Consider the following 72,089-nt stretch of genomic DNA (forward strand, 5'->3'; position numbering starts at 1 on the left):
AGTCTATCCTCAATACTGCAACACTTATCTCCCAACAACAACCACCACCATCCCTCACAACCACCACCACCACCACAACCACCACCATCCCACAACCACCACCATCCCTCACCACCACCACCATCCTCACCACCACCACCATCCTCCTCACCACCACCATCCCCTCACAACCACCACCATCCCTCACCACCACCACCATCCTCACAACCACCACCATCCCTCACAACACACCATCCTCACCACCACCACCATCCCCCTACACCATCCCTCCCACAACCACCACCATCCTTCACAACCACCACCATCCCATCATCCTCACAACCACCACCACCCCCCCACAACCACCACCATCCTCACCACCACCACCATCCCTCACCAACCACCATCCCTCACCACCACCACCATCCCTCACAAAACCATCCCCTCACAACCACCACCACCACCCCAACATCCCTCACAACGACCACCATCCCTCACAACCACCACCACCCCCCTAACCACCACCATCCTCACCACCACACACCATCCTCCACAACCACCATCCCTCACAACCACCACCACCCCCACCATCCCTCACAACCACCACCATCCTCACAACCACCACCATCCCCCACACCACCATCCTCCCCAACCACCACCATCCCTCACACCACCACCATCCCTCACAACCACCACCATCCCTCACAACCACCACCACCACCCCACCATCCCTCAGCTACCACCATCCTCCACAACACCACCACCCCCACAACCACCACCATCCTCACCACCACCACCATCCCTCCTGCACCACCACCCCCACCATCCCTCACAACCACCTCCATCCCTCACAACCACCACCCCTACCATCCCTCCCAACCACCACCATCTCTCACCACCACCACCATCCCCCTAATCCACACCATCCCCCACAACCACCACCACCATCCCCCACAATCACCACCATCCCCCACAATCACCACCATCCCCCACAACCACCACCACCCCCGCCATCCCTCCCACACCCCCATCCTCCACCACCACCACCATCCCTCACCACCACCACCATCTAATCACCACCATCCCCCACAACCACCACCACCATCCCCCCACAACCACCACCACCATCCACAACCACCACCACCCCCACAACCACCACACACACCACCCCCCACCAGCCACCACCACCCCCCACAACCCCACACACCACCACCCCCCAGCCCCACACCCCCACAGCCCCCCACCACCACCCCCCACCCCCTCCCCACCCCACCACCACCACCCCCACCATCTCCCACCACCACCCCCCACCACCACCCCACCATCCCCCACCACCACCCCCACCACCATCCCCAGGAGAAAACAAAACAGTGCCTCAACAAGGTCAATCTAACGTTCTCGCCTTTTCCTTAGTTTCTGATACTCTCTTATTTCTCCTTTTGTCTCCTTCTTTCTCTGTTTTTCTGTCTTGTTCTCCTCCTTTGTTCTGTCTCTCCTCCTTGTTCTGTCTCTTCCTTTTTCCCCTGTCTCCTCCTCTTGTCCTGTCTCCTCCTTGTCCTGTTCCTCCTCCTTTGCCCTGTCTCTCTTCCTTTTTCCCCCTGTCTCCTCCTTTTCCTGTCTCCTCCTTGTCCTGTCTCTTCCTTTTTCCCCTGTCTCCTCCTCCTTGTCTCTTTCCTCCTCCTTTGTCTCTCCTCCTCCTTTGTCTGTCTCTCCTCCTTTGTTCTGTCTCTCCTCCTTTGCTCTGTCTCCTCCTTTGCCTTGTCTCCTCCTTTTCCCCTTGTCTCTCCTCCTTTGTTCTGTCTCTCCTCCTTTTCCCTGTTCTCCTCCTTGTTCTGTCTCCTCCTTGTCCTCCTCCTTTGTCTGTCTCCTTTTCCCCTGTCTCTCCTCCTTGTCTCTGTCTCCTCCTTGTTCTGTCTTCCTTTTCCCCTGTCTCTCCTCCTTTGTCCTGTCTCCTCCTTTGCTCCTGTCTCTCTTCCTTTTTCCCTGTCTCTCCTCCTTTGTCTCTGTCTCTCCTCCTTGTCTGTCCCTCCTCCTTGTCTCTGTTCTCCTCCTTGTCTCTGTCTCTCCTTCTTTCTGTTCCTCCTCCTTTGTCTCTGTCTCCTCCTTTGTCCTGTCTCTCTCCTGTCTTGTTCCTCCTCCTCTTCTTCTCTTTTCCCTGTCTCTCCTCCTTTGTCTGTCTCCTCCTTCCTCCTCCTTTGCTCTTGTCTTCCTTTTTCCTGTCTCTCCTCCTTTCTGTCTCTCCTCCTTTGTCCTGTCTCTTCTCCTTTCTCCCCTGTCTCCTCCTTTGTCCTGTCTCTCCTCCTTTGTCCTTGTCTCTCTCCTTTTCCCTGTCTCTCCTCCTTGTCTTGTCTCTCCTCCTTGTCTGTTCCTCCTCCTCTTTTCCCTGTCCTCCTCCTTTCTTCTCTCCTTTCTCTTTCTCCTTTGTCTTTCTCCTCCTTTGGTCTCTCTTTGCTGTCTCCTCCTTTGTCTGTTCTCCTCCTTGTCTTCTCCTCCTTTCCCCTTGTCCTGTCTCTCCTCCTTTTCCCCTGTCTCTCCTCCTTTCCCTGTCTCCTCCTTTTCCCTGTCTCTCTTTCTCTCTGTCTTTACTCCATCTGCACTATCTCCTGTCATCTCAGGTCCCAGAAGGAATTGTCGTGACCTATATAGTACCTGACTCTCTTGGTCTTGTTGTTTATATTATTATTATTATTATTATTATTATTATTATATTATTATTATTATTGTTCCATCAGTGGTTCTTATTCTGTTTCCACTCTCCTTCTATCTTCACCCTCCTCTCATATCCCCCACTTGCTCCTGTTCCTATCCTGCTTCCTTTATTTTTTCCTTCTATCCTAAGTCTCCTCCTCATCTCTCCATCATCACCTCCCTCTATCTCACCTCACCTCTCCTTCTCTCACCTCACACTTCTCCTCTCCTTCCTTCACCTCGCCGCGTGTGGGGAGAAACCTGCCGAGCCTCGCGTAAGCCCAAGAAAAACGTCACAAAACAAAGATTTCTTTTTTTTTTTCCTCTCCCGACTTCCTGAGGTCATCATTGTTACCAACTCACGATCTCCGATTTCTTTCCTTTTTTTTAATCCGTTTGGAGCCAGATTTTCTTCAAAAGTCAGTCTCTCTCTCTCTCTCTCTCGCTCTCTCTCTCTCTCTCTCTCTCTCTCTCGTTTATTAATGACTTTTATTACGTATTTTAGAGCACATATTTTTCCTCCCGTCATTCAGATTTGTCTTTTAAAAAATCGGGGATTTTCGTTGTTACTTTTGATTTTGTCATGAAATATATTTTTCGAGATTATTTTTTTACTCAAATTATTTTTTATTTCTTTATTTAGCATTTCTTCTATTCTCCCTCATTATTATTATTATTATTTGTTCTTTCCTTCCTTCTTCATCATTCTTATCTTCCATGTGTATCTCTATCTTTTTCTTTCTTTCCCCTTTCGTTGTCTTTCTTCCTCTTTCACTTCTTTCTCCTCTTTCTTCACATATCTTCCTCCTCTTCCTTCTTCTCCATCCCCACCTCCTCCTCCTCCTCTTCCTCCTCCATCACATCTCCTCCTCATCCATCCCCTCCTCTTCCTCCTCCTCTTCCTTCCTCCTCTCCCTTCCCCTCCTCTCCCTTCCTCCCTCTTTATTCTCTCCCATGCCACTCTCCCCTTTCAATCTTGGTGTTTTTAGCGGGTCTTATCTTTGGTATTGATCGAGTACAGGTGACTTTTTGCGAATATATCTCCCGCCAAATCTCGCCTCGATTTATGATCCAAAGGTCGCGAGTGAAAACATGGCTGACATTGTGAGGCATGGCTGACAGTGTGAGGCATGGCTGACAGTGTGAGACATGGCTGACAGTGAGACATGGCTGACAGTGTGAGACATGGCTGACAGTGTGAGACATGGCTGACAGTGAGACATGGCTGACACTGAGGGATGGCTTACACTGAGATATGGCTGACACTGAGATATAGTTGACACTGAGACATGGCTGACAGTTTGAGGCATGGCTGACACTGAAGCATGGCTGGCTGACTGACACACACACACACACACACACACACACACACGGGAATCACAACCTGAACACCAAAATGGAAATCTCTTAGAGCTGAGCCGATTGTTGAAGGCGAGCTACCATTATGTGTGTTAAGTAGCAGTGTGTAAAAGCCTCTGCATAGGTAATGGTCGATTCTGCATTTTCAAATTCGTTTCCTTTTAGATTACATTTGGCGGAAGTCTGTGAGAAATTCGGATTTCCTCTCCACATTTTAGTTTTTTTTCCTTTTTCTTGATACCTTACAAGTGAAAAGTTCAGGGTTATTTTGATTAATGGTGATCGATTTTGCTTAGTTTTTCTTATTTCGGAAAAAAAAAATATGCATGTTTTATATATTTATAGAAAACGGAAATTAGAGAAGGTGAACTGAAATATTGAAAGGAAATGAGAAAACTTGAACGCCAGAGGATAAACTATAAGATATTACAATTGGAAAACTGGAACAGGAAAGATTGAATTAACGAAAATTAGAAAGTAAAGGAGAGAGAGAGAGTTTTGGAATATTGAGTGATATAACATAGGAAACGGGAAACTTTAAGCTATACAATAGAAGAATCATTACGTAATAAAGCCTACCCAAGTACGTTCAGCACAGGAAGGAAACAAACTGGAAATCTTGCTCGTGTATTCACTAAGATGCTTAAGCTTCATTTTATCCTCTTAATTTATGTGAGCGAATGTGGTTAAGACTGTAGAATTTTGTCCCCTAACTGATGCAACGTGATTTCCCCATTAACTGGTTCTAGGTGTAATTTTGTGTGCTAAGCTAAACGAATATTTTACACGTTGAATCGTTGTGTTTTTTTAACCCTTAAACTGATACGAATCAAATTAAGGCCTTATTTTAATTTTTGTTATAATTTTTAGTTATTATTTGTGTACTTTAGCATAACTTTAATACGTTTTCACTAGTCCACCTACGACGAAACTACAAAACACACAACCTCGTAACACCCTGCCCTTACCATGTGAAATTATCAAGGGGAAAATAACTGATTAGTCGACAAGATTTTTTAGTGTGGTAATGAACATGAGGGTAAGACTAACATGAATAACGGAGGAAATAAGCCGTAGAGGAAGAGCAGGAGAGAAGAGCAGCTATGCAGAAAGGATTACAAGTACTGTCCCAATTGAAATATTTCAAAAGGCTTCCTGAATATGAAAAACTACTATAATAATATTACGTTCTGAGCAGATTTAGAAAAAAAAAAAAAAAAAAAAAAATATATATATATATATATATATATATATATATATATATATATATATATATATATATATATATATATATATATATATATATATATATATATATATATATATATATATATATATATATATATATATATATATATATATATATATATATATATATATTTTCTCGGGATTTACTGGTTCTTGAAAAAATAAATGAGAGTTTATAATAAGAGTACACAAGGTTTTGAAAATACAGAAAACGTTGGAAATCATTTAGACACGTAAAGCGACTGCAGCAACACAACCATCACCCTTCAGTATACGTGGCATGTGTTCCTGAGTCCTACTGCAGGTGAAAATAGTGGTAGTAGTTAGATCGTGGTGGAGATTGTGGTAGTAGTTAGATCGGGGGTGATGATTGTGGTTGTAGTTAGATCGTGGTGGCGATTGTGGTGGTAGTTAGAGGAAACTGGTGGGCAAGAGGTAAGGAGGAGAGAGTTGGCATGGGAAATGAAAACACTGCAGTCTGAAGGTAGTGGTTGGGTGATTCTCTCTCTCTCTCTCTCTCTCTCTCTCTCTCTCTCTCTCTCTCTCTCTCTCTCTCTCTCTTTCGTAATAAATTTATAATAAAAGTTAGTGAAATCAATGAACAGAAATAATAACAAAACTAATAATAATAATAATAATAATATTTTTCCCATGCATAATAAAACCATTACACTACGTCACGTCATCCACCAGCTGCTCCTACAGATGGTTCATTAGCACCACCTTGATGTGGCTCTCACTCACAGATGGTGGTGATAACACAGGCCTCCCTTCCTCCTCCTCTTATCTCCTCTCTCCTTCCTTCGCCACTACCTTCTTCCTTCTATCCTCTTCCTTTGCTAACCCATTTTCCCTCTTTCATCTATTTCTTCCCTTCGCCCCTCCTTTAAATACCCTTTCAATCAGTTCCTTTCTTCTTATCTTTCTTCGTCATTTTCTTTATCTCCATTTCCTCTCCCTTTCCCCTTTCGTCTCTTCTCTTCTTTCCCGTTCCTCTCATCCTTTCTTTGCCTTTCATCTCTTTCCCTTCTCACTCCAGTTTCTCAGTGTTCCTCTTAATGTTTCTGTGGTTTTTTTTTGTTTTAATTTGTAGGACACCACTTGGTATTGTTTGACCTCTTGAGTACGATGTCTTAACCCCTTGAGTACGATGTCTTAACCCCTTGAGTACGATGTCTTAACCCCGCCAGAGTACGATTCTTACCCCTTGGTACGGTCTTAACCCCTTGAGTACGGTGTCTTAACCCCTTGAGTACGATGTCTTAACCCCTTGAGTACGATGTCTTAACCCCTTGAGTACGATGTCTTAACCCCCTTGAAAATTATATCTTAACCTCATGAGTACGATGACAAAGTTTTAACCCGTTGAGTAAAATAAAATGCATCTCCTGAGCACGAGTACCTAGTTACAGGAGTACATAATCGTCGTCTCCAAGGTGATCAGTCATCGTACTCAAGGGGTTAAATTGTCGTACTCAAGGGGTTAAAGATATGTTACTCATTGGACTAAAAATATTTAGCTTTGCTCCCCTCATCCCTCTCCTCACCTCTCTCTTTCCCTCTTCTCCTTCACTTCCTCTCATCCCCTACTTCTCCTTCTCCCCCACTTCCTCTCTTCTTCCCCTACTTCCTCCTCTCTCCCCCCCTCCTCCTCCCCACCTCCTCCCTCCCCCACCTCCTCCCTCCTCCTCCCTCCCCACCCACATCCTCTCCTCCCCTACTTCCTCCCCCTTGGCCTCTTCGTTTCCTTCCCCACTTCTTTCCCCACTTACTCTTCCTCTCCTCTTCCCTCTCCTCTTCCCTCTTTTCATCTCCTCTCCCATATCCTCTTCCTATCCCTTTCCTTTCCCTCTTCTCTTCCCTCCTCATTCACCTCGTTCGCCGTTTTTTACCCCCACACGTTACTGGGAAAAATATATTATGTTCTTTGAATTTTCCCCCGTAGTTCTTTCGTGTGTGTGTGTGTGTGTGTGTGTGTGTGTGTGTGTGTGTGTGTGTGTGTGTGTGTGTGTGTGTGTGTGTGTGTGTGTGTGTGTGTGTGTGTGTGTGTGTGTGTGTGTGTGTGTGTGTGTGTGTGTGTGTGTGTGTGTGTGTGTGTGTGTGTGTGAGTGTGTGTGTGTGTGTGTGTGTGATAAGGATTATTATCTTTCGGTTGATCACTTGTGCCTTTTCCTATATCCCTCCTTCCTAGCTACTTCCCTCTCCTCCTCCTCCTCGTTTGCCTCCCCTCTTCTCTCTTCTACCACTCACTATCAAAATCTCTTCATTCTCTCTTATCGTTCGTCGTGTGCTACACCCCTCTCACTCCCCTCTCTCCCGTTTCCACTTCCCTTTCTTCTGCTATATTACTTTCCATTATTTTCCCCTCCCTTCCCTACTCGCCCCTCCCCTCCCTGCCTCTCCCCTCTCTACCCGCCCCTCCCTGCCTCTCTCCTCTCTACCCGCCCCTCCCACCTGCCCAGCGGCCAGGTAGGGAATTGGACAGCGATATATTACTTGTTTATTTATGCACCTTTAAAACCCAGCAGGTCCTCAGGGGTGACATTCACTGGCGTCGGGGCGTGATTCACGACTAAAAGAGCTTGTAAGTCTGTCGCTGTCTTTCTCCCTCCCGGGCTGATCACGTATCCAAGCTTCCTCCTCCCTGAGAACGGAAAGAATGTTGTTATTGAAACCATGGATATATTCAGACTGTAAGAACGTGTGAAGAATGTTGGTATTGAAACCGTTGTTATCTCATGTTGCTTCTTTGAGACGAACGTGTCATGAATGTCTTATCTTTAAGCTGTGGGTGGATGTGTCGTCTTACGGTATACTTCACTTTAAATCCGTGGCAGTCTTGTGGGAGATTTTAAAGATTGTTGTTATCCGGGGTAAAAATTCTACAAACGCTCAAGTGGGACAACTGGGAATGTGCATTGTTTGGAGAGAGAGAGAGAGAGAGAGAGAGAGAGAGTAGGGATAAAAAAAAGATATAAAATTCTGAATAACAAAGAAAAAATTGAGCTGGGTTCTTTTCCTGCGCCATTTTTCGTCAAAGAGAAGGTGTAAGGTAGTTCTGGCCGGTGTTCACAATGGCTGAACAGGGAACAACACACTTGGCGCGTGGGATATTGTTTGGGTCAGGGAGCTGCTAGCCCAACCCTGGCTCTCTCACCACCGTTTGTACATAACCAGATAGAAAAAAACAAACACTGGTATAAATATGCTTCAGTGCAATCGCAATAACAGGTGTGATTCGTATTGTGAGAAACGAAACGAATCTAGATGTTTTGGCTTTGAATGAATTACGTGAGAGGAAAAACATGAATAACCCCACTGAACATTTCATTGTGAGAGAGAATGATAAAGGGAGGTTTAAATGTGAGAGTTTTGGGTGATAGGGAAATGGATGACTATTGTGGGTAGATAAGGATTACCTGGATATAATAGAAACTGGTAGAGACGCTTTGAAAGTGTGCTGAGATGACTGATATTAACTAGTTGTGATAAAGTATTTAATATTATATCATAGTGAGAAAGACAGTGTTTGCTTTAGGTTGCGGGGCCATAGCGCTCATGGGTGTTCCTTTAATACACTTGGCTGCATCAAGGCTTCCAAGGTCATGTGGGAAGTGACGTCATAATACCTCAGCTGCCTTGCCTCACCGCACCTCTACGATACACAAGCGGAAGGGAGACACTATCGCCCTGGATGTTTTAACCTTTTATCTTTTCGACCCCTGGTGTTTTAGCTAAGGTCCTCGCTGACCCGGATATTTTACCTCTGCTCCTTTTGACTCGGAACGTTTAACCCTGAACGTTTTAGCGAAAGTCGTTTTGGCCCGAGACGTTCTGGCTGAGATCGTTCAACTCCTACACGTCTTAACTTGGGTGGTGTCGACGCTAAGTGCTTAATTCGTGTGTGTCCTGAACACCTACGTCGACCGGGCTGGATGTTTCCCCACACAACTTTACCGCATTAAAAACACTGACTGGGGCTGGAGACGTCCGGCGACCAGGAGTAGCCCTGTACTCTTGTGGCGAGCGTTAAGAGTTCGTGTCTCATAACCTTTGCTGGGCGAGAGAAAGACGGAGATCCTGAGACACATAATGCTGGCCAGGTCAGAGAGACAGGGGTGCTCAGATAAATTGTGTATTGCTGGTAAATTGGCTGGTTGTGGGCAGTGGTTGTGAGCACGACCCCAACTGATGTGATCTGCTGTTCGCCATCCATGTGTACGATTCACATTACATACACTTGAGTCGTGTTTAGTTCCTTCCGTTGTCATTCTTCAAAACTTTCTCCACTCTAGTCGATTTCTTTTATAATTCTTTTAACCTTTCTTAAGGCGTAAAAAATCCTCTTCTAAGGAATGGTACTGTCCACTTCCTCCACTGGCACATAATATTCTATACTTTACTGTGTCTTTAACGTCAAGGTGTCTCGTGTTCTCCCTGTTTTTAAGGTTTAGTCTCCATCATATTGTTTGGTACGTGTGCACATCACCAGATCATTTCCGAGATAACTTCACACTGTACCAACTTTATGGGAACACACACAGACTAATGTACGGTGTCGCTGTTACTTTCTTACTTTGTTACCAGTTAGTTGTTTTTGTCTACTGTTCCTGTTCCTACCTTCACCCGTATGTCCCTTTATTTGTTCCGTTTATACAGTATATTTATCTTTACGTTATTCCATAGACGCCTTTAATTCTTAGGCCTCAACGTGTTCTCAACTTCCCTATATTTTATTCTCTATTTTTCATTTTACCCCAAAAGTTATATTATAATCGACTGTTTTTCCTCGCTAGTAACTTTTAATTGATCATCACATTTCTATATTATATATATTTTACTTGTCCATGTGATGTATTTAAGACTAATAGCATCAATTGTTGGTTGTCAGGTGAAATGATTTATAAATACCGGATGCTCATTTGTTATATAGGGAATTCATGTATTATTTGGCTCTAATTATTCTTCTGTTTATTTTAGTGAAAACTTGGGGGAGGGGAAGTTCAGATCGTCCGGATTTTAAGAATGATGCCAACCTTCTTGTCTGCGTTTAGTAAGATTATATTTAGTCTTTCGTCTACTTAAAGATACGTGTTAAGGTGGTGTATTAACTAACAGGTTTTGTCTTGTTGCTGAGAACAAGCCTGACGTTGAACAAGTAGACGACTTAGCCTAATGGAGTAGCGTAATCTTGTTTTTCCTGTTCAGTGCCTGTGTGTAGGGGCGGGCCGGTGTGGTTTAGCGAGCCAGGCATCTCTGATAACCGGCCAGATTTTGCTACTAAGCCGGAAGACGTCACTCCAGGCTCGCCGTTACTTCATAATATCATAGCTGGTGAAACAAGACCGAAAGCACTTGATATTCATTACCTGTTCCTCTGTCCGTTAACAAATGACTTGAGTAAATGATCCTTGGAACTTTCCGATTGTTGTTTTTCCTTATGTTTATTTGTCTTTTTTGTTGTATTATAAGCATTTAAATGTTTGTGAGAGTTCGGTTCTTGGCGGATAGTGTTTTCTTTATGCATAAAAATAGTCCTTAACATAACAGAAAATGGAACAGAATGGAAGGGTAAGAAAATATTAGCAGCGCCTCTTGTGGCAACGTGTTGACACACAGAGGAGGAGAAATGGATGGTTGGCGGGCCCTGTAGTGCTCTAACTGAAGAGGTTTACTGTCTGAACGGGAACCAGCCGCTCAGACCCTTGCTACCTGTGGAAGTTTCGGCCGTGATTACTGAACGGTCGTTTACATATTTGACCAAATTGAAACATTTTAGTTTTCAGATACATACAATCCACTCCACTTATAAGCCACACAGACTGGCGACCTCGAAATTCCTAACTAGCAATTTCGCAAAGTCCATCCCCCTCTCCTCCCCCTCCCTTCCACCTCCCTAAACACACAAACCATGCGATTAATCAGTGGTCAGTCAAGGTGTAAAGTCAACGCTTACCCCAGAACACATTAGATTTTAAAAACAGAAAGAATTGGAACTAGATATCAAGAATAACCCCCCCCTCCCTCTCCTCCAAATGCCAGTGAAAACAATAGCAAACTATTCCCACTAGACACTACCTATAAACACACAACAAGCACTACTTAAATATTTATTACACATCTTAAAAAATTTAGTTTTATTTAATTACTTGATTTTTTTTTTCAATTTCTGTCCTGACTAGCGAGAAAGACTTAAGCTGAGATACCTCGGTGGGACACGGAAGACTGGAATGCAAATATAATACCTAGTTACCGTCCGTAGTGCCACTGAGACGGTGTGTACTGTACTCTGGACATTCTTAGATCCACTGAGGGGAGAAATTTATCTTTAGGTCATTTTAGAATACGGTCCATGGCTAGTTGTATTAAGTAAGGGTTTGTAAACGTCGTAGATTCAACCATTAATATTCGAGGTTGATTACATGAACATATTCTCTCTCTCTCTCTCTCTCTCTCCAGCCACATTAATGACTCTCTGATCATCTAGATCTTCTGTCTTAGCATCATTCAATCTTCATCATACGTAACAGCTTTGGAAAACCACCATGGCAATGTACCCGAGACTTACATCACACCAGAATTTGGGTATGCTTTAAAAAAATAGTCAACATCACACCAAATTCGAAAATACGAAAAAAAAATTGTACATCTCGCTAAATTCGAATATGCATAAAAAAATCCAGTCATGTCGATTCAGATATTCATTATTAAAACACAAACCGGCATCGTGCTGAGCTCAAATATGCATTCAAAAAAATTGTGCATCGTGTCGCAATCAGAAATATTTTGAAAGAAAATATTTCACGCCGATCTCCAAATTGAATTTTATAATAATAATAATAATAATAATAATAATAATAATAATAATAATAAATAATTTAATAATAAATGTAGTGGGATGTGAAGCGTAGGTAAGGTGTAAAACAAGGAATTTACTTTACATAACAATTGGACAAGAGTTTGACTACAGGCAACCTAATACTAATGTGTACACTCGACTCGCTACAGAAAGTATCTGCAAGGTGGGGTCCGATGGTTGTCAAAATGAACTCTGCGACTCCTATTGTCTCGGTAGGGTTGTTAAAATCCTTGGTCAATTGTGTCCTATTGTCGAGCAATAAATTTGGCAGATAATTTTTGTAGCTAGTGTACTGTACATACCAGCAGTCATCGACGGGTGAGGTGCCTGTTGTTAGTAAGGCCTCACAGCAATCAAAGTCGCATTTCTAACGGGCCAATTACAACCATTTCGTGTTCCGGGTCGGGTATTACCTCCTCTATGTTCTCTTAACACGTATACTGTCGCGTTGTGCCCAGAGTAACCAAATCCAGCCGTGGGTGACACGTTAATTAGTGTTGAAAAATCCCGGATGTTTTATTGTTTCGAGTCTGAGCTTAGGTCGATGTCCTTGTCTGAAGGTTTGTGCTGCCATGACCTATGGTGACCACACTTGATGAAATTTGTCACGTAACCCCGCCTTTTGTGTGAATTTTACCTTTTAGATCAAATGTGAAAGTAGCATTAGGTTTCTTGTCATACATTCTAGTTGCTCTAGCTGGTTATCTGCACGGATGCTGTGTTGTGCACGTTACACGCCTGCTAGTAATGTGTACGTCTGTCTAGATTTTGTACATTTGCACATGCGGTACACGTTTGCTTAGCTGGACACGTGCACCAGTTTTGTGTTGCACGAAGCACCATAACTCACCGAGGCGGGGAGAGCTACACACTATCCTCCACCGTGACATAGTGACCATTAACAAAAATGGACTGGCAATGCTGAACCAGTTTAGAAAATGGCCGGATATATTTTTCTCCAGTGTAACGAAAAAAAAAAATTGGAAACTGGCTGTTCTGGCTGGAAGGCTTCAACAATAACAGTCAAAACGTGTTAACTCGATGAATCCTTATCTTATTATTCCCTAGTTGTAGTATACAATATACACCAGGCGGGTATAATTGTAGGATAAAACAGAAATTTACCATACTTAACCTAACCTAACTTAGCAGGAGCATTAAGGATTAAAAAAAAAAGACGATCTGATGGTATTTTGTAAACTTTCGTATCTTGTTGGCACGAAAATTTGCCTTTAGGGAGAATGTGTAATGAAATTTCGAACATAATATTCATCCTCTACTGCAGATGGAGGTAGTCGAGATGCCACTAAAACATCATCACACCAACAGTAGACCATCAATAGATTTGTCACGTACGCAAGACCATCGTCTCATTTTCACTAATTACGGCCAGAAAGAATAAGAGGCTCCCCTGTGGTCCCAGAACCAAGGAGTTCCATTAATTAACAGGGTTGGGGCGAGAGACGGCCCTCCCCACCGACCTAGCTCCGTCTGGGACTCTCTGCAATGTGTGCTAAGCAGGTAGCCTCCCGTATGTAATTTGGGAGACCCTGTGTATTTTATGGAGTCTCAGCCTCCGTCCCTCATTATTCTGCCTAAAGGGGGGGGGGGACGGGGACTCCCTGCCTCCTCTCAAACCACTCGTCGTAAAGTGGGGTATTATTGTCTCTTTTATTTGTAGAGTAATTATATTTAGTAGGTAATTTTAGTTTGTATTGGCTGTTTTAATTTTATTTCTATTTACTAATAACGTCCGGTAAAATAACCCCCGTGATGCTTCAAAATTTTAAGTGGTTCAGATACCAGCTCCTCGTGCCAGCTGTCACCTACATCGGCTGCTCTTCACAATCCGAATCTTCTGAAATAAGACCCAATGTTATTTCTTACACGGTGGTGTATAGGAACGCTTCCACCTTCCTTCAAATATGGCGGTAGAGTTGCTGCAGGTAGGAATTCGCGTCACACAGAAGAACCTTAGGGACACGCGTAATAAGTAAAGGTATTCTCCTAATACAGCATCCGAGCCTCGTTAACGACATCCTCCTCCTCCCTAAAGACAGCATATTTAAGCCTCTGATCTCGCCAAGTTTCAAGTTAAACCCCGTGAGAACTAATATGCCGTAAGACCGCGGTATCTCATTCGAATAATTAGCCCCACACCATCCCAAGTAGACTGATTAATAATTCATGAATGGGAGCTAATATTACAGGCAGGCAGAGCTCTTTCGGCAGTGCTGGACAAAGCTTTCCTACAATTCTGCATACCATATAGTATCTCCTGCCAAGATTTTAAACTCTTCAACCCTATACACTGGGAGCTCTCGAACCCCCTTTAGAATTGCATGTCCACCCTTGTCCCTTGCCACGTGACTCGCCTGTGTCTTATTAGTGGAAACGCGTTAACTCGTAAAGGGGAGGATAGATTTTCTTAGAATTTGGCAGGGGCTTTGGACTGGTTTAATAATATGCATGATATTCTTTTTCTTGTAACCAGGAGACTTGGAGTGTGTAGGCAGTACTTCGATCAGTTGATGTAGTCTGGGTCTGAATATGCCAAACGTTTATACATGTGTGTGTGTGGCAAGGCTAGTAGGTGGATGTGTAATAAGCTGAGTCACCAACCAGCTACAGGATAATTAAGGCTAGCCCTCATTCTTGTTTCCAAAATAGTCGTTCCTTATATCCTAGAATCTAGATGTCCCTTATGAGAGGACCGTGCCTTATACTGTACTGTTATTCTCACCGTGCCTGATACTTTGTCTTCTTTTTCACTTTCTCGTATACTCTGCCTTATATTCGCATTGTGCCTTACACCAAATCAGGCAATAAATATCAGCTCAGCTTATATAAACACGTAAAGCATGCTCGAGAGGAAATGACAATCCTCGGACAGTAAGCCCGAGCAACATCCCGCCCCGCTAGCCCCTCCTAGAAAAACACCGTAAAGCTTTTGTGGAAGAAATAATGGTATAAATATGACGTTAATCTTGTGAGTGGGCTACAAGGTCGAGGGTTGGTCAGGAGGGCGCCACTGTGTAGATTTATTGGAAATGAAAGTCATGTGATTTATATACTGTGTGTGTGGGTGAGGGAAGGGAAGGATCTGCTACCATTTGGAGAATTGTATCGCTTCTGTTAATGATTTGCCGGTAAACTAAGAGTAGATTAGCGTCTTTGGAAAGTCATGTATGTAAGGGTCATTTTCGATTCTCGCTCACCTACGAGGAACTGGTAGCTGAACCACAATATCTGTATCTAATTCTTGTTTCAGTTTTTGTAACTTTTGAAGGTACTCAACAATTAAAGGCATAACTAATGTTTTCTTTCACAGTGAAGTTATTAGGCTTCGTAAACTCAGTCATGTTAATTATGTTAAACTAAAACGGAGAGTTTATAAATATATTAAAGATTAGAAATTAGCACACTAAATCTTACTAAATACGTTTTGTTGCTTAACTCAAATCCACTAAAATAACAGTTGTGCTCTTTTGTCGTGTATGTGAGGGAATAGCGGGCTTAAGACGTTAGAGTATACAGTATTTATTTTTCCCCATATGCTCTTTATTCTGTCTAAGGCTGTGGCTCCCGAAATTACATCAAACACGATTAAAATAAAGTTTAGTTAAATGACTGAAAACGTAGCCCCTATTTTTACTACGGTGATATAGAAAAAGTTCGACTAAAGAATGATGTGTACAAAATAAGGAAATGGTAGAATCATTATAATAAAATAAAATATAATAAAATAAACTATACTGTTGATAAGAAAGAAAATTGTGAATCATCTTTTTTCTCGTGTCAGTATAACTACGAGTTTATAATGGCGAGGAACGCACGTGGAGGAGGGTGGTGGTGGGTCAGGTGGCGTCGCTCCCGTGAGAGGTCGCCTCCACCTTATGTGATCAATGTAAGATTTTATTGTGCCGCCATTGTATTTTATTATATGGCTTGCTCGGAACAAAAAATAATTGACATTCCAGCCCCTGTCCCTGGTGCTAGACACTGGTCGATACCCACAGGTTATTCGGGTGATGGATGGGCGCCCTCTATTGGGGTCCTGTTATAATAGAGCAGCTAGAGCTCCTAGTTTACAATCTTTATTTGGCAGTTACACATTTCACTTATATTTATTTACTGTTAAGTTTTATCAAGAATCCTTTATTCCTCTGTAGTAATGGTATAAGAAGCAACAACTATAAGTTCATTATTTTTGCAGGGAGCAGCGTGGTGGAAGGAGAGTTTAGAATTACTAATCAGAACTTCTGGCCGGGGTTGGAGGATCCCACGTCCGAAGAGTATAGATCGATGGCTGATTCAATAGAAAACGAGGTGAGTCTAATCCTAAGTTATAATCAGGAGGGTGCTGCTGGAGCGGCCTAAGTACAGTACTGTAGTGAAGAAGAATGTGAATGTGTCCTGAGATAACACCTAGTATCTTGTACATATACTAGGAAGAGTTTGTTCGTTGTTTTGGTTCTAATATTTTAAACAGAACACTCGGAAAAGCATTACGTAGTAGATATTTGGTAAACTCATACTCTAGCTCCTAATTGTATTAATTTTTAGTAAAGGTATTTATTTAACACAACTAAGTTAAAAGTGTATATGTAAGTGTGACCGTGGTGTGTGGGTTATAATGTAGTGTGATGGAGTGTGACCGTGGTGTGTGGGTTATAATGTAGTGTGATGGAGTGTGACCGTGGTGTGTGGGTGTAGTGTAAGTGTGACCGTGGTGTGTGGGATGGAGTGTGACCGTGGTGTGTGGGTTATAATGTAGTGTGATGGAGTGTGACCGTGGTGTGTGGGTTATAATGTAGTGTGATGGAGTGTGACCGTGGTGTGTGGGTTATGATGTAGTGTGACCGTGGTGTGTGGGTTATAATGTAGTGTGATGGAGTGTGACCGTGGTGTGTGGGTTATAATGTAGTGTGATGGAGTGTGCGTGAGGACAGTCGTCATTTGAGTTATACATGGAAGGATGCCAGAATGATTAAGTGTTAGGCCTACGGTTATACAAAGAGCGAGCGGCCTAGCATATGTTATGTGACTACATGACTGATGTGTTCAGTCTGTTAGTATTTTGTTAACTACAATGAGTGACATGAAATATACTGTATATGCGGGTGCAAGAAAATGGATTATTGGTATTTAGATTTCAGAATTCTGAGTAAATACAAGTTACTTAATTTATCACACCATGTTAGCAAAATAATTAGTTATCAGTATATGCAATAATATATTTTTAATATTTTAGATAAATTTGCCATAGTTTTTATTTGCGTCCACACCTTAATTTAGTTTCATGGTGTGGTTTATCCTTAGTACTGGACTGTACATTGTTTACAGTGGTGGAGAGAAGGGACTCTGTAATTGATGATTGAATGTGTTTTTACTGTTTTACGTAATTTTTTTTTTATTCTTCAAATTGATAACATGATTTTTTCTCTTTCAGCTGGACATACTATTTCGTGGATCTGTGTGGTCACGTGAATACAACCACAGTCAAGTCATAACTTTCTCTGAGGGTTCTCTTCTAGTACGAGCTCAGCTGGTGCTCAATACAGCTGATGAGGCTGCAGCTCAAAAACTAGGAACAGCGTTTCTCCGAGGCCTCCACAACCGTCATGGGCACGAATGGCTCGGGCAGTATTCTGTCGATATCACGTCCATTAGGTTCACCGAGGTGGTGGTGGTGGACACCTTACCGCTGTCCACGACCACCTCGCCTGCAACCACTACAGTTGCAACTGAGGAATCCTCAACTGTAGTAATGGAGGCTTCACATCGCCTCCCTAGCCTTAATGTAGGGTGGGGAGAATGGGGCCCCTGGTCAACCTGCTCTCCGTGTTCTCCTCAATATGACCAGATCAGAACTCGGCAGTGTCGCCTAGACGCAGGCCGAGGCATCTTAGTCAACAGTATTGAGCCCTGTTTACCATCAGGCCTTGGGGGTCAACTCCAGGGTACAGGCGGTGATTTGGAGACACGCCCATGCCAGTGTGATCACACTCTTCTTGATTCCACTACCACCACTACTACTACTACCATGTCGACAACAACTACCACTAAAAGTACAACCACCCCTCCACCATGGAAAGATGAGCAACCCCAGAAAGAGGAACGAGTGGATGAAATGAGTACAGGTAAATGATTTGCTGATGTTCTTGTTTTTTTTTGTTTGTTTGTTTTTTATTTGCTAATCCTGTTTTCTGTTTGTGGTAATATTAAAACCATTAATTTAGCCTTTGATGTAAAAATTAAATTTCACCATTATAATATAGACCTTGTTTTATTATTATTATTATTATTATTATTATTATTATTATTATTATTATTATTATTATTATTATTATTATTATTATTATTATTACATGCGTCATAAAAAAATTCACCCGGAAAAGTTGATTTTTTTTATGAGTGTACAGTATACAATGTATAATAATTACAGACTATATACAGTACTGGTAACCTTAATTATTTTCCTTGAGTTCCTCCCTCATCATGCCCACTTATGAAGACTAGGGATGCCTTGCATTACACAAACACCCTCACTTTAACCTTCGTGTAAATCCCCCTATAACACACTATCTTCCTCTAGTGAGCTTTTGTAAGTGTTATTGCATTGCCTAAAATGAAGTTGAATTAAGTAAAACCTTATTTTTTTAAGTGAACAGTCTGAATTTTTATTAGATGTGTTTAATTTTTGTCAACACATTATATCCCTGCCAAATTTGATCTCTTATAACCATAATAAAAAATTTAAGAAGTCCTCCCGTGTAAAAGTTCCATTTTCTTTTATCGCAACAGAGAAAATGGACTTAAATACAGTAATCAGTTTAAAGAATGAGTTTAAATGCGTGACTCTAATGACTTTGAATGAGTTGCAAAGTGTTACCGTAGTATTAAAAACCAACCGAGTATCTAAAATGGCTAATAACAATAATATAGTTGTCTTATAATTGTCTAAGCTTTTTATTGCAATCATAAAATTCTCGAAATTCGGCTGGTGACATTAATAATGATGATAATAATAATAATAATAATAATTTATTTTTATTATTATTGTTATCTGTACTGTAGTTAATTCAGAACAGATTTATATTAGAATTTTAAGAAATTAACCATAGCTATATAAATTTTAATGTCAAATAAAATCACATATTGGAACTTTTGTAATTTTTTGCAAAATAAATTTGTCATTTCGTATTATTAGCAATTTTTGTTTTTTAAGAATAAATGGATTTCAGGATTACTAGGGACCCAAGTATATTAGTTTAGTTTGATACTTATATAACTACACAAAACAAACAAGCATTCAATAAAATTTAGTCAATCTTTATATCTATATGGCCAAATTATCTGTGAGAAATAGGGGTTATTTGAAACTTGAGGGGTAATTAACCTGGGTTCAAATGACTGGGGGAGTAACTTGAATTGGGAAGTAAATCTGAAACTTTCACACTGGTGCAACCTTCTCCTTAACCCTGCCCTTGACTGATCTTCTGAAGCAATGTGATTTGCTATTGAAGAAGCCCTACTGATCCCCATGACACTTCCAGCCTCCAATTGTCTGGGTTGTTCATGCTCAGCTTGCACACCAATAGGTGTTAGATGGAAAGAAAGCTTTCATTAAAGAAGATTGATCATTTTGGAGCTGATAAGTGTTGCCTGCAGTATTTATTTTACCATTTAAATTATGCTGCTAATGTTCTGAGCAGGTCACCAGCATTACAGACAACTAGCATGGGCCATCCCTAGTTTATCAGTATTAATAATATATGTAAAACGGATTATTATATTGTTTTTGATGCTCAAGGTTAACCCTGTGATAACTTTAATGATTAATAATTTGGTGATAACAATAATAAGTGATACTGCTGATCATACAGTACTCAAAAGTACAGTAACTCGATTATACTTGATCATACTTTTTTAATAAACTGATATGTCAGGTCTTGTCTTGCTTTCTTGCACCCCCTGGAAAAAACCTGTGGAAGCCCATGCTTAAAGGTACAGTTGCCTGCGCTTCTACACGGTTTGTGAGATGTTGCAACTCTGGAATACTTATTTAGCATCTTAAGACTGACTACTATTGCGAGGTTCATTAGGGCCATTCCATGAGTTTTAATATGATATAAACAAACACAGAGGTGCCACATTTCATAAAACACACCAGCCACTGCACCAGGTATAAGTGCAGGCTTCTACATGCTATATTAAATTTGACTATGCTCGTCCATTCCTTATTGAAAATTGATCATTTATGAATTTGCTCTGTGTATACCATTCAAAACTGTTATGTTTACAGAGCGATTGTGTGACTCTTGTCTGCCAGGGGAAGTCTGTGTCGGTCTGCAGGGTGAGGCATACCCTACCTGTCGAACAGCACGTGATTCTGGGGACAGAACAGGTAGTTCATTCCATTGATTTTCACCCAAATTAATTTTCTTCTATTTCCTTTAATTTAACTTACAATGATAGATGCCTTTCATTGCTTACAATGATTAATGTGACATAATTATCTTAAATGAGGAAAAGAATATAAATAGGTGTTACACATGCTTGTCAACTTTCAAGCATTTTTTACTATTCTGTTTTTCTTCCCCAACTTTTCTTTTTATGTGACTGAAACAGTCTCTAATTCCATTTAAAAACTAAATTCAAGTGTCTCAATTGCATCTGAACTACTAAAATTCTTAGCCAGGAAAGACCCCAAACTTCTCTCAGAATCTGCTCTGAAGGGAGAATGTAAATAAAAAGTTATGGACTCTTAAAATGTCTTAAAATTTACCAGTGGTCTAGGTATATAATACAAAAACCCTTTTTTCTTCTGAAAATCATTCAAGATGACTCCTGAACTTCACAACTCTTGCAACATGATGCAAACACCACACAACCTTATATCAAATAACTAACACCAAGATCTATGTAGGTCAACCTTAGCCATCAACTGTCATCAAAATGAAAAGCTAAAGCAATTAGCTCCATCTTCCATTTAGTTTGTAGGATATGCAATTGCCTGTGACATTACCGGTAACTAAACAGAATGAAGTTATGGTTAGAACTGAGGAGATTCACAATTGACACCTGGAATTCTAATTTGGCTTGCCCAGCTGATGGGTGTGATGCTTGTATGTTAGTGCGATGTCATAACCCATTGCCTTCTGTTTGACATTGTGACTCTCGCTTCAAAAGATTCTTCTTGAAACTTGTTTATAATGGGAAGGCTTATGTAGTTAATGAATTAATCCTAGCCATCAACTTTGAAAGGTCCCCTGAGCTTTCTCTTGGTTATTTGCTATGAGTAGCACTTCTCACCAAAGTGTCCCATCAATTATTTTTATTTAAACTACTGGTTGACTTGGGTCTAGTTAGGATTTTAGATTCACTGAGGGGAATGGATTAACTCTGATCCATTAGTACATACACCCCATATCCTCATCAGTCACAAAGGGTAGATCATACTCATGCCTCATCTGGTCTTACAAGGGGGGTGGGGGGGGGTGGAGGTAGTGTCAGCAAGTCGTTAGCATTTTTCCCTTGGTTATAAAGTGATCATACTTAAAATCCTCATTTATGACCCATGGGTCCTCAGCAAGTGATCTATGAGATTCTGAATCAGCTAGAAATAAGGGAGGCAGTCATTTTCCAATCTTATCCCATATCACAGCCCTCCAGCTCTCCTAATTACTTTGAACCTGTTGTGTGAGAAATGCTACTCATAACAAAAACAAAACCTGTCCTAATATTTTTAGATAATGTAAACTTCTGTTAACCGAAAGGCCTTTTCTTAAAGGTACAGTAGCTACAACAACTATTTATGCCTAGTTTGTGGGAAACAATATGAGACCATGGACGATAAATTTTGGTATATGAGGGCTGTCACTAGTCACACGTAAAATTTCGGAGCATATCGACCCCCACCTGCACAGATAGTTGTTTTAGCTACTGTACATGGAGGGTGTTTAGGAGTAAGGGGGTAAGGATCTCACTGAAGAGCTTGAGACACTGGAGCACCTTAGATGTTGTCTTTATTCAAGACATATTCAGAGGCCTCTGAAGACACTATATTGAATAAAGACAAAAGCTTAGATGCTCCTGTGTGTGTCTTTTCCTGTGTGATTTTTATCAAGATATTTTTTCTTTTTCTTTTTACAGAATTTAATGAATTAGACCCTGATGATTTTGATTCACAAACATGCATATAGAATTCCTTGTAAGAGGCAGCATAATTTTTTCAGGTTGTGGTGGTCTTTGTGCTATTGACTCTGAGGTGTGCCAGGCTCTAGGGTCCCGAGCATTTCAGTGTCATAGTGCCTCTCTCTGTCTACATGATGAGTGGCGCTGTGCTGACGGCTTGTGTATCCCACACATCAAACGCTGTGATGGTCACATGAATTGTTATGACCAAAGTGATGAACTACACTGTCGTAAGTACTCTACTGTGCTTTTATTTGACTAATGGGAATTATTGAATACCTTCTGTGTTTTAAATCTAATGATAAATTTTATATAGGACAATATATTATTATTGTACATAGTACTTCATTTTATTTATATTCATAGACTGTACCGTATGTTTTTACTTACAGTATTATCTACTTACTGTTTTATTCTCCTACTATTGAGGAAAGTCAAACTTTATTAAGGACTTCATGTTTTAGCTGGAGTATTAAAACTGTTCGACACAAGTTTTTCACATATGTATTGTTCTGTATACCGGGAATGTTCCCTGCTTCAAAGGTAACTCCTTACATGTGGCAATGATAGTCAAGGTACCCCACTTGTTGGATGTTAGGGGGAGGGGGACAACAGAGTCCAACATCATAATCATAACGCATATATATAATATCTAAAGGACAACTAAATGTAAAATTATTGACATACCCCTATTGGGGTACCTTGACAGCTGCATATTCTATCTTTTCACTGAAAATTTAATTTTATTAAAAAAAGTGCACCTAATGATTGGTGTTCTATTCCTTTTATCAGGGTGTGGACCAGACAAGTTCCAGTGTGGCAATAATACTTCCTGCCTACCAGTAACCTCCAAATGTGATGGTAAAATGGACTGTTGGGATGGTTCTGATGAAGCCAATTGCACAACTTGTAAGTTTTTTTATATAAGGTTTTGTTTTACACACAGCTGAGTGTGAAGTGCACTGAGTTTGATAAAGAAGCCCTGGTCTACACAGTTGAATTTATATGATCTGTATACTGCATTGAATTCTAAGTAATATGTATACAAAATAAATAATATATTTCTTCACAGTACCAGTTGTGTAGATCAAAGCTTTTAGTTATGTTGATTATCACAGAGTCTCACTGTATTTCTGCTGTATTTGTCACCTCACTCTTATTTAATCAAGTAATATCACTGTTCTTTTTGCACTGTAGCATTCACAGATGAGATATTGTAATGAAATTTTCTGCCACTGTCGATTCCACTCTATTATTCACAAATGAGTAATTGACTTCACAATGTAATATCTTGAGTACAAAGCTTATGACAAAATCCATAATAATTCTTGTCAATTATTATCTATGAGTAGATATCTCAGAAGACCAACACAATCAGCGCTACCCAACTCAGACTCCGAGAACCAAGAGATTCGCCAATCCTTCTGCTTAAATTCTCCAGTCCACTTTCATAACTCCCTTACCTTGTCATTATAGTAATGGCAGCAACCATCCACACCCTGACCTCATCAGATATCAGTAATTTAGTAGTACAGTACTGTTAACCTGGATAAGTAAATATGAAAATTAAATTGCCAGTTACTAACTACAATGCATGGCTTTATAAAGCATGTGATAATATTTTAATGCATGCAATGAATTTTATTTTATACTTGATTTTTCTAATGAAATTTTTCTTGCATGCTTTTGGGTGTGGTCTTGATCTTTCATCCTAACACCAGCTAAGGGAGGTAAGGTCATATCTGATGTACTGTAGTAATTCTTGTGTTATTTTTATTCTTTTTTTTAAAGTTAATTTTTACACCAACATTTTGATAAGTGGTTTTCATGTATTATACTGCATGAAAAATAATGTCATTGTTTTTCGTTACTAATATCTTCTTGCTTTGAATCACTAGACAAAGTATTGCTTTGAATCACTAGACAGGAAGTAGATAGCCAGTTTAAAAAAAAAAGTCCAATGTATTAACCCTTTCACAGCGGGAGATTACCCTAAGCTGAATAAAATCATCTAGTGGTAGCCAGAATAAAATGGCAAGTGCGTGATACGCGGTGAAAGGATTAAAAACAAAATCTCTAATAGTGCAACTGGCTTCTGCTTGCCTTTTACTTTTTTTAAACTTCCATCACCTTCCGTTTCCCTTTCCTCAACCATCCCTTCAGCAGCGAATCTCAGTTCTCAGTGTCTGACAGCGACTGTGTGTGTTTCAGTGTGCCCCAACCCTGACACTCAGTTTACTTGCCGCAGCAGTCAGTGTATCCCCCAGCACCAATTCTGCGACGGGTTGGAGGACTGCAGGGATGGGTCAGATGAACCCTTCGGTTGCTTTGGACGGTGCCAACCCAACGAGCATCAATGCAGGTGAGTACAGTTCTCATTCAATGGGAACTGGGTTAGTACTCAAATTTGGAAGTCAAATTTTACCCCCTCTGATAATATTTGTTAAGCCAAAAGTTATATTCAAACATATTAAAGTAAAGATTGGTATATGATCAGTTGATGAATTTTGAAATCTTTGTGACAAGTTATACAATCGACCTGGGAAGCGATGCCACTGTTTTCAGTACGACTTGTTCAAATAGCGGTATCTGGCAACTTGGCGTGAGCCAAGCAGGTGACTGACCACTGACGAGTGGGCTGGATGCCATTGGTATATTAATGAACTCCTGAGCCAAATTTCTCACTATCTAACCTTTATCTGGCATTCCCTCATATATTTGCTTGAAAAAAGGTTCAGGGCAGGTAGTACAGTATAAGTAAATGAGCTACTGTATATCCTAATCCCATGCTTGAAAGACAAAGAAGATGCATTTAGATAAAAAAAGGACAGCCATCCTGAGGTGATACAACAACACAAGTTGATAACACTTCCAGGTGTAGAATATTCTGCATATGGCTTATTTCCTTGTTTAAAAGTTGTTTTACTTTAAGAATAATATGAGAGGCATTTGTTGTGCTAAAATAATTATTAATTCAATACCTGGTAAGTGTTCATAGAAGTTAGCAATTTAGCCAAATTTTACTTCTCCTAAATATAGAATGACTGTTAAATGGAACTATTTAATGTTTTATATTCTATTCTTTGATGCTAAAAATACAATACCTTCAGGCAAGGGTGGAGTGAATACAGTGTAGGAATTCGTGGTATAATGTTGTCTAGCACTCAGGATGGATGGAAACTCTAATGTGGTTTTCTTGTATAATATAAGTTATATGATAGACAGTCTGGTGCTGGAGGTGCCGTGTGGTGAGGAGCTGCTCAGTAGAGACGTTCGGTGAGTAGCGTGTTGAAGGAGGTAGATGTGCAGGAGCTTCGTTAGAGAAGATGTTGCCTGTTGCTGGCCTCCTGGTTGAATGAAAGCTGGACAGCGTGGAGCTTGCTGGAGGAGGTGTTGCGTGTTCAGGAAGATGGGTAGAATGAGAGCTGGTTGGTGAGGAAGCTCAGAGAAGGACAGCTGGTGGGTCGCCATGCTCGCTGGCGGGAGCGAGGACCGCCAGGCAGGCGAGGAGAAGCGAGGGCCGCCAGGCAGCGGCGGAGGAGGAGGTGTTGCTTGTTCAGGAAGAGAGACCAGAATAAATCTCAATGGAGAGACAGAGCTTATATACCCAGCAGCCGTGAGTCCTCTATGAGTCATGTTGGGAAAACCCGAGAAAGTCGCCGGTCTCTCGTTCCGTTGCTAGGTTATGGTAACATCTGGTGTCGCATTGGAATGCGGATACGCAGTTGTAGGGGAGAAGTCCACTACAACAGCACAATAGTTTAGTATTCCAATGTGAATACAAATACAATACTGTATGAAAGTACTGTTGGTTAAAAAACTAACTTTTTACTGCTATAAGTAGTGGTACAGGTATCCCCCTATTAAGGATGGGATTACATTCCTGAAAAACCCACTGCAGATCGAAATACTGAATCATAAATTTGAATAATTATAACATGGGTTCAATAGGATACGTTCCCAGCTGGTCTAACATCCACATGTATCACCGAAAATAAAATTCCTACTCGAATGCTATACAGTACAGTACCAACAACACTCGCCACATGTCCCCTTTGAGGCCAAGAGGATGTTTGAAAGTAGAGTGGAGACATCACTCTGACTCCCACACAGCTTTAGAATGTCAAGCTTCACCTCCAGAGACACATTTTTACTGGGTGCCTTGGCCTTCCCAGAAAGCCTACATACTTCAGTCACAAAAACAGAGTGAACGATGATGATGTAAAAACACTACTCGTATCATTTAACAACAACAGAGGCAAAGCACTTTACAGTCATTAAATAAAAACATCAGAAAAATTACTTCACAGCTACCATAACAGAGTACAGTACAATATGAACGTTAGTGATGTCTTTTCACTGTAAGGTAAAAAAATCTGATAAGTAACAACACCGATACTGACCGATAATCATTGAGCTACTCAATCACGGCCATGTGGGATCACCATGGAACAAGGCTCAGGACTATAGTGCACCGGGTGGCCATGTGACAGGGTACGGGTAGACCGCAGCTGACAAGTGCACTAAGAGATGTATTCCACATTCCACACATCAGCTGTTTTGGCCAGATGATGACCTTCATTCATGCAATTTTTTTTATCACTAATAGGGGGATGGTTCAAACATATCGTTTATAGGGAACTCATAAATCAGGGGATATATACCTGTAGATGATTTTATATCAAACCTATCCTGTGTAGATATATTTATTTTTGCTTTCCTAGTATTTTCTTCTTTTTTTTTTTACTTTTAGTTTTATCCTCTTCACCACTGATCGGCTCGTTAGCTGCTTGGGCGGTCGGTCACATCTCTGTTACACATTTTTGGCAAGTGCAGTATTGGGCATGCACTGGCTCCTAAATGTATCTGAACCTGCTCCAGTGTTGGTCAAGTCTGGTCTTGAAAGAGCTTGCACTTGGTGACATCACAACACACACTGGCAGGTTATTCCAAAAGATCAATTCTTACTTTGTTGTGCCTTTGATGACATTAGTGGACTATTTTTGTAGCCATCAGTTCCAAACCGAAGCAAGGTGGTGTAATGGCTAAAAGGAAGTGTTGTAGTTGTGGGATGGATGCGAAATTAGCAGTTACATGTCGTAAGAAAAGTGACGAGCATGTCTCTGATGAACCACTTTCACTGAAATGAGCGTGTGAGTGCGTGAGTAGGTAGCTTGTGCCACATCAACACACTGACCCCAAATGACCATAAGTACCTTAAGTAACTTATAAAGTTAAATAATTTCATAAAATAATGTGCAATCAAATGTTTAACAAATGTTTCTAAGGTGTATATAAATGTTAAAATATCTCAAATTAAACTTTGAGTGTTAATTTCAATGTGATGGTCCCAATTAGATCCCTTTCCTTTTAATTGTTATGGGAATTAATTTCCCTTTATAATTGGTTTTATTATCAGTGGCTTTTATCTGGTGCCTATTAACCACTTGTAACAAGGACCCCCTGTATTACAATCCTGTTACAGAATTTGAATCCAAACATCCAGTATTGTACCTTGAGTAATACTATTGAGCAGGAGCGTCCCAGCATAATACCGTATTGGCAGTCCTTTACAAGGTTGTTTTGTAGTATAGTTGCCGCATCATGGCATGCAAGTTCAATTCTAACTCCAGAAAATATTCCTGAATGTTGCTGATCGATAATCCGGTATGTCATATTAAGTTTTGACTACATGATTTGCTCATACAATATTCCACAATGAGTTTCTAGTATTTTTTACAAAATATAAATCTACATGAAAAAATTTTGTGAATTCACCATCATCCTTCTAGGAATGACATGATTACGTATACAGTCATGTAAATGGATTGGCATATATTTACAGTGCATATATACAGGTACTGTATTATCATGTCTTTGATATTCATGCAAAACACTATTATGTACTACGGATATTTAATGTATCAAGTACTGTATTCATGATACACAGCAGAACTGTGAATTAGGAGCAATCTATTTTAAGAAACCAAAACTCAGCTGTACTGTTAATTATAGAAAAAACTGATCTAATATTTTATCTTTTTGTAGTGTTGAGTCACCTGTAATTATTCTGATTGAGACCTTTTGAAACAGCAATTCTGACTTTTTTAACTGTGTCCACAGAACATGGATGTTGATGTCAATTACATTACCATATGCAGTACAGTACTTATTTTTGCTTGTTCTTTGACAGTGAGCAGTAGCACGTGTGTCTACATTATTGAGCAATAGTCAGTTACATATAATATGTGATTCACAAATGTTTAATGGTGTCAGTGTGTCCTCACTGTACTTGGGTTAAAGACAGTGGTCCCATTTTTGGTATACAGTAAACCCTTTATAACTCGGCATTTGATATTTCAGAATTCCATATAATTCAACACAGATATGGTCTTGGAATTTATTATATAATAACTCGGGAAATGGCAACTTATATAAAATTTTCTGGAAAAATCTCAGCTTATTTGGCTGCATGGGTAACTCTCGCAATGCTCGGTCAGCCTGGTGTTTGTTATTGTTGTAGTCGGGTGTGTGGTGGCTCACTCCACCCAGTACATGGGTATAACATATTACATATAACATACATTGCACCACAGTATTTAGGGCACCAGAATAATATTCAGCACCCTCTGGTAAAATTTGGTTCTTGCAGTAACCCATTGACACCCAACAACCTGCACCATTCATGTTAGCCCACCGTTTGCAGAACATCTCCGCTATTATAAAGTCCAATATCGTAGACTTTATTTAATCTATAGTTTAATTCATTTTATCCGAATTCCAACTACTGTACTGTACACACACATCCCCACAAACACATGCTATAAGAACAGCCCAGTCCCAACCATTATGAAAATTATCAGCAACTCATAATCAACCAGTGTATGTATCCGCCAATTTTATCTTTTTCCACTGTCACTATGTTGAAATGCCTGTGGTATAACCTTCTCCCCACTTAGTTATTATATATCACATTTGTATCACTGATGTCATTTGTCAATCAAGTGACCCATTCCTCAATTATGTAACTGTTTATTTTCAGCCTTCCGGCTGTCATGCCCTTTCAATAACCCATTAAATATTATTATTATAATTATTATTATTAAAATTCTTACAAATAAATAATAATGGGGAAATCCTCTTACAAATACCGTAATAAGAAACTTGACAACAAAATTGTTTTGTATAAAAAATGCGAGTTTTCCCTCAAGTCAACTACAGTACTTGCTTTGTTATAAAAGTTGAGTTGGTAGAGTTGCCATATGGGGCCAGTGCCAGCTGGGTTGATACGTAAATCAAACTTACAGAATTTCTTTTGTAGCCATCTAGCCAACCCAACATGAAGGATGTCGGTAATTGTGGTGTTATACTGTATACTTTTTCACAATATGTATGTAGGATGGTGTGTGCATGTAAATCAGTAAAAATAAATGAAGGTTACATATATCTACCCAAAAATTCGTGTTGAAAAAAACCATAACACCTCGAAGCTTGGCCCAGTAGCCTGGTGGTTACAATGATGAGCTAGCCTAACTGCAATGACATGATTAATCACTGTTAAGCACTATTCTATAAGTAAACACTATTAATAATAGTAAATCCAGTGAAATATGGCATGGAGCGAGGAGAGTTAAAACTGCAGACGGCTTGCTAACTAGCAGTCACTCACTCCTCTTACCCGCTCCCGTTGCCAGGCGTTGCTAGGCATACAGTACATATGGGAGATGGCAGGCATATCCAGGCATTTGTATGGGAGAAAAACATATTTTGTAGTCTACTATGAAAATGGTACGGGCTCAGTGATATATAAATCATTCATTTTCCTACGATAACATAATAAAAAACATTGTATCATTACTAGAGTAAATGAATTAATATTCCCACAAACAAAAAATTACAACTGTAATAAAGAAATGGATTAACACTCACCATTCCATGCTGGCTGTTTGTGTAGAGCCTGTTTTCCTCTCCCCTGCCACTGATGAATATCATGATGAAAATGATGAATGATGATGAAGGAAGAGGAGTTACAAGTTCTCCTCCTATGCTTCAGAAGAGAAGGCAGAGGAGAGTGGAGGGAGATCAGAGCTGGGAGCGGCAGGAGGCGGATCGTCCTGTCGGAATCAGTTAGGAGACGAACAGGAGGCTGAGGCCTTCTTGCAGGTGTAGAAGGACGAAGGCAAGAAGAACATGGAGATTGGAGGCTGAGCAACCTTGTGCTTGAGTTCCTTTAGTATTACCTAATAAGGAGTCAGGAGCTGCTCCATCCCTCTCTTAGAGTTGATTTCTCTCTCGATAGAGGGATTGACGTCAAAAACTATGTCCACGAGTGCCCTACTAGCCAGCAAGCACCTGTTGATGGTCGTGACGGTTAAGGCGGTTAGCCCCTCCACTTCACCTTCTTCCTCACCCACATCCTCACGGTGCTGCTCCTCGACAAGCTCGACCAGCTCTTCCTCAGTCAGCTCCTCCCCAGCATGACCCAAGAGCTCCTCTTACACCTCTTCCTCCTGAAGATTGTCGAACCCCTCACCTCCCACTTGACGGGCAAGTCGGACGATGTGCTGCACATCCTCATTGACTGTGGGGAAGCCAACAAAGTCATTTAGCACCTCTTGCCACAAGGCCCTCCAGCAGGAGTTAACACAGAGTACTGTCAGGTCATCATGGTACTGATGGATGAAGGAGATGCAGTCTGCAATGGAGAACTTCTTTTACATTTCCTGCACTGACGCAGCACCATCCTGTGTGGCCTCATCCAAGGCTTGCCGTATCCTGCTGAAGGTGTGGGTCATGTACTTGGTCTTGAAGACAGCAATGACTCCCTGGTCGAGTGGTTGGAGCAATAATGATTTTTGGGGGGCAGAAAGATCACCTCGACATTTTTGTTTGCAACCTTGAGTGCCTCGGGGTGGCCAGGTTAGTTATCGATCATGAGAAGGACCTTAAACTCTAGGTCTCTCCTGCAGGTAATCCTTAACCTCCCTCACAAAACAGTTGTGAAACCAGTCAGTGAATAATACTGCCATCATCCAGGCTTTCTTGTTGTGGCGGTAGAAAATTATGAGGAGGTGCATGTCTTTGTTCTTGGGTGCATGCGAACGCTTGGCAAATTATCCGGGCATACTCTTTCTTTAAAAAAATTTATAGAATAATAAGAGAATTAAACAGTAGGTACTCTACTGTATACAGTACAAAGAAAATCAAATATTAATGTTGTTTTTATTACAGGAATAGGAGATGCATCCCAGCTTCCAGCGTCTGTGATGGTGGGGACACGTGTGGCGACAACAGTGATGAACAGGACTGCAATCGGACTCTCGTCACTCTCCCACCGAGAACGGGAGCTCCTCTCTTGAACCTGTCAAGTACTAGAAGTTTGATAGGGACCACTCTCCTAAATGTTTCCACCATGGGAGGACATCAAACGACCGCACGAACTGATCGTATTTGGCTACTTCACCTTGGAGGCAGTAATGCCTCAAACATGGAAAATACACCCTCAGTAAATGCTTTTCCTTCTTCCTTTACCAATACTGAAGACCGTGGTAATGCATCTTTTGCTTTATATATAACAAAATCTTTGATAGAACAAAATCCATCTACATCTACCACGATGCCACAAATTTCTGGGATCTCCACTGATAACAATACATATAATGATAAAAGAGATCGGAAGTCTGAAGGCATCTTTAATGCTAATGATGCTTTATCACAGTCAGATAGTCATGGAAGAGTATCTCCTGTCATAGATAGAAGTTGGAGACGAACTGCCCAAGTTATGCCCAGTATGGAAGAGTTTGGAGACGCTTTTGGTCACAAGGTGAAGAAAGATCCAGTGACTGGCTAAACTAGCTACTCAGTACTCCATGAAACAAATGACAGGTTTAGTGCTTCAGACTGTGGAGTCAGCAATATGGAAATGCAGGGTAATAGAAGAACCTCACTTGGACTCGACATACATATTCCCACTGACCAAGAACGTGTCTAATTACCGTATCATGAATTAGAGTATTGCTCGGTAAAAAGTGCTTTGTATGTGTGTCTGTGAGAATGAGCAGAACCATTTTGTAATGGAAAATTTTTTTAAAAGTAAAGAAGGATGTATATTGAAATTCTCAAAGTTGGCTGCTATTTTAGTATATCAATGTTATGAGATGAAAAAAATATATTGCATCACAATGTTGATATATTGATGTTGTGAGAGGAGAGTCCTTTTTGTATATCTAGTTGAGAAATACCAAAGATTGTATGTATATTTTGTCCTTGTTAGGACCTCATGATGTTATCTAGTCTGTATGAAAATGTACTTATTATGTATTAGTTCAGTAGCCACTGGTAAGATCAATGCTGTACAAGTGAGTTAGAAAAGTTATCACGCTTAACTCACTTGCAGTGACCATGCCATGGAGACTATGGTTGGAATTTCTCAGCTTATTTTCAACAGTGTTTAGGGAATGTATTTACTGAATTGAGGAAAGTGCTATCGGATGTACCAAGTCCATACCCCAAAGTGGACTGTACTCTCCCCTACCATTCTGTACTCTGTGAATATGCTTGTTGTATCTTGCTCTCCATTACTAACCCACAAAGTAAGGGATTGTAGTCCTTTGCTCTTTGGTTATCTTATTCTTGGTTTCACAGTTTGTCATGAAAATCCGGCTACTAAAATTTATTGGACAATCGATTAACATTTGATGACTAAGGGATCTTCGGCTTTAAATTTCATGTAAAATATTTGTGCATTGATATTTGTTAGAAAAACATCCAGTTATGTTATTCATCGTTCTTGATGGCATCATAAAAATATGTACAGTATTACACATTACTTAAAGTGGAATGATACAGCTGTGTTCAGAAATATTAAAGCTCAAGAGAACATAACCTCAAGTGTGAAGTCCTGGTATCCGGATAGTAATGACTTAACTCAAGGACCACCAACCCAGGTTTGATGGGAGGAATGGTTCAGGACATTGTGCCTTCCTAGTACAGATAATGTACTGTAAAACTTCAGTTCCATAGTTTGCAAAAGGTCCTGCTATGAAAAGTGAGAGTTTTCCAAGTTACTGCTTTGGTATTTAGTTTTTGAAAATTGCAAATTGGGTTATAAGCCTTGTCTTGTAAATTTTAAGGCTCTCATATCTGGAGTCTTCAGTAATTAGTGACTAGGGCTTGGAGCTTCATCTATTTTATTTAAAATATTTTAGACTACAAGTCCAGCATAGTTCTGAGGATTTGTTATAAGTAATTATGCATGAGGCAGAAGATTATTACATTCCACCTCACATCTAAATTTATATACTGTACTGTATTGGGTGTTACTTGAACTGATGTCTCTTTTCCTTTTGGCTAATGTAATGTTTATTGTTACCAAGGCCACCATCTTCTTTCAAGTTTCTCTTTATGTTAATATAAATCCAACACCCATAAAATTATCACACAAATTACATTCTGTAAAATGAGTCTCTGCCTCTGTTGCACAGCTCAGCCTTGCTACTAGTCTCAGAGGGTTGTATATATATATATATATATATATATATATATATATATATATATATATATATATATATATATATATATATATATATATATATATATATATATATATATATATATATATATATATATATAAACCTTAAAACTTTTAAAATTTATAACCAAATGATGAATTACAGTACACACACTTTTTTTTTGTCTCCGCACATGAGTAGTCCAGAGAGTTGCGCCATATTCATCAATTAACTGCCTGGGCTATACTAATTTCTCCGTTATATATAATTTGAATTTGCATTTATGTTCATGCCAAATAGTTTCATGTTTGAACAATATTTTCTGCAAATTACAGGTAAACCTCTGTTTATGCTATCCCAATCCATGATAATTCACATTAATGATGATGATATATTAAGACCACTTCTCTATTTACGATATAAATAAACTCGCATTAACGATATTCGTCATCCCACCAACTCACCAAGTCAGTATATGGAATGCATCACTCACTTCATTTGTCAGCTGAGGCGTCATCGACCTGAACACTGAGCACTGCCTCATGGTCATCTGGTGAACTACAGTCCAGGCATCATTTCTTATTGGTTAGATGTGTGTAAGAAATGGAGTTTAATGTTAATGAGTCATCATCAGTGTTGTTTTTTTACCTTACAGTGAGAGGACATCACTGAAGTTTGCATTATACTCTATTTTGGTGACTGTGAAGTTCTTTCGCTCTGACTATGAAGTGTTTTCGCTCTAATCGCCCACCCCGACAGTGGATGACCTGACATTACATCAGAAGGTCAGTAATATGAGACCACTAATCCCTCCACTGCAAATGAAGGAAAGAGTTTTTGTGCAATGAGTAGACCTTAGGGGTGGCAACGCCTCCAGACGTAAAAAATGATTACAGTTCCATATTACATCCAGGAGATTGGATAGTATACTCATACTGTTGGCTCAAGATGAAGATACTGTATTGATATATATATTTATTGTTTATATAAAATACATTGTACATGTACAGTGGTGTTTGTGCAAATAAATACAGCTCTTGTGTCTATCCATGTGAGATGCGTAGCTTAGACTCAGTAGGGGCAGATCCAGAAGAGGGGTGGGGGGGGGGGGGCCTGGACTCCTCCCTTTCATCAGAAAATTCTTCTTCTTTTTTCTTTAATGCTGTATTGTACTGAGGCATTTTTGTATAGCAAAAATTAAGTACTATTTACCTCAGAATATCTCCTAATATCAAGTGCTTACAGCGCCCCCTTCCTAAAGCCTTCCACCTGTTTAGGCTTGCTGTGCTTGCCATGTTCCCCCACTCCAACTTCATGGACCCCCCCCCCTTTTTGATATTCCTGGATCTGCCCCTGTTCGGGAAAGCAGTGGGGAATTCCAGTGTGATACACACAAGGCATCTCGCACACCCATATATAGATTTTTAGCTTTTTAAATATATTCAAACTTAATTAGAACTGATTTTATAGACCGGAAAAGTCTGATAGAGATTTAATCAGGATTATTATGGTATCAAGGTCATCTCTCTATCAAAATTAGCAGATGCTCGAGTATAGGAGGTAGTGGAGTGAGGTAGGAAGGCAAGGGACCTGGGGGGGTGGTGACTTAAAGAGGTTCGTTCGATTTTTACCCAGTGCGTATCACTGACTCCTCTCTTGCTCATTCTATTATAACTCCTTCATGATACAATATTATTTGTTATTCATCAATTAGTAAAGATACATTACTCTAATAATTTTTACCCTTCATTTACAATACTGTATTGTATATATCTCATGGTACCAAATTCATTTCTCTAAAACAAATAGAGCAAATGTTGTGAATAAAATTTTATGAACTTTTTTGCTAGCCATAAATATATTTGCTACTTAACTTTCAAATATATTCAAGACATCTTCAGGTCATGAGACTCACTAATCCCCTGCCTTGACACTGGGTGATCTGACATTGCATGAGGCCACCCCATCCCCTCTCCAGCTGACAATGATTAGATCAAGTACGTAACATGAGACCCACTATTCCCCTACCACACTTTCATCGCAACATTTCTTAAATATTTTTATAAAAGAATCGAGTCCCCATCATTATCATCTTTTTTTTTGTGACTGTGAAGAGAACAGTGTAATTTTGAAATTGTCTGGCAATCATTTTGCTCACCATCTTTAAGGTCAAAACAAAAGCTACACATCCAGTCCCCACTCATCAGACTCCCCAAAGTCTGTGTGTGATTCAGGTTGATGTCTCCTCTCCACCTTAGAGTTTTCTTAGCCTTGAAGGGACATGTGATGATGACTAGACTTTTTCTTAATGATGTGGTGAGTGTTGTTTGTGTTATAGTGCTAGTAGTATTCTAGGATTTTTTTTTTGGTGATACATATGGGTGTCCGACTGGCCAGGAACCTATCCCATTGAACCCCATGTTATAGTGAATTTTATTTACAATACAGCATTTTGATTTGTGATTGGGTTTCCAGGAACCTAACCCCATTATAAATAGAGGTTTACCTGTATTGAGGTTTTGCTGCACATAATTAACTATTTCACTGCCAAATTTAAATGTTACATAGAAAATATATTGAACATATTAGGCCAGTGAAGATCACTTCATATGCACAACAGAACTAGATTACATTGTAAATTTGTTCTTGAATATTTCATTGCACTTAGTATTGATTTTTAAAGGTATTGCACCCTTTTGAAGTTTAAGATTATGATTACTTTCATAAACATGTATTTTAAAATTTCTGGCCAACTGATACCATGGTGTGGATGTTACTGATATTGCTGCAATATACAACTAGCACATTTAAAGAAAACTGAAAATGCCTTTATATGGTTCTACTTGTTGAATGGAAAGCATTCACTAGTCCATACAATATTTTTGCATAGTTAGATAACAAAACTCTTTTTGTGTATAATATATATATATATATATATATATATATATATATATATATATATATATATATATATATATATATATATATATATATATATATATATATATATATATATATATATATATATATATATTAAATATAACATTAATGGATTTCATAGTTTTGTTTATCAACACTACACATGCCTGCTTTACCAGCTGTCAAAATTTGGTCTAAGCTCAAGAAGGACTTCAGAAACTTGTCTATGAAGCTTAAACATTGACATTTTATCATTTGCCTGTTAACCATTACATAAGTCATTGGTTATTTGCTTGACCTCTTTAGTCCACTTGTAAATATAGCTGCATAGTATAACAAACATATTGTATTTTTAAGCTTATGTGATATATTTATGTTGTACTACATTTTGAAGTATAAAAATTTTGTAATAAACACAATCTGATAATAAGTATTTTCATAGCCAAATGATACCATTTTGTTAACGTGATGTTGGATCACACTAGGATGGAGGTGAGAAAGGAAACTCAGCTATGGCATTTTCTATATAATAATGTATATAATATGTACAATGCAGTGCCAGGGAGTTGCTGTGTGGTGAGAAGCTTGTTGAAAGGAGGTCTTATTGGTTTGAGTGCTCTCAGTAGAATTCCTTCACGGCGAGGCTGTGAGCTTATATACATGTCCGCCGGAAGTAGGCTTCGCTGGTGGCCGACCCCGCGCAGTGAGACACTAGGCTTGTCAGAGAAACTTGCCACGGGATCGGCTAATCAGCGACTAACAGCAGTGGCAGTTGTAGGGGAGAGTATTCACTACAATGCCATAATAAAAGACGAAAGTGATGAAGGATGGGGTGAAAAAAGTACAATAAAGTGTACTCTCAATTCAACAGAATCGGATATTATGAACTCTCGATTTAGCGGAAGGAATTTTTTCTGTTATTGTTCATTCGATATAGTGAATTAGTTCGATTAAGCGAGATTAATTCTGTTAATAAGCTCACACCTACGGAGACACCTCAGACACATGATATACACACAGAAACATTAAGTGTTACTGCCATAGTAGGATAAACTAGAAGAGAGAGAGAGAGAAAGGGAGACAGGAGAGAGAGACAGTGAGTGTTTACAACGAACTTTGCTGAGGTGTTTAATGTGAAACAGATGGCCCTCGCCTCAGGGACTAACTCGCTCGCTCCCTGTGGGGTTCAGAAGATAGTCTCTAGCCATCCAGTGAGCTAACAAGTTGGGGAGCTAATAAGTCCTACATTAGACCCAAAACACGTAAGTTTTTATATGGTTTAACACCCCACTTTACTCAAATATATCATATATAGTTGTTAATAGTGAAGGAATGTACGAGTGAATTAATTATCTCGTATGTTACATATGTAATCTGTACTCTGCAGGTTTTGACCGAATAAAGAACAATCGAGTCCTACATGCAAGGGTCTCATTATCCCACAGTCGCTCATCGGGCGGTTACAGTCAAAACGTGGGTCCTTCAGTCTGCCGATACACACTACTGAGAGCTGGCGAGTGACTCGACCGTCGAAGGACCTTCAGCGGGGCCCTTCCCTCCGGCACCCGACACACCCCACAGCTATGCAGCAGGAGAACGTGGATGCCTTTGTGTGAATTTGTGAATCATCGACTAAAGTGTGATGCCTATAATATAATAATAGTTAACCCCGCAGAAAGGGGGTTGTGGGTTTGAGTGTGTGTATAGCACTCGTATGTGTACGAAGAGAAGCGTGACGCCTCTGTATGTGGGTCAAGTGTCAGAAAGGACATGTCTCGGTGCCAAAATTGTTTGTACAGGGGCACGAGGGAGTGTTATCATTCATTCCGGACACGCACGCAGCCTGCCGCGAGGACCGCGTGTCAGGAGAGAGTGGACTCGGTGTCAATAACATTCGTGCGTACACGCGAGAGAGATAGTGTTCAAAGCATACAGCCAGACTGGGTCACCAATTGTAAATAAAATTTAAGAATGAGTGAGTTGCCCTTTCTATTAGAAAAGAGTAGTTGTGACAGTTAAGTAACGTTGTGAGTAAGGGTGCAGTAGTGTTTGTGGCATCAGTTTTATGATCTTAACAGTTGTGTAATGAATCCCTACACTGATTGTGGTGCCTCTGTTGTCGTCTTAGTAATAATAATAATAATAATAATAATTATTAACGGTTTATTGAAAAAGTTCTGCAGCCCGAAGGCTGAAAATATACATACATGCATTGACATTAGTGGTTTAACAAAAGCCTTCATTAAAGAAAGGTAAAGGAACTTACAGTGAACATACAGATTAATGTTTACAGTGGAGGTCACGTAGATCTTGTGCGCTGAGGTGTTGAACAGCATACACGTAGTGTAGTAACTCCCTCACTCGTGCTTATTGCATGTGTTGATATTAATTCAGTTGTATGACATCGCTTATATGACTTCAGTTTATGACATCACTTATATGACTTCAGTTATATGACATCGCTTATATGACTTCAGTTATATGACATCGCTTATATGACTTCAGTTGTTTGACATCGCTTGTATAACTTCAGTTCACCGCTTGTATGACATCGCTTGTATGGCCTCAGTTATATGACATCGTTATAAATGAGCAGACGTGTCAGTTGAAGAACATTCCTGCTTAACCGAACGTCTCTATAGCTTCCACCGAAAGAGCCAAATCGAGTTCACTGTGCCACAAGTCATGGAAGTGAACAAGACAGAGGAGATAAGCCTAGCCAGCGTAGAAGACCCGGAGGCCTTGAACGATGGAGATGCTAACCGGTCACTCACACAGCCAGGGCGAAGTGGAGAAACCCCTTCACCCGAGAGAAGGATGAAACCAACAGGCCGCATGAATAGGGTAATCGGGGGTTATCAGCAGACGCTCACCCAATTGACGGCAATGATTATGACATATGACTAGCAGATCCAGGCAGAGTTGCATTCCCCATATTAAAGGTCAAGGTCGGGGAGATAAGGCGAGAAACGAATACAACAGTGATCACCGGAGTACTCAGGACTCGGGCAGCAACAGGTCTTACTGCACCGAGAGCCTAGCCAACCGACTACAAATAACAGGGAAGTCTGTTTCAATCTCCATAGGCACGATTCTGATGGAGACGAAGAGCATGAAGGCCAAAGAGATCGAACTGAAGGTGACTAGCGTCAGAGTGAAAAGAAGCCGATCCATCAACATTCCCAGAATCCTCATTATTAAAGACCTGCCTTCTTCACTGGAAGCATCGGTTGCAGACACCAGAGCTGTTGCCAAATGGAGGCACCTCCAATGAACCACACCACTCCACCCACCGGAAAGAGTGGATCTCCTGATAGTTAGATGTACCACAAGCCCTAATACCGTTAGAAGTAAGGACCGGGTAGACCGGAGAGCCATTCGCGGTGCGCACACTTCTAGGATGGACCGATTGGACCTGCAATAAGTAACCACCTAGCAATCAACCACTTCATCTCAGAAAAACTGCTGAGCCTGGAGACACATTTAGAGAAACAGGTCAGACACTTCTGGGAATGTGACTCGGCTTCAGTGACGAGGGTGGACGGGCATTATCAACTTCCCATACCGTTCCTTCATGAAGAGCCGGGACTCCTGAATAACAGGAAACTAGCTGAGCAACGGTTAGCGAGCTTGAAGAAACGTCTCCTGAAAGACCCAGACCTCCGCCAAAGATATCGAGAAGAGATGCAAAACCTGATCAACAAGGGACATGCTGAGAGAGTCCCACACCGTGAGCTTACCATTGTGCCGGGGAAAACCTGCTATCTCCCACATCACCCAGTATTGAACCAAAATAAGCCCGGGAAGTTGAGAATAGTTTTTGACTGTGCAGCAACATATGAGTCAGTGTCTCTGAACAGCCAAGTAATGCAAGGGACAGACCTCAACAACAAATTGATGGGAGTCCTCATTAGGTTCTGACAAGAAGGGGTGGCACTCATGGCTGATATCGAAGCTATGTTCCACCAGGTACGAGTACTGCTTGAGCATCGAGACGCCCTGCACTTCCTGTGCTGGACCAACTATCAGGAGACCCCGGTCAGTTACCGGATGAAGATACATCTCTTCGGGGAGTGTGGAGCCCATCATGTGCCGGATATGCACTACGACGAACATTCCAAGACCAAGGGCAAAGGCTCCATGAAGAAATTAAGAAAGCAAGTTGCAACTTCTATGTCGATGATCTGCTTCTTTCAGTAGCATCACCTGGGAAGGCGGCGATAGTCACTCACCGACTTAGGCAGTTGATGAAGAAAGGTGGGTTCAGACTTACAAAATGGATCTGCAACCACAAAGGGGTCCTCAGAGCAGTCCCACAAATGGAAAGAGCCATGGAAGTGAAAGAAGTGCTTTTGAAGGATGACAGGCTCCCAGCTGAGCGAGCATTGGGAATCATGTGGGATATAGAGAATGACGAACTTGCAGTCTGAATCCAGATCCCAACAAAGCTACAAATGAAGCAGGGCCTCCCGAGTATGGTCAGCTCCATACATGACCCATTAGGAATCATTGCTCCGAGCACCATACGAGCCAAAATCATATTCCAGGACGAGTGCAGGAGAGGCATCGGGTGGGATGAGTAAATGACCAAACACAACAGAGCCGCTTGGCTGCAGTGGCTAAATGAACTTCCCCACTTGTCTCAAGTACGCTTCCCTTGATGTTACCTGCCTGAATGCACAAATCCAATAACTATGGTACAACTGCACCACTTCTGTGACGCCTCCCAGCAAGCATACAGAGCTGTATCTTACCTCAGGATTACAAGTGAGACGGAGCCCACTCTACCTCTTTTGTGTGTGGCAGAGCCAAGCTAGCTCTTCTGAAACAGCAAACTGTACCTCGGCTCGAGCTATGTGCGACAGTGTTGGCGGCCAAAGCAGACAGACAACTGAGAGAAGAACTAGAGTTGCAGATTGACAGATCAGTGTTCTGGACAGACCGCATGGTCACCCTTCACTACATACAAAACACTGAATGGCGCTTCCATACCTCTGTGGCAAACTGAATTGCAATGATTCATGAGAATTTTGACGAAGATCAATGGCGACACTTGAGCTCCAACCAAAACCCGGCTGATGATGCCAGCATGGGGCAGAATTGGGAGAAAACAATTGGTCAAAGAACCCAAAACCGATTCCTAACCTTGCAGATGGAGACCTGGAGGTAAAAGGAGATGCAACAGTACTGGCAACGAGTACTGACCAGGGGGAATGTACCCAAAAAGGGTGAGGGCAAGGTACTCATCATGGCATCAGCTTCCTGGTAGTCCCATATGGCCTCTGGCCCTGGTAGGCCCAGGGGGTACATTTTATTCCCATGGGGCCCCTGGGCCAGGAAGTCGCATGGGACCCTTGGCCCTGGTAGGTTCCTAAGGTCGCATGGTAGTCGTCTGGGGGGCCCCTGGTATTCCCAGGGGCTCCTGGCCCTGGTAGGGCCCATGGGGGCACCTTGGTAGTCACATGGGGTCCTTGGCCCTTGTAGACTCCTGGGGGTCCCTGGAGCGCTCTGGTAGTCCCACGGGGCTCTTGGCCCTAGTAAGTCCTATGGGGGCCCCATGGTAGTCACATGGGGCCCTTGGCTCTGGTAGGCCTCTAGGGGTCGCTGGTAGTCACTTGAGGTCTCTAGCACTCGTAGGGCCCCTGTGGACCATGTGATAGTGCCAAGAGGCCTCTGGCCCTGTCAGGCCCCTCAGGGCACCCTGGTAGTTTCATGGAGTTCCTGGCCCTGGTAGTCCCATGGGTCCCCTGGATCCGATGGGGCTCCTAGGGCCCCATGGTAGTCACATGGCACCTCTGGCCCAAGGAGGGCCCCTTGAGGCCCTTTGAAGTCATATGGGGCCCGTGGCCCTGTTAGAGCACTGGGAGTCCTGGTTGTTACATGGGGACCCTAGCCCTGGTAGGCTCTTTTGGGTTCTTTTGCCGTGGTAAACCCCTGTGGACCTCCTGGTTGTCCCATTGGGCCCCTGGCCCTTGTAGGCCTCTGGGGACCACCTGGTAGTCCCACAGGACCCGGGCCTCGGTAGCACCACTGGGGCCCTCCTGGTAGTCCCATGAGGTACCTGGCCCTGGTAGTTTAATGGGACCTCTTGCCCTGGTAGGCCCCTGGGGCCCCCTGGTAGTCCCTTGGGCCCCCTGGCCGCGATAGGATCCCTGGTTGCCCATGGTAGACCCATGGGGCCTCTTGCCCAGGTAGGGACCCTGGAAGCCCCTGGTCCTGGTAGGGCTCTGGGGGCCCCTGGTTGTTACATGGGGCCTCTAGACCTGTGAGGCCCCAGGGGACCACCTGGTAGTCCCATGGGTACTCCGGCGTTGGTAGGGCCCTTGTGGGCCACGTGGTAGTCTCATGGGGCCTTTGGCCCTGGTAGGCCTTTGGTGGCCACCCTGGGTAGACACATGAGGCCCATGGCCCTGGTAGTCCCATGTGGTCCCTGGCCCTAGTAAGACTCCTCGGGGTGCCCTAGTAGTCCCATGGGGCCCCTGGCTATGGTAGGTGTCTGGGAGTTTCTGTTAGTACCATGGTTCCCCTAGCCCTGGTAGGGTCTCTGTGGGCCCCTGGTAGTCCCATGCTGCCCCTGGCCATGGTGTGCCTTTCGGGGCCCCCTGGTAGTTCCATTGGGCTCATGTTCATGGTAGGCCCCTTGGGAGTCTCTTTTAGTGTCATGGGGCTCATAGCCAAGCTAGGGCCCCAGGAGGCCTCTTAAGTCATATGGGCCCCCTGGTAGTCCCATGAGGCCGCTGGCCCATGTCGGCTCCTGGGTGTTCTCTGGTAGTCCCATAGAGCCCATGGCACTGGTGGAGCTCCTGTGGGCCAGGTGGTAGTCCCCTGGGCCTTTGGCACTGTTAGACCCCTGAGGATAGCCTCAGGGGCCCTCCTTAGGGGTGGCGGGCCCCCCAGGACCTTCTTACGGGGAACGGCGCCCCTAGGGTCCCTTCCAAGGGCGGCGGTGCCCCTAGGGACCTTCCCAGGGGCAGCTGCGCCCCCAAAGACACTTCTCCCAAGGGCAGTGGCGACCCCAGAGCCCCTTCTAGGATCAGCGGGCCCTACAAGAGGTGGTGGCGACCCCAGGGGCCCTCGCAGGGGCGGCGGCGATCCTAGAGACCCTGGTTGACTTAGGGGTCCCTGGTTCTGGTAGGATCTCTGGGGGCCCCCTGGTAGTCCCCTGGCCCTGGTAGGGGTCTGGGCGCTCCCCGAAAGTTCCAAGAGGCCCCTGGGGACTCTTTGGTAGGCTCATGATGCCCCTGACCCTGGTACTTCTACATGGCCCTTGGCCCTGGTAGGGCCCCTCTAGGCCTCCTGGTAGTCTCATGGTGCCCCTGGCTCTGGAAGGCACCTGAGGGCCCCATGGTAATCTCATGTGACCTTTGGCTCTGGTAGGCCCCTGGAGGTCCCTGGTAGTCCCGTGGGACCTCTGGCATTGGTAGGGCCCCTGTGAGCCATGTGGTAGTCCCATGGGGCGTTTAGCCCTGGTAGGCCTTTGAGGGTACCCTGGTAGACCCATGGGGCCCCTGTCCCTGGTAGCCCCATGTGGTCCCTGGCCCTGGTAACGCTCCTCGGGGCGCTCTAGGAGTCCCATGGGGTCCCTGTCCCTGGTAAGCCCCTGGAAGTCTCTGGTAGTACCATGGTTCCCATAGCCCTGGTAGGGTTTCAGTGGACCCCCTGGTAGTCCCATGGGGCCCTTCTCCCTGGTAGTCCATTGCGGCCCTTCGCCCTGGTGTGCCTATCAGGGCTTCCTGGTAGTCGCATACGGCCTCTGGCCTTGGTAGGCCCGGGGGGTCCATTTTATTCCCATGGGGCCCCTGGGCCTGGAAGTCATGTGGGACCCTTGGCCCTGGTAGGTTCCTAAGGGCGCTGGTAGTCGTCTGGGGGGCCCCCTGGTATTCCCAGGGGCTCCTGGCCCTGGTAGGGCCCATGGGGGCACCTTGGTAGTCACATGGGGTCCTTGGCCTTGTTGCCCCGAGGAGGGCCCATTGGGCACATCATCGCCCTAGGAGGGCTCCTTAGGGCTCCACCACCCCTGGAAAGACTATTGGGTGCACCCCCGCTGTTGGCAGGGCTCTCTTAGGGCGCTGCAGCCTCTTTGAGGGCCCGTGCCGACCATGGGAGGGCCCCTAGGGACGGCACCACCCGTGGCTGGACCTCTAGGGGCACCACGCTAGGGTCACCACCGCCCATGGAAAAGCTTCTGGGGGTGCCATCGCCCGGGGCAGGGCCCAAAGGGTTGCCGCCAAGCCTAAAGAGGGCTCCTGGGGGCGTCGCCCTAACTGGGAGGGCCCCGTAGGAACGCCGACTCCCCTGAAAGGTCCCCTAAGGGTCTCTGCCACCCATAAGAAGGGCCCCAGGGGCGTCGCCGCTTCTAGGTTGTCCCCTTATGAACGCCACCGCCCTGTCAGGTCCACTAGGGGCGCCTCTGCATCTGGGATGGCCTCTGAAGAGCTGCCGCCCTTGGGAGAGCCTCTAAGAGTGCCCCTGGGAGCGCCGCCTTCCCTGATGTGATTTGGGGGCGCCACAACCCATGGAAAGGGCCCTGTGGGTGCCACAGCCCCTGGCAGGGACCCTCCAGGCATCGCTGCATTAAGAGGGCCCCCGGGAGCTCTGATGCACCTGGGAGGGCTCCGGGTTAAGCCACCACCCCTGGGAGGGCCCCTTGGGGTGTGGTCGCCCTTAGGAAGGCCCCTTGGAGAGACACCGCCTCTGGCAGGGTCCCAGGTGGCGCCGCCGCCCTTGGGAGAGACCCGGGGGTGCAGTTGTTTCTGCATTATTTAGAACACTAGGAGATATGACGTTAAATAAGGATACTGCCCATCGCATTTCCGGTAGCATTGCATCCAGAAAAATGAAACTGAGAATAAATATCGAACAGGAAATCATAAGTTGGGGTTTTGTGCTGACTGATTGCTCTGTTTTCCTATTGGCTGTAATTTGGTGGATTATCCTTTTAGTCCTCCAATCACAGTTAAGTAAGGGAATGCTGGATGCATGCAATATGTACGATACCACGATCAAGTCCCTGGGGCGCCGCTGTCGCTGGGAGGGCCGCTGGGGGCGCCACAGCCCTTATGAGGGCTCCTGGGGACGCCAACGCCTCTGGAAAGGCTACTGGGTGTGCCATCATCCCTGGAAATGCCTGGGGGCGCCGCCGCACTATTTAGAACTCTGGGAGATATGACATTAAATACGATGGGCGGTGTGCCCATCGCATTTCCAGTATCATCTCATCCTGAAAAATGAAACTGAGAATAAATATCCAACAGGAAATCATAAGTTGGGGTGTTGTGATGAAAGACTGCTCTGTTCTCCTATTGGCTGTAATTTGATGGGTTTACATTTCAGTCCTCCAATCACAGTTAAGTATGATCCACGATCAAGCCCCTGGGGGAGCCGCTGCTCTGGGAGGGCTGCTGGGGGCGCTGACACCCTTAGGATGGACGCTAGGGACGCCAATGCCCCTGGAAAGGCTACTGGGGGCACCGTCGTCCTTAGAAATACCCCTGGGGGCACCGTCGTATTTAGAAATACCCTTGGGGGCGCCGCCGCTCTTTTGAAGGCCCCTGGGGTCGCCACCACCCCGGGAGCACAGCCGCTCCTGAGCTTGCACGTTGCCGCCCCTGGGAGGTTCCCTGAGGGCAATGCCACCTCTAAGGAAGGTTCCCTGGGGGCACTTCGGCCCCGGGGAGTGTCCATGGGCACACCGTCGCCCTAGCAGGGCCCCTACGGACGCCACCACCAGTGGAAAGACCATTGGGGGCATCCCCGCTCTTGGCAGGGCCTTCTTAGGGCGCTGCATCCTCTTGAAGGTCCCTCGCCGACCCTGGAAGGGACCCTGGGGACGGCGCCGTCCGTGGGTGGCCCTCCGGGAGCGCCGCCAACCCTGGGAGGGCCCCCAGGGGCGCCGCCGTCTTTGGGTGGTGGGTGTGGGTAGCGTACTTCTGGGACCATGCACCTAGTGTATGTTGTCATTATCACGGCCTACTAACTGATTTTGCTAACACACTCACTCACACACCAGCATCCGTACGTGCGTGTCCCACCTCACACACACACACACACACACACACACAACGTTAATAAATATTGATTCGACATACAACTACAGTGGTGTTGTCAGTGTTGATGAGGGTGGGAATTGGGGACATTGGGTATAGTGAATGATGAGTGTACAAGCAGGAGGCCGTAGTGTACGAAGCAGCCCACCAGGCGACACACACACACACACGCCATAAACTACACTCTCTTCATCTATAAAAAAAAATAATATCACATTTGAACATATCAGTATTATTCTGGCGAGGTAATTAAGACGTTTACTCTCACTATCATGCACTGTACGCAGATTTTGGTTCATGATATTCGTTCTGCTTTCTCACCTTTCCAGATGATGGGGGTGGATCAGAGAACTTCCCACTATGAAGCTTTGACGACCTGTTTCCTGCCTCAAAGTGGGTCTATAAAACGTAGCTACCTGAGCATAACCTGTGATGAAGGAGACAGCAAGAGTCGCCCCACCTAACTCACTGCTCTCATGGTTCACGATATTTATGTGTGGTGCATTGTTTGCTGAACTGAGAGTGAAGACATTTTTGTAAAATTCATTAATGTTGATGAGAAACCAGTTATATATTTTTACTTTTTACTATAAGAGATACCTGTATAAGGTGTGTGTGTGTGTGTGTGTGTGTAAGTAGTTTTCTGAATTAACTGGTTCCAAATTTCCAGGTTTTAAAGGTTTGAGAACCACTGTCTAAGACTACTGTATGGTTGAAGCCACATGGTGTATGGTAGTGTAGACTACTGTGTGTTCGAGACCACATGGTGTATGGTAGTGTAAATTACTGTGTGTTTGAGGCTACATTGAGGTAACATTGTTTATGCTTGTGTTGGTTACTGTGTGAGTTAACATGGTTGGTGTGTGGTGCAGTATGTGTATGGTAGTATAGGCTACTGTGTAGTCGTGGTTACATAGTGTATTGTAACGGATGTTTGGTGTATGGTTTTACATGTATGGACTATAGTAGTAGATGGTGTATGGTAATTTATGTTAATTAATGGTTGGGACTAAAGGGATGTATGATAAAATAGGTTAATGTGTGGATTAAGCTAAAAGGTGTATGGTAGTATATATAAGGTAGTGCATGTTAATATATAGTTGATGTTACATGGTGCACGGAAGTGAATGTTACAGTACGGTTGATGCTATTAGGTGTATGGTAGTGTATGTTATTGTATGATCAAAGCTATAAAGTGTATGGTAGATGGTGTTTGGTAGTGTAGTTACTGTATGATTGAAGCTATAAAGTGTATGGTAAACATGTGGTGTGTATGGCAGCAGTAGTGGGGTTTGGCCTCCTTGGTGGCGTGTGGGTGGGTTGCCACGGTTTCACTGCCGGGAGAGAACTCTTCACAAACTTTCTGACCATTACTCATTCTGTAGGGGTAATAACAGGAGGCAGTGAACGCTGTGATCGCTGGCTGGGTAGCACAAAGAGACGCACAGTGTGCGTGAGTGTGTGTTCATGCGTGCGTTCGTGTGTTGGTTCTTTCTGTAAAGTAGGATGTGACACTTACGGGTGTGATTTACAATGCAACGCTGCCACACTTTTACTACGCTACTCTACAGTGGTGCCGCCTAGCATGCGTCTTCTGCTGGGAATTGGGTAACCTTGTAAAACAGGGACCCCCAATAATAATTGCTCATGTTCCACTTTCCTTAGTGGTGTTCCCCAGCAGGAGTGTATCTCTGACGTGTATTACTCTCTTGACACAACAACAACAAGAACACCCTTGCCTCCTGCTGTCGACTCTTCTAAGCAAGTCACATAAAATTATAATGTGCTGCCGGAAATTTATCTTGGTGTGTGTCACACCCACGGCGATAAAACTTGCCCGCTGGCCGGTAAGTCAACCACCACACACGAACCTATATACAGTATATCTGGTGGACCATACCTGCCTCTACACCTACACGCACCTGCTGTAGGTTGTTAACTAATGTGCAGTGTACAATGTAATGTAAATATAACTGATACTCACACGCCCACAACCTCATATACAAAACTTATATATATATATACTGTATATATATATATATATATATATATATATATATATATATATATATATATATATATATATATATATATATATATATATATATATATATATATATATATATATATAAAGGATTTTGATAACGCGGATCTATAATATATCAACAAGAATGATGGTAAGTGAAAGGTGGCGCTGTGGTGCATCACGACCAGCATGATGTGCTGCAGCTATTTCCTCCCTCACCAACACCCCTACTCCTCCCTCACCCACACCCCTACACCTCCCTCACCCACACCCCTACTCCTCCCTCACCCACACCCCTACACCTCCCTCACCCACACCCCTACACCTCCCTCACCCACACCCCTACACCTCCCTCGCCCACACCCCTACACCTCCCTCGCCCACACCCCTACACCTCCCTCACCCACGGAAGACAATTTAAGTGTATCTCTGCTCAAGTTCAACAATCAGCTCCTGCATACACACGCCTCTCACTCTCAACACAACTGTCTAACCATCTTGACTATTTTTAATATTCGTGATGAAGGTTGAGGTGTGCAGGCGGATAATAAGAGATTGGGTATGGGATATATGGAAGTGTGTGTGTGTGTGTGTGTGTGTGTGTGGGTAAGACCGTGGGCGGAGTTTAAGAGGTATGGGTGACGTCAGTGGTATGTGTTAGAGTGTCTAGTGTTGTTGCGAAAAATTATCATAAGTGTAAGATGATTGGTGAGCGTCGTCGCCGCCTCCACCGTGGCAATGAGTAGTGTCGCAGTAGTAGTAGAGTAGAAACTTGAACGCATCGTCAAGTAGTGATCTAGAAAGTATTCTCAAGTTAGTATCATCTGATTTTATCACATGACATGGTAATAAATGGTCACTGACACGTTAGGCTGCTACCTCGCTGTTTCAGTTGCCAAAGTAAAAAAAAATCGACATTATAAATTTTGATTATTGAATAAGATTAACAAGAGATTACTTTTTGGTATAAATATTCTAATTATTTCTTAAGCCTTAAAATTTCGTCTTCTGTGTACGCAAGTATTTTTTCAGTACAATTCAGTATTATTTACTTTTTAAAAGTTTTCATTGAGTATAATTTTTATGGTAGGAGAGGTAGGCACACACACACACAGGGAGACAGTGCCATCTTAACTGATTTTCCTTGTATGTGTTTTGCTTTCTTTTGACATTATTGTAAAGAAATATTATTCATAATAATATCTTCATATAATTACTGCAGATATGTACTAATAAAGAAAATTGTATTTTTAATAACCTGATAATTTTGGCCAACAAGATCCCTGGCAGCCACGGACTTTGTTACATGTGCGAGTTACTGGTGGCTGTGTCAGGCAAGCCATGCACCAGTACACACCACCCACACCAAAAGTTGACAATATCAAATATTTCTGAAAAATGTGCTGTGAACGCCTTTAGAATATACCATGATTCCTTACACACACTCACACACACACACAACATACACACAGGGCAACTGGGAGCGCCACTGCCCCGATTTACCCCACAATCGAATCGTGGAGCATATATTCGAAATCAGCATGCTCAGGAGTACCTACAGTACAGTATAATGTGATTTTCAACAAAATCTAATTTGGGGCCAAAAGTATACTTTTATTTCAGAACTGAAATTTAATGGGTTTAACTAATTAAGTACTTACAGAATAACACATTAACACCAAAATCGCGGCACCGAAACTCCTGGGAGGGCCCCTGGGGACTCCACCGGCCCCTGGGCGCGTCACTGCCCCTGGGAGGGACTCTGGGTTTGCTGCCGTCCCTGAGAGAGCCTCCGCTGTCCTTGAGACGGCCGCCGCTCTTGGAAAGGTCCCTGGGGAAGCCACCACATCTGGGAGTGTCCCTGGGGGCGCCAACGCCGCTGACAAAGCCCCTGGAGGTGTCGTCGCGCTTGGGAGGACCCCTGGGAGCTCTGGCGCCTCTGAGTGGGACCCTGGGAGGATTCCTGGGATGGTTCCTGGATGCCACTGTGCCCTTGGGAGGGTTCATGGGGAGCTGCCTCCCCTGAAATGGCCCATGTGTGCACTGCCGTCCCTGGGAGAGTCCCAGGATGGGTCACTGGGGGGCCGTCAGCCATTAGAGAATCCTTGTGGGGTCACCATCCCCGCGAGGATCCCTGCAGGGCACCACCTTCCCTGAGAGGGTCCCTGTGAGCACTGGGGGCCCTGGGAGGGTTGCTGAGGGCGTCGCCGTCCTTGGGATGGTCCTTGCATGCGCTTCCACCCCTGGGAAGGTCCCTGGATGGGGTTGCGAAACCCACTGGACCCTCCCAGGGGTCCCTGCGAGGGTCCCTTCGAGCGTTGCCGTCCCTGAAAGGCCCATTGAAGCTCGGCTGTTCCTGGAGTAGCCCCTGTGGACGCCGCCTTCCCTGAGAAGGCCCCTAGGATTGCAGTTGTCCCTAAGACCGACCCTGGTGGATCCAGCGCCCCTCACAGGTTCCCTGGGGGCATCACCGACGCTGAGAGGGCCCTGGGGGCCATACCACAGCGGTGGGGGATTCAGGGGCCCTTCCAGAGGCGGTGTCTCCCCCAGGGTCCCTGTATGGGGCGCCTCTGCCCCCAAGGAACCTGCCAAGGGATGCGGCGCCCCTATGGGCCCTCCTAGTGGCAGTGGGTGCCTTTTCAGGGGCGGCAGGGTCTCTGCCAAGGGCGACGGCGATCCCAGGGGCCCTTCCACATGCAGCATCGCCCCAAGTACTTCATAGTTTTGGTGTACATTTTGCATTCGTCCAGTAATCCTTGTCTTAAACATGATTGGTGGAGCAAGATGTAACGTCATCAAATTACAGCCAATAGGAGAACAGAGCAATCAGTCAACACAACACCCCAACTTATGCTTTGCTGTGGGATATTTATTCTCGTTTCACTATTTAAACTCTGGGAGACATGACGTTAAATAAATACACACTGCCCATTGTATTTACAGTATTATCGCAACCTGAACAATGAAAAGGAGAAAAAATATCCAATAGCAAAACATAAATTGGGGTGTTGTGCTGACTGATTCCTCTGTTTTCCTATTGGTTGTAATTTGATGACGTTACCTCTTATTCCACCAATCACAGTTAAGTAAGAGATTACTGGAAGAATGCAATATGTACGACACCACTATCCATTGTTTTGTGGCGCCGCCCCCCCTAGGAGGACCTATAAGAGCCACAGGCCTTGGCAGGGTCCCTGGGAGCAGTGGCGACCCATAAAAAAGCCTGGGGGAGCCACCGCCTTTGGAAGGGCCCCTGAAAGCGCCACCGCCGCTGGCAGGGCCTTTGGGAGCACCACATTCCCTAGGGTCATACCTGGAGGTGCCCCCGTCCCTGAAAAGACCTCAGGGATCATGGCTGTCCCTATGAGGGCCCCTACGGTCGCCAGCGTTCCTAGCAGGGCCCACGGGGGCGCCGCAGGCCCTGTGACGGTCCCTAAGAGCGTTGCCGTCCCTGCGAGGGTTCCTTGGAGCGTTGCTGTCCCTGAGAGGCCCATGGAAGCTCGGCCGTACCAGGAGAAGCCCCTGTGGATGCCGCCTTCCCTGAGAAGGCCCCTAGGATTGCAGTTGTCCCTAAGAGCTGCCCTGGTGGATCTAGCGCCCCTGATAGGTCCACTGGGGGCACCGCCCACCCTGAGAAGGCCCTGGGGGCGCCTTCGTGCCTGGCATGGCCAAGTGACCCTCACAGGGATAGCGACGATCCCAGGGTCCCTTACAGGGAGGGGGGCCTTTCAGGGGTGTTCCCAGGGACGGGGGCGACCCCAGGGGCCATACCACAGCGGTGGCACATTCAGTGGCCCTTCCAGAGGCGGTGTCTACCCCAGGGTCCCTCTTTGGGGCGCCACTGCCCACATGGACCCTGCCAGGGGCTGCAGCGACCTTATGGGCCCTCCTAGGCCTGGCGGGGCTGCTATGGGGTCTCCTAGTGGCAGTGGGTGCCTTTCCAGGGGCGGCAGAGTCTCTGCCAGGGGCGGCGGCGCCCGCAGGGGCTTTTCCACACGCAGCATCGCCCTAAAAACTTCATAGTTTTGTCGTACATTTTGTATTCGTCCAATAATCCCTTATTTAAACGTGATTGGTGGAGTAAGATGTAACGTCATCAAATTACAGCCAATAGGAGAAGAGAGCAATCAGTCAGCACAACACCCCAACTTATGCTTTGCTGTTGGATATTTATTCTCGTTTCACTATTTAAACTCTGGGAGACATGATGTTAATTACACACTGCCCATAGCATTTTTAGTATTATCGCAACCTGAACAATGAAAAGGAGAATAAATATCCAACAGCAAAACATAAGTTGGGGTGTTGTGCTAACTGATTCCTCTGTTTTCCTATTGGTTGTAATTTGATGACGTTACATCTTAATCCACCAATCACAGTTAAGTAAGAGATTACTGGAAGAATGCAATATGTACGACATCACCATCCACAGGCATTGGCAGGGTCCTGGGAGCAGTGGAGCCCCATAAAGAGTCCTGGGGGGAGCCACCGCCTCTGGAAGGGCCCCTGAAGGTGACACCGCCACTGGCAGGGCCTCTGGGAGCACTACGGTCCCTAGGAACGTACCTGGGGGCGCCGCCATCTCTGGAAAGACCCCAGGGATCATGGCTGCCCCTGTGAGGGCCCGTAGAGTCACCAGCGCCCCTAGCAGGGCCCATGGAGGCGCCGCCGTCCCTGTGAGGGTCCCTAGGAGCGTTGCCAGAAGCGGTGGCTCATCCCAGGTCTCTTTATGGGGCGGCACTGCTCCCAGGGACCCTACCATTGCCGACCAAGGCCTGTGGCTTACAATAGGTCCTAGTACGGGAGGAGGTGCCCCAAAACAATGGATAATGGTGTCGTACATATTGCATTCTTCCAGTAATTCCTTACTTAACTGTGATTGGTGGAATAAGAGGTAACGTCATAAAATTACAGCCAATAGGAAAACAGACAATCAGTCAGCACAACACCCCAACTTATGTTTTGCTGTTGGGTAAGTGTATTCTTTCATTGTTCAGGCGATATTACCGGCAAGCTTGTAAGGCAAAGTCAAGTATCTCTCAGAGTTTAAATATTGAAACGAGAATAAATATCCAACAGCAAAGCATAAGTTGGGGTGTTGTGCTGACTGATTGCTCTGTTCTCCTATTGGCTGTAATTGATGACGATACATCTTACTCCACCAATCACGTTTAAGTAAGGGATTATTGGACGAATGCAAAATGAACGACAAAACGATGAAGTTTTTAGGGCGATGCCGCATGTGGAAGGGCACCTGGGGGCGCAGTCGCCCCTGGCAGACACCCTGCCTCCCCTGGAAAGGCACCCTCTGCCACTAGGATGGCCCATAGCAGCGCCGCCGACCCTAGGAGGGCCCATAGGGTCGCTGCAGCCCCTGGCAGGGTCCTTGTGGGCAGTGGCGCCCCAAAGAGGGTCCCTGGGGGAGACACCACCTCTGGAATGGCCCCTGTCGGCGTCGCCGTCCTGGAACCCCCTGATGACGCCACCCGTCCCTGTAAGGGACCCTGGGATGCCATTATCCTGTTGGTCAATTGGCCATGTCAGGCGCAGGCCCTGGGCTCACCATGGAACCTTTCTGGGGTGCTGGCGCCTGGGGCACTCATAGGGCCAACGGCAATCTAGGGGCCTTATCGAGATCGCGTTCTCAGGGCTCCTCCATAACAGCCAGATTCTATGGAACTCTCAGGGCCTTGACGCTCATTCTCCAAACACGACAGCCCCATGGGCCCAGCTAGGGGCATGGCGACTGAGGCACTCACAGGGACAGGGGGTGATCCCAGGGTTTTTTTCGAGACAGGGGTGCCTCCATGTATGTTCCTAGGGACTTGGTTCCCAGAGGCCCTGCCAGCGGTTGGCGCCTTCTGGGGCCTTCCAGAAGCAGTGGCTCAGCCTAGAGCTCTTTATGGGGACACACTGCTCCCAGGTCCTACCAGGGCCACATGGCTTTACAGCCGATACTCCTAGGGAGGAGGTGCCCCCAAAACAATGGATAGTGGTGTCGTACATATTGCATTCTAACAGTAATCCCTTACTTAACTTCCATGATTGGTGGAATAAGAGTAATGTCATCCAAATTACAGCCAATAGGAAAACAGAGGAATTAGTCAGCACAACACCCCAACTTATGTTTTGCTGTTGGATATCTTCATTTATACTTTTCATTGTTCAGGTTGCTATAATGCTAAGAAAAAGCTATGGGCAGTGTGTGTCATATCTCTCCAGGTTTAAATATTGAAACAGCGAATAAATATCCAGCGGCAAAAGCATAAGTTGGGGGTGTTGTGCTGACTGATTGCTCTGTTCTCCTGTTGGCTTGTAATTGATGGCGATACATCTTACTCCACCAATCACGTTTAAGTAAGAGTTATTGGACGAATGCAAAATGAACGACAAAACTATGAGGTTTTTAGGGCGATGCTGCATGTGGAAGGGCCCCTGGGGGGGCAGTCGCTCCTGGCAGACACCCTGCCGCCCCTGGAAAGGCAACCACTGCCACTAGGAGGGCTCAGAGCAGCGCCGCAGCCCATGGCAGGGTCCTTGTGGGTAGTGGCGCCGCAAAGTGGGTCCCTGGGGAAGACACCAACTCTGGAAGGGCGCCTGAAGGTGCCACCACTGTGGTAGGGCCCCTGTCGGCGTCGCCGTCCCAGGGAAGACCCCTGATGACGCCACCCGTCCCTGTAAGGGACCCTGGGATTGCCATTATCCCTGTTGGGGTCAATTGGCCATGCCAGGCATGGAGGCGCCCCCAGAACCCTCTCAGGGTCGGCAGTGCCACCATAGACCTTTAAGGGCCCTGGCACCACCAGCGGCACTCTTAGTGCCAACGGCAATCCTAGGGGGCTTTCTTAGGGAAGTCGGCGTCCTCAGGGGCTCCTCCATGGACAGCCGAGCTTCTATGGAACTCTCAGGGGTGGCAACGCTCCTAAGGACTCTCACAAACACGACGGTGCCCCCATGGGCCCTGCTAGGGGCGCTGGCGACCCGAGGGGCACTCACAGGGACAGCGGTGATCCCAGGGTTTTTTCCAGAGACGGGGGTGCCTCCAGGTACATTCCTAGGGACCGTGGGGCTCCCAGAGGCCCTGCCAGGGGCGTTGGCGCCTTCAGGGGCCCTTCCAAAAGCGGTGGCTCAGCCCAGGCCTCTTTATGGGGCGGCACTGCTCCCAAGGTCCCTACCAAGGCCTGTAGCTTACAATAGGTCCTCCTAGGGGAGGAGGTGCCCCAAAACAATGGATAGTGGTGTCGTACATATTGCATTCTTCCAGTAATCCCTTACTTAACTGTGATTGGTGGAATAAGAGGTAATGTCATCAAATTACAGCCAATAGGAAAACAGAGGAATTAGTCAGCATAACACCCCAACTTATGTTTTGCTGTTGGATATGTATTCTCCTTTTCATTGTTCAGGTTGCTATAATACTGAAAAAGCTATGGGCAGTGTGTGTCATATCTCCCAGAGTTTAAATATTGAAACGAGAATAAATATCCAACAGCAAAGCATAAGTTGGGGCGTTGTGTTGACTGATTGCTCTGTTCTCCTATTGGCTGTAATTGATGACGATACATCTTACTCCACCAATCACGTTTAAGTAAGGGATTACTGGACAAATGCAAAATGAACGACAAAACGATGAAGTTTTTAGGGCGATGCCGCATGTGGAAGGGCACCTGGGGGCGCAGTCGCCCCTGGCAGACACCTTGCCTCCCCTGGAAAGGCACCCTCTGCCACTAGGATGGCCCATAGCAGCGCCGCCGACCCTAGGAGGGCCCATAGGGTCGCTGCAGCCCCTGGGAGGGTCCTTGTGGGCAGTGGCGCCCCAAAGAGGGTCCCTGAGGGAGACACCACCTCTGGATTGGCCCCTGAAGGCGCCACCACTGTGGTAGGGCCCCTGTCGGCGTCGCCGTCCCTGGGAACACCCCTGATGGCGCCACCCGTCCGTGTAAGGGAAGCTGGGATTGCCGATATCCCTGATGGGGTCACTTGGCCATGCCAGGCACTTAGACGCCCCCAGGGCCCTCTCAGGGTCGGCGGTGCCACCATAGACCTTTCTGGGGCGCTGGCGCCACCAGGGGCACTCATAGGGCCAACGGCAATCCTAGGGGCCTTATCAGGGATATCAGCGTCCTCAGGGGCTCCTCCATTAACAGCCGAGATTCTATGGAACTCTCAGGGGCGGCAACGCTCCTAACGACTCTCACAAACACGACGGCGCCCCCATGGGCCCAGCTAGGGGCGCTGGCGACTCGAGGCACACTCACAGGGACAGGGGTGATCCCAGGGTTTTTCGAGAGACTGGATTGCCTCCATGTATGTTCCTAGGGACTGTGGTGCTCCCAGAGGCCCTGCCAGCGGCGTTGGCGCCTTCTGGGGCCCTTCCAGAAGCAGTGGCTCAGCCTAGGCCTCTTTATGGGGCGGCACTGCTCCCAGGGACCCTACCAAGGCCTGTGGCTCACAATAGGTCCTCCTAGGGGAGGAGGTGCCCCAAAACAATGGATAGTGTTGTCGTACATAATACATTTTTCCAGTAATCCCTTACTTAACTGTGATTGGTGGAATAAGAGGTAACGTCATCAAATTACGGCCAATAGGAAAACAGAGGAATCAGTCAGCACAACACCCCAACTTATGTTTTGCTGTTGGATATGTATTCTCCTTTTCATTGTTCAGGTTGCTATAGTACAGAAAAAGCTATGGGCAGTGTGTGTCATATCTCCCAGAGTTTAAATAGTGAAACGAGAATCAATATCCAACAGCAAAGCATAAGTTGGGGTGTTGTGCTGACTGATAGCTCTGTTCTCCTATTGGCTGTAATTGATGACGATACATCTTACTCCCCCAATCACGTTTAAGTAAGTGATTACTGGACGAATGCAAAATGTACGACAAAACTATGAAGTTTTTAGGGCGATGCCGCATGTGGAAGGGCCCCTGGGGGCGCAGTCGCCCCTGGCAGACACCCTGCCGCCCCTGGAAAGGCGCCCACTGCCACTAGGAGGGTCCATAGCAGCGCCGACGGCCCTAGAAAGGCCCATAGGGTCGCTCAGCCCCTGGCAGGGTCCTTGTGGGCACTGGCGCCCCAAAGAGGGTCCCTGAGGGATACACCACCTCTGGAAGGGCCCCTGTCGGCGTCGCCATCCCTGGGAACACCCCTCATGGCGCCATCCGTCCCTGTAAGGGACCCTGGGATTGCCATTATCCCTGTTGGGGTCATTTGGCCATACCAGGCACTGAGGCGCCCCCAGGGCCCTCTCAGGGTCGGCGGTGCCACCATAGACCTTTAGGGGCCCTGGTGCCACCAGGGGCACTCTTAGGGCCAACGGCAATCCTAGGGGCTTTCTCAAGGAAGTCGGCATCCTCAGAGGCTCCTCCATGGATAGCCGAGCTTCTATGGAACTCTCAGGGGAGGCAACGCTCCTAAGGACTCTCACAAACACGACGGCGTCCCCATGGGCCCTGCTAGGGACGCTGGCGACCCGGGGGGCAGTTACAGGGACAGCGGTGATCCCAGGGTCTTTTCCAGGGACGGGGGTGCCTCCAGGTACGTTCTTAGGGACCGTGGTGTTCCCAGAGGCCCTGCCAGCGGCAGTGGCGCCTTCAGGGGCCCTTCCAGAAGCGGTGGCGCAGCCCAGGCCTCTTTATGGGGCGCACTGATCCCAGGGACCCTACCAAGGCCTGTGGCTCATAATAGGTCCTCCTACGGAAGGAGGTGCCCCAAAAGAATGGATAGTGGTGTCTAACATATTGCATTCTTCCGGTAATCCCTTACTTAACTGTGATTGGTGGAATAAGAGGTAATGTCATCAAATTACAGCCAATAGGAAAACAGAGGAATCAGTCAGCACAACACCCCAACTTATGTTTTGCTGTTGGGTATGTATTCTCCTTTTCATTGTTCAGGTTGCTATAATACTGAAAAAGCTATGGGCAGTGTGTGTCATATCTCCCAGAGTTTAAATAGTGAAACGAGAATAAATATCCAACAGCAAAGCATAAGCTGGGGTGTTGTGTTGACTGATTGCTCTGTTCTCCTATTGGCTGTAATTGATGACGATACATCTTGCTCCACCAATCACGTTTAAGTAAGTGATTACTGAACGAATGCAAAATGTACGACAAAACTATGAAGTTTTTAGGGCGATGCCGCATGTGGAAGGGCCCCTGGGGGCGCAGTCGCCCCTGGCAGACACCCTGCCGCCCCTGGAAAGGCGCCCACTGCCACGAGGAGGGCCCATAGCAGCGCCGCAGCCCCTGGCAGGGTCCTTGTGGGCAGTGGCGCCGCAAAGAGGGTCCCTGGGGGAGACACCACCTCTGGAAGGGCCCCTGAAGGTGCCACCACTGTGGTAGGGCCCCTGTCGGCGTCGCCGTCCCTGGGAACACCCATGATGACGCCACCCGTCCGTGTAAGGGAAGCTGGGATTGCCATTATCCATGTTGGGGTCAATTGGCCATGCCAGGCACGGAGGCGCCCCCAGGGCCCTCTCAGGGTCGGCAGTGCCACCATAGACCTTTAGGGGCCATGGCACCACCAAGGGCACTCTTAGTGCCAACGGCAATCCTAGGGGCTTTCTCATGGAAGTCGGCGTCCTCAGGGGCTCCTCCATGGACAGCCGAGCTTCTATGGAACTCTCACGGGTGGCAACGCTCCTAAGGACTCTCACAAAAACGACGGTGCCCCCATGGGCCCTGCTAGGGGCGCTGGCGATCCGAGGGGCACTCACAGGGACAGCGGTGACCCCAGGGTTTTTCCAGAGACGGGGGTGCCTCCAGGTACATTCCTAGGGACCGTGGGGCTCCCAGAGGCCCTGCCAGGGGCGTTGGCGCCTTCAGGGGCCCTTCCAGAAGCGGTGGCTCAGCCCAGGCCTCTTTATGGGGCAGCACTGCTCCCAAGGTCCCTACCAAGGCCTGTGGCTTACAATAGGTACTCCTAGGGGAGGAGGTGCCCCAAAACAATGGATAGAGGTGTCGTACATATTGCATTCTTCCAGTAATCCCTTACTTAACTGTGATTGGTGGAATAAGAGGTAATGTCATTAAATTACAGCCAATAGGAAAACAGAGGAATTAGTCAGCACAACACCCCAACTTTGCTGTTGGATATGTATTCTCCTTTTCATTGTTCAGGTTGCTATAATACTGAAAAAGCTATGGGCAGTGTGTGTCATATCTCCCAGAGTTTAAATATTGAAACGAGAATAAATATCCAACAGCAAAGCATAAGTTGGGGTGTTGTGCTGACTGATTGCTCTGTCCTCCTATTGGCTGTAATTGATGACGATACATCTTACTCCACCAATCACGTTTAAGTAAGGGATTACTGGACGAATGCAAAATGAACGACGAAACGATGAAGTTTTTAGGGCGATGCCGCATGTGGAAGGGTCACCTGGGGGCGCAGTCGCCCCTGGCAGACACCCTGCCTCCCCTGGAAAGGCACCCTCTGCCACTAGGATGGCCCATAGCAGCGCCGCCGACCCTAGGAGGGCCCATAGGGTCGCTGCAGCCCCTGGGAGGGTCCTTGTGGGCAGTGGCGCCCCAAAGAGGGTCCCTGGGGGAGACACCACCTCTGGAATGGCCCCTGAAGGCGCCACCACTGTGGTAGGGCCCCTGTCGGCGTCGCCGTCCCTGGGAACACCCCTGATGGCGCCACCCGTCCGTGTAAGGGAAGCTGGGATTGCCGTTATCCCTGTTGGGGTCACTTGGCCATGCCAGGCACTTAGACACCCCCAGGGCCCCCTCAGGGTCGGCGGTGCCACCATAGACCTTTCTGGGGCGCTGGCGCCACCAGGGGCACTCATAGGGCCAACGGCAATCCTAGGGGCCTTATCAGGGAAGTCAGCATCCTCAGGGGCTCCTCCATTAACAGCCGAGCTTCTATGGAACTCTCAGGGGCGGCAACGCTCCTAACGACTCTCACAAACACGACAGGGCCCCCATGGTCCCTGCTAGGGGCGCTGGCGACCCGAGGCACACTCACAGGGACAGCGGTGATCCAAGGGTTATTTCCAGAGACGGGGGTGCCTCCAGGTACATTCCTAGGGACCGTGGTGCTCCCAGAGGCCCTGCCAGGGGCGTTGGCGCTTTGAGGGGCCCTTCCAGAAGCGGTGGCTCAGCCCAGGCCTCTTTATGGGGCGGCACTGCTCCCAGGGACCCAACCAAGGTCTGTGGCTGACAATAGGTCCTCCTAGGGGAGGAGGTGCCCCAAAACAATGGATAGTGGTGTCGTACATATTGCATCCTTCCAGTAATACTTTACTTAACTGTGATTGGTGGAATAAGAGGTAACGTCATCAAATTACAGCCAATAGGAAAACAGAGGAATGAGTCAGCACAACACCCCAACTTATGTTTTGCTGTTGGATATGTATTCTCCTTTTCATTGTTCACATTGCTGTAATACTGAAAAAGCTATGGGCAGTGTGTGTCATATCTCCCAGAGTTTAAATAGTGAAACGAGAATAAATATCCAACAGCAAAGCATAAGTTGGGGTGTTGTGCTGACTGATTGTTCTGTTCTCCTGTTGGCTGTAATTGATGACGATACATCTTACTCCACCAATCACGTTTAAGTAAGGGATTACAGGACGAAAGCAAAATGTACGACAAAACTATGAAGTTTTTCGGGCGATGTTGCATATGGAAGGGCCCCACGTGGCGCAGTCGCCCCTGGTCGACACCCTGCCGCCCCTGGAAAGGCACCCACTGCCACTAGGAGGGCCCATAGCAGCCCCGCCGGCCCTTTGAGGGCCCATAAGGTCGCCGCAGCCCCTGACAGGGTCCTTGTGGGCAGTGGCGCCCCAAAGAGGGTCCCTGACGGAGACACCACCTCTGGGAACACCCCTGATGGCGCCACCCGACCCTGTAAGGGACCCTGGGATTGCCATTATCCCTGTTGGGGTCAATTGGCCATGCCTGGCACGGAGGCGTCCCCAGGGCCCTCTCAGAGTCGGCAGGGCCACCATAATCCTTTAGGGGCCCTGGCGCCACCAGGGTCACTCTTAGGGCCAACGGTAATCCTAGCGGCTTTCTCAGGGAAGTCGGTGTCCTCAGGGGCTCCTCCATGGACAGCCGAGATTCTATGGAACTCTCAGGGGCGGCAACGCTCCTAAGGACTCTCACAAAAACGACGGGGCCCCCATGGGCCCAGCTAGGGTCGCTGGCGACTCGAGGCACACTCACAGGGACAGCGGTGATCCCAGGGTTTTTTCCAGGGACGGGGGTGCCTCCACGTACATTCCTAGGAACCGTGGTGCTCCCAGAGGTCCTGCCTGCGCCGGTAACACCTTCAGGGGCCCTTCCAGACGCTGTGGCTCCCCCCAGGCCTCTTTATGAGGTGCCACTGCTCCCAGGGACCCTATCAAGGCCTGTGGCTCACAATAGGTCCTCCAAGGGGAGGAGGTGCCCCAAAACAATGTATAGTGGTGTCGTACATATTGCATTCTTCCAGTAATCCCTTACTTAACTTTGATTGGTGGAATAAGAGGTAACGTCATCAAATTACAGCCAATAGGAAAACAGGGGAATTAGTCAGCACAACACCCCAACTTATGTTTTGCAGTTGGATATGCATTCTCCTTTTCATTGTTCAGGTTGCTATAATACAGAAAAAGCTATGGGCGGTGTACGTCATATCTCCCAGAGTTTAAATAGTGAAACGAGAATAAATATCCAACAGCAAAGCATAAGTTGGGGTGTTGTGCTGACTGATTGCTCTGTTCTCCTATTGGCTGTAATTGATGACGATACATCTTACTCCACCAATCACGTTTAAGTAAGGGATTACTGGACGAATTCAAAATGTACGACAAAACTATGAAGTTTTTCGGGCGATGCTGCATATGGAAGGGCCCCTAGGGGAGCAGTCGCCCCTGGCAGACACCATGCCGCCCCTGGAAAGGCACCCACTGCCACTAGGAGGGCCCATAGCAGCGCCGCCGGCCCTAGGAGGGCCCATAGGGTCGCTGCAGCCCCTGGCAGGGTTCTTGAGGGCAGTGGCGCCCCAAAGAGGGTCCCTGGGGAAGACACCGCCTGTGGAAGGGCCCCTGTAGGTGCCAATGCTGTGGTAGGGCCCCTGTCGGCGTCGCCGTCCCTGGAAATACCCCTGATGGCGCCACCCATCCCTGTAAGGGACCCTGGGATTGTCGTTATCCCTGTTGGGGTTACTTGGCCATGACAGGCACGGAGGCGCCCCCAGGGACCTCTGAGGGTCGGCGATGCCACCATTGACCTTTGAGGGGCGCTGGCGCCACCAGGGGCACTCTTAGGGCCAACGGCAATCCTAGGGGCCTTTTCAAAGAAGTCGGCATCCTCAGGGGCTACTCCATGGACAGTCGAGCTTCTATGAATCTCTCAGGGGCGGCAACGCTCCTAAGGACTCTCACAAACACGACGGGGCCTCCGTGGGCCCTGCTAGGGTCGCTGGCGACCCGAGGGGCACTCACAGGGACAGCTGTGATCCCAGGGTTTTTTCCAGGGACGGGGGTGCCTCCAGGTACAATCCTAGGGACCGTGGTGCTCCTAGGGGCCCTGCCTGCGCCGGTGGCACCTTCAGGAGCCCTTCCAGAAGTGTTGGCTCTCCCCAGGCCTCTTTATGGGGCGCCACTACTCCCAGGGACCCTATCAAGGCCTGTGGCTCACTATAGGTCCTCCTAGGGGAGGAGGTGCCCCAAAGCAATGGATAGTGGTGTCGTACATATTGCATTCTTCCAGTAATCCCTTACTTAACTCTGATTGGTGGAAAAAGAGGTAACGTCATCAAATTACAGCCAATTGGAAAACATAGGAATGAGTCAGCACAACACCCCAACTTATGTTTTGCTGTTGGATTTGTATTCTCCTTTTCATTGTTCAGGTTGCTATAATACTGAAAAGCTATGGGCAGTGTGTGTCATATCTCCCAGAGTTTAAATATTGAAACGAGAATAAATATCCAACAGCAAAGCATAAGTTGGGGTGTTGTGTTGACTGATTGCTCTGTTTTCCTATTGGCTGTAATTTGATGACGTTACCTCTTATTCCACCAATCATAGTTAAGATATTACTGGAAGAATGCAATATGTATGACACCACTATCCATTGTTTTGGGACGCCGCCTCCCCTAGGAGAACGTATTGTGAGCCACAGGCATTGGCAGCGTCCTTGGGAGCAGTGGCGCCCCATAAAGAGTCCTGGGGGGACCCACCGCCTCTGGAAGGGCCCCGGAAGGCGTCACCGCCGCTGGCAGGGCCTCTGGTAGCACTACAGTCCGTCGGAACGTACCTGGGGGCGCCCCCGTTCCTGGAAAGACCCCAGGGATCATGGCTGTCACTGTCAGGGCTCCTACGATCACCAGCGCCCCTAGCAAGGCCCATGGTGGCGCCGCCGTCCCTGTGAGGGTCCCTAGGAGTGTTGCCGTCCCTGCGGGGGTCCCTTGGAGCGTTGCCGTCCCTGAGAGGCCCATGGAAGCTCGGCTGTTCCTGGAGGAGCCCCTGTGGACGCCGCCTTCCCTGAGAAGGATCCAGCGCCCCTGCCGATCCTGAGAGGGCCCTGGGGGCGCCTACGTGCCTGGTATGGCCAAGTGACCCTCACAGGGATAACGGCAATCCCCGGGTCCCTTACAGGGACGGGAGCGCCTTCATGGGTTTTCCCAGGGACGGCGATGACCCCAGGGGCCCTACCACAGCGGTGGCGCCTTCAGGGGCCCTTTCAGAGGTGGTGTCTCCTCCAGGTTCCCTCTTTGGGGCGCTACTGCCCACAAGGACCCTGCCAATGGCTACGGCGCCCCTATGGGCCCTCCTAGGGTCGGCGGAGCTGCGATGGGCCCTCCTAGTGGCAGTGGGTGCTTTTCCAGGGGCGGCAGGGTCTCTGCCATGGGCGACGGCGCTCCCAGGGGCCCTTCCACATGCAGCATCGCCCCAAAAACTTCATAGTTTTGTCGTACATTTTGCATTCGTCCAGTAATCCCTTACTTAAACGTGATTGGTGGAGTAACATGTAACGTCATCAAATTACAGCCAATAGGAGAACAGATCCCCCTGGCTCTGGCAGGCCCTTGCGGGCCCCTTTGTAATCCTATGGGTCCCAGGACATGGTAGAGCCTCTGGGTGCCCCCTGGTAATCCCATGCGCCCCCGCGGGACCCTGGGGGTTCATTTTAGTCCCGTGGGGCCCCTGGCTAGGGTAGGGCGCTTGGTGGCCCAATGATAATCCCATGAGGCCCCTGGCCATGGTAGAGCGCTTGGGGACCTCATTGTACTCCCATGGGCCTCTGTGTCTGGTAGTCTAATGAGTACCCTTGGCCCTGGTATTGCCCCTGGGGTTCCCCTGGTAATCCCATGGGCCCCTTGGCCGTGATTCGACCCTTGGGGCCCCATGGTATTTCCATGGGTTTTCGAGCCAGGTAGGACTCCCTTGAGGCCCTCTGTAGTCATATGGGGCCCGTTACTCGGGGTTCCTAGCCAAGGTAGGCCCCTTTGGGTCCTTTTTCCTTGGTAGACCCCTGGGGGCCCCTGGTATTCCTATGGGGCCCATGGCTACCACTTGGTAGTCCCTTGGGACCCGGGCCCTGGTAGCGCGCCAGGGGACCCTTTGTAGTCCCATGGGGTCTCTGGCCTTGGTAGTCCCTGGGCCCCCTGGCCGTTATAGGATCCCTGGTGGTCCATTGGGGCCCCCCTGGCAGTCCCATGGGGCCCGGGCCATGGTTGCCTGAGCCCCTCACAACACACAAAAACAGTACAATTAAGTGGAACTGTATTCTGTAAACCACAATTTCCATGCCAATTCGTATTCAAGCTCCCGCGCGCTACTTCGTGTGTGTGTGTGTGTGTGTGTGTGTGTGTGAGGTAATTGGAAATAAAAAAGAGACATACTACTCTCTCTCTCTCTCTCTCTCTCTCTCTCTCTCTCTTTCCCTTGCAGGTTCCTTTTCCTTAGTCATTCAACATATTCTAGACACTGTTGAACTAGACAAACGACTCCTGAACATCAAAATACCACTGTCAGAAACGCATTCAAATATACAAATGAGGCACAGTGTAATTTCCTCCAGTTTGGGGTTTAGATAATGAAGATGGTACCTAACTTGAATTCATTATAAAGTGTATCTAAGAAGATCAATTAACCTGATTCTGTCTATACCCGGGAATGTAATCAAGTGGCTACATAATAATCATTTCGCAAACGAGGTACAATTGTTTTTTGTTTTTTGTTCTTTCTATTTTTGCTAGGCTTTTTTTTTCGGTCGCTATCTTGCTTATACATGGCTGAAAGTAAGACCAATTATAGATATCTTCTCTCCCTCACCTTCATTCATTTATTTTGACTAGTGAGACATCTCCATAAAACATTGTATATTAATCTCTTTCTTCACTGTCTCATTCTTCTCCCCTCTTACCCCAACTATCTCCTTCCTGTGGTCTTCCTCCTCCTCTTACTCCTCCTCCTCTTACTCCTCCTCCCTCTTACTTCTAAATCAAACGCTCATTTTTCCCGGTATTTCACTGTCCCTTCTCCCAATCCCATTCTTCCACTTTCTTTCAAGTTTTTCCCCCTTTTTTTTTATTTCTGATTTTCATACACTTAATTTTAACCATTCTATTACTTCTTATTCTCATTATGTCATCCTCCAGAGGCTAGGTTGTTCCCCGTGTTAGTGATCTCGTAAAGAGGAGAATATCACAGACCAGGGCGCCATCATCCCCGTGAGTCGTGTTGGTGGGTAGGTGGGTTCTGCCTCCCTGGGTGTTCACTGCCTCCCTGGGTGTTCACTGCCTCAGGGTTAAACTGCCTCTGGGATTCTACATCTTGCTCTGGCTGCCAATTACTCAGGGTGACTGGTCAAAGGGGTTCTGGTTCTCATAGCGCCCAGTCCAAATTGGCCTCAGCCCTAATTAGTCCCGGTCCTGATTGAGCTCGATCATAATAGGACTCCGTCTTAACTGGCCTCAGTCCTAACTGGCCTCAGTCCTAATAAGCCTTACTTTTAAAAGAACTCAGCCTTAGTTGGTCTCATTTCAAATAGACACCAACATAAGCAATACTTCGTTCCAAATGGGTCTCAGCACTAATGGTTAGTTGAGGTTGGATTAAGTTAGGCACCAACTCTATGTCACTGGCAGCATGTGAGGTCACCGTGCTTGTCGATGGCACTGTCAGCACGTGGGGTCACCATGCCTGTCGATGGCACTGTCAGCACGTGGGGTCACTATCCCTGTCTATGGCACTGTCAGCATGTGGAGGTCACTATACATGTCTATGGCACAATCAGCATGTGGGGTCACTATCCCTGTCTATGGCACTGTCAGTATGTGGAGGTCACTATACATGTCTATGGCACTGTCAGCACGTGGGGTCACTATACATGTCTCTGGCACTGTTAGCATGTGGGGTCACTATCCCTGTCTATGGCACTGTCAGCACGTGGAGGTCACTCTACCTGTCTATAGCACTGTCAGCACATGAGGTCACTATATCTGTTTAAGGCACTGTCAGCACGTGGGGTCACTATACCTCCTCTATGGCACTGTCAGCATGTGGGGTCACTATACCTGTCTATGGCAACTGTCAGCATGTGGAGGTCACTATACCTGTCTATGGCAACTGTCAGCATGTGGGGTCACTATACCTGTAGTGCGTATCTATATTTGTGCCTTTATTTATGTACCTGAATAAAGCACGTGGGTAGTGGAAGCTCGGCAGACTAGACATACTTGACGAGATAGAGACATAGAGAAGGAATTAACACAAAGTCATCTTCATATTCGTTTTCTTCTTCTCCTTATTCCTGTTTTTATTTTTCTCCTTATTCCTGTTTTTCTTCTCCCTGTTCTTCGTCTTCTTCTTCTTTTCCCTTCTTCTTCACCTTCATGTTGTACGTGCTCTCCTTCCTGTTCTTCTTTGGCTTCCTGATTTTTGTTTTATCCTCCCTGTTCTCCTTCTTCACCTTTTCCCCGTTCTTCTTATCCTTCTCCTTCCTCTTCTCCTGGCTATCCTTCCGTCTCTCCTCATCCTGTGTTTAAGAGACTCATACGCGTCAGCTGAGTAAGTAAACAAACACTTTTCTGTCTCATGCATGAAATTACACCAGCTGAAGACTGACCCCCTTGGTTAACTAAGTCCATTAGAGAGAGAGAGAGGTACAGACCCCTGTCTCTCCTCCACTCTGTCATGTCAACTATCTTCCTCATCCGCCCCTGCCTACACCATTCTGTCAACCCCCTCCACCCCTCCACCCCCTACCCCTGCCTACACCATTCTGTCAACCCCTTCACCCCTCCTCCCTCCTCCCCTCCACTTTTCTGTCAACCCCTACCCCTGCCTACACCATTCTGTCAACCCTCCACCCCTCCCTCCACCATTCTGTCAACCCTTCCACCCTCCACTCCACCATTCTGTCACCACCCCTCCCTCCACCATTCTGTCAACTCTTTTCCACCCCCTCCCTCCACCATTTTGTCACCCCCCCCTGCCTACACCATTCTGTTAACCCTCCACCCCTCCCTCCACCATTCTGTCAACCCTCCACCCCCCCCCCACCACCATTCTGTTCCCTCCACCCCTCCACCCCTCCACCCCCCACCCCTACCCCTACACCATTTTATCAACCCCCTCCACCCCTGCCTACACCATTCTGTTAACCCTCCTCCCCTACACCATTCTGTCAACCCCTCCACCCTCCCCCTGTACCATTCCGTCAACCCTCCACCATTCTGTCAACCCCTCCAACCCCTACCCCTCCCTCCACCATTTGTCAACCCCCCCCCTCCCTCCACCATTCTGTCAATTCTTTCCACCCTCCCTGCACCATTCTGTCAACTCTTCCACCCCTCCCTCCACCATTTTGTCAACCCCTCCACCCCCTACCTACACCATTCTGTCAACCCTCCACCATTTTGTCAACTAACCCCCACCCCTGCCTACACCATTCTGTCCACCCCTCCACCCCCTACCCCTGCACCCATTCTGTCAACCCTCCACCCTCCCTCCACCATTTTGTCAACCTCCACCCCCTACCCCCTGCCTACACCATTCTGTCAACCCTCCCCCCCTCCTCCACCATTCTGTCCACCCTCCACCCTCCCTGCACCATTCTGTCCACCCTCCTCCCCTCCACCATTCTGTCCACCCTCCACCCCTCTCCACCATTCTGTCCACCCTCCACCCCTCCCCTGCACCATTCTGTCCAACCCCTCCACCACCCATTCTGTCACCCTCCACCATCTGTCCACCCCCTCCACCCCCTCCCCTTATACCGCTCTGTCAACCCTCCACCCCTCCCCACCATTCTGTCCCCTCCCCCCTACCCCTGCCTACACCATTCTGTCAACCCCTCCACCCTCCCTCCACCATTTTGTCAATCCCTCCACCCCACTCCCCTCCACCCCCTGCCCCTGCCTATACCGCTCTGTCAACCCACCCCTCCTGTCCCCCCTACCCCTCCCTCCCATCCATTTTGTCAACCCCTCCACCCTCCCTCCACCATTCTGTCAACCCCTCCACCCCTCCCTCCACCATTCTGTCCACCCCTCCCTTCCCTACCCCTCCACCCCTCCCTACACCATTCTGTCAACCACCTTCCCCTGATATCGCCGCCGTGGCCCCCTGAACAATATCTTGAAGAGGATGACCCGCATTGACCCGTAGTATCCCCAACAAAGGTATTCCTGAAGCCACTTTTATCTCTAATATTGATACTTAATATTCAATATTTCTTACTATCTGATATTAATGATAACAGAGATAACTAATCATTAATCCCTCAACTGTGAAATATACTCAAATAATGAAATCAGAAAACAACGAAAAATAAAACCTCACATGTGAAAAATATCCTTTGGTCAGGTCAGGAAAAGCAGTATAGGTGAATGAATCAAACAACCTTGAGTCAGTGACGGTGGTTAGGTTAGGTCTTGAGTTATACATACTATTCATTCTAATTCCTCTTCCTAAATTACTGTCCAAAATCATCTTCTTGTTCTTCTTTCTTCTTGTTGTTGTTATTATTGTTGTTGTTTTTCTTCGTTGTTGTTGCTCTTCTTATTATTATTATTCTTTTCCTTTTGTGATTAGGTCTTCTTCAAACACACTCATCTCTGCTCATTACACTATCCTCCTCCATTATCCTCCTCTCTTCCTCTGCCGCTGTAATCCATCCACCACTATCCTCCTCTCTTCCTCTCCCGCTGTCATCCATCCTCCGCCCTTCATCCTTCACTCTTGAGCAGGTCTTCTTTCGCCGTGTCAATCCCCTTCGTGCTATTTATTGGCTTGGTTGCTCTCAGGTAGGCCAAGGGATTGACTCTATCTGGTAACTCGTAGACGATTGGATCCATGTATACCCATGTGAATCGTGAAAGGTGATTAGTATTGGGGTTTGGGTTCGAGTTCCCCTCTTATAGGCTCCAATCCTAATGTGCTTCATTCCTAATGAACCCTAAATTTTAGTGAGATCCACCATTAATGGGTCTCAATCTATTGGTAGGTTCTAGTTCTAATGGGCTCTAATCCTGGTGGGCTCCAGTTTTAATGGGTCCTCCCCCCCCAAAAGAGATTAGGTTATTTTACCGTCTATTAGGACTGGGGCCCATTTGACCTGTATGCAAGGCTGAGTCAAGTACACCCACGACTCAGATCAATATGAACGGTGAGGGACGTCAGTTTCTCGGACCCTATTGAACCACAAGAGGCTGTGAGGCTCTTCTCTCATAGTTGGACTAAGGTGTGTGTGTTTGTGTATAATAATAATGACGACGACGACGACGACGACGACGACGACGACGACGACTATTATGATGATGATGATGATGATGATGATGAAAAGAAATGAACCCAAACCGAAAATTATACAACAGCTAGTCTATATGTTTAAACACAGCACAAAACAGAGCAGATAAACAGACCGAACGTACAGGTTGCCTATGAATAATTGATGATTTTCACAATGGTTGGAATGGGACTGTTCTTGCAGCGTTGTGTACGGGGTGACCGTATGTGTTTGATAGGATTGAGGTGTCGAACAGCAATTTTGGGATGAGAAGGTGGTGGTAGTGGTGGTGGTGACGAGGATAGTGTAGCAGAAGATGGTGACGATGGTGGTGAGGATGCATGGTGTAGCAGTAGAAGGTGATGGTGGTGGTGACGAGGATAGTTTAGCGGCAGAAGGTGGTGGTGATGGGGGTGGTATCCTTAAACTGACAGCTGTAGACTACGATCATGATAAGATTTGACAGCTGAGACGGTCAGTGTTCTACGTGTTTCTTGAGAGATGATGCGAGAAGGACTGTGAATAATGTAACATACACTCCTGTCTTCACTCTCTTTATAAGAAGCACAGAGGAGTTACGAAAGTTGGGAAGGTTGTGCTAATAGACTTGAGTTCAGATCCGGGAAGGTCAAGGATCATGAGACGAAGGTGGATGTAGAGACACGAGAAAAACGATAAGTGGAAGATGTGACGATTGCATTGACGTGTGTGTGTGTGTGTGTGTGTGTGTGTGTGTGTGTGTGTGTGTTTCATTATCTCAAGAGAAAGCCCTGAAAATTTAATATCACATTCGTAATATGACTTTTGTGAAGATCAAGAATGAATTTCCACCAACCCTCTTGAGATACTGTACTGCATCACATCTTCAGGCAGTCCCAAGGAGCCGGCCACGGACACCTCATGAGAACACGAGTGAAAATATTGGCCTCTGAACGCCACCCGATGAAAATATTTACCCCCCTCTCACCTAAAGTTGCTGAAAATACTAACCCCTAACCTGCTGAAAATGTCAGCCTCTCACATCACCTGCTGAAATTATTGACCTCTCCATATCACCTGCTGAAAAAATCGACCACTACGTATCACCTGCTGAAGAGTTCCGCCTCTCGGGTAAAATTAACGGCCTGAGGAGGAGTAGAGGAGAAGGACGACAAGAAAAGAGGAATAAGATGAGGAGGAGGATAAGAAGAAGATGAGGATATGAGGAGAGGGAGAAGAGAATAAGAGCAAGATGAGGAAGGTAAGAGGAGGGAGATAAAAGGAGAGTAAAGGGGAAGAAGAGGGAGAGGAAGGGGAGAAGCACTGGGTGTCTTCCATACACGTTCAGCCGTAAAATAAACACACACACACACACACACACACACACACACACACAAACACACACACACACACACACACACACTCTGTCTCTCTCTCTCTCTAAGGTAACTTTAGTCGATAACATAACCTGACACCCTCTCGACACTGTCATAACACCACCTTGATCAGCACCTGTAAACCCATCCTACGACACAGTGGGA

The 72,089-nt window shown here is 46.0% G+C and overlaps 2 protein-coding genes across 5 annotated transcripts; one reads left to right on the plus strand and one right to left on the minus strand.

Annotated features, from left to right (window-relative positions):
* Positions 1-16,327: 16,327 nt before the first annotated feature.
* Positions 16,328-37,189, plus strand: LOC121880221. Of its 4 annotated transcripts, XM_042387377.1 has the most exons (8): positions 16,328-16,462; positions 17,586-18,276; positions 20,442-20,543; positions 22,375-22,563; positions 23,126-23,242; positions 24,055-24,063; positions 24,545-24,695; positions 31,565-37,189. In XM_042387377.1, the coding sequence occupies exons 1-8, from the start codon at positions 16,439-16,441 to the stop codon at positions 32,181-32,183; spliced, it is 1,902 nt and encodes a 633-aa protein (XP_042243311.1). In that variant the 5' UTR covers positions 16,328-16,438; the 3' UTR covers positions 32,184-37,189. The 4 variants fall into 4 exon arrangements, with proteins under 4 accessions (XP_042243311.1, XP_042243312.1, XP_042243313.1 ...); XM_042387378.1 differs by lacking the exon at positions 24,055-24,063; XM_042387379.1 differs by lacking the exon at positions 24,055-24,063 and having other exon boundaries at positions 24,582-24,695; positions 31,565-31,831.
* A 3,801-nt stretch (positions 37,190-40,990) lies between these two features.
* Positions 40,991-43,185, minus strand: LOC121880222 (collagen alpha-2(IX) chain-like). Its single transcript, XM_042387381.1, has 4 exons — positions 42,855-43,185; positions 42,463-42,611; positions 41,968-42,306; positions 40,991-41,044 (listed from the first exon to the last, which is right to left on the minus strand). Exons 1-4 carry the CDS (start codon positions 43,183-43,185, stop codon positions 40,991-40,993), a joined length of 873 nt encoding a protein of 290 aa, XP_042243315.1.
* Positions 43,186-72,089: the final 28,904 nt, after the last annotated feature.

The sequence above is a fragment of the Homarus americanus genome, unplaced genomic scaffold (assembly GCF_018991925.1).
Source record: "Homarus americanus isolate GMGI-L3 unplaced genomic scaffold, GMGI_Hamer_2.0 scaffold12662, whole genome shotgun sequence".
Lineage (NCBI taxonomy): Eukaryota > Metazoa > Arthropoda > Malacostraca > Decapoda > Nephropidae > Homarus > Homarus americanus.

What these genes read in the sequence shown, in the direction of transcription:
- LOC121880221 (XM_042387377.1), top strand. Translation starts at nt 16,439, where the DNA reads ATGGCTGATTCAATAGAAAACGAG. An exon ending in TGATTCTGGGGACAGAACAG is followed by an intron (nt 20,544 to 22,374) that starts GTAGTTCATTCC and finishes TAATTTTTTCAG; the next exon opens with GTTGTGGTGGTCTTTGTGCT. An exon ending in AAGTGATGAACTACACTGTC is followed by an intron (nt 22,564 to 23,125) that starts GTAAGTACTCTA and finishes TCCTTTTATCAG; the next exon opens with GGTGTGGACCAGACAAGTTC.
- LOC121880222 (XM_042387381.1), bottom strand. Translation starts at nt 43,185, where the DNA reads ATGGGACTACCAGGGCCATGGGCCTCATGTGTCTACCCAGGGTGGCCA. An exon ending in AACTCCATGAAACTACCAGG is followed by an intron (nt 42,307 to 42,462) that starts GTGCCCTGAGGG and finishes GGGCCCCCATAG; the next exon opens with GACTTACTAGGGCCAAGAGC. An exon ending in TTTTGGGTACATTCCCCCTG is followed by an intron (nt 41,045 to 41,967) that starts GTCAGTACTCGT and finishes TTGTGGTTGCAG; the next exon opens with ATCCATTTTGTAAGTCTGAA.